The 72,089-nt window shown below is 44.2% G+C and overlaps 1 protein-coding gene across 1 annotated transcript; it reads right to left on the bottom strand.

The window, feature by feature from the left end:
* Positions 1 to 35,838: 35,838 nt before the first annotated feature.
* LOC109894786 (spermine oxidase-like) lies at positions 35,839 to 70,629 on the bottom strand. Its single transcript, XM_031828491.1, has 7 exons — positions 70,494 to 70,629; positions 61,975 to 62,209; positions 60,660 to 60,886; positions 44,955 to 45,128; positions 41,258 to 42,008; positions 39,005 to 39,165; positions 35,839 to 36,389 (listed from the first exon to the last, which is right to left on the bottom strand). Exons 2-7 carry the CDS (start codon positions 62,180 to 62,182, stop codon positions 36,240 to 36,242), a joined length of 1,671 nt encoding a protein of 556 aa, XP_031684351.1. The 5' UTR covers positions 62,183 to 62,209; positions 70,494 to 70,629; the 3' UTR covers positions 35,839 to 36,239.
* Between the last annotated feature and the right edge of the window lie 1,460 nt (positions 70,630 to 72,089).

Below are 72,089 nucleotides of genomic sequence, written 5' to 3'. Positions count from 1 at the left end.
CAACCAGGGGAGTGGACCGTTTTCTGTCTCTCAAGTGCAGCACGGTCAAATCAAATCAAATCAAATTGTATTTGTCACATACACATGGTTAGCAGATGTTAATGCGAGTGTAGCGAAATGCTTGTGCTTCTAGTTCCGACAATGCAGTAATAATCCAACAAGTAATCTAACTAACAATTCAAAAAAATATATACTGTCTTATACACAGTGTAAGGGGATAAAGAATATGTACATAAAGATATATGAATGAGTGATGGTACAGAGCAGCTTAGGCAAGATACAGTAGATGGTATCGAGTACATATTTGTGGACGTATTTGAATTAATTAACCATGCTGAGAGTTTTTAATTAAGCAGGGGGAAAAAGCTTGCCCGACTAGTGTTTTTTTTAGACCAGTCATTCATATGTGTAATGTGAGTGTTTCCCTCTGCAGCGGAGAGGAAAGGTGAGGAAGAGAGGAGCGGCAGTCGGCGGGCACATCTGTTGCTTTTGAAAAGGGAGGATGTGGTTCGATTCTTGGGCAATGGGCGATTTGCTATGTTCACTCAAGGGGTTCACTCAATTGGCCTGGCTGATTAATCGAGAACATGATCACGCATATTACTATAGGAAGAAGCAGCATGAGGTTTATGGTGGGGAAGAATGTTTTGATGATGTCAATGTGCAACTGATGTAACAGAGGCGGGTTGTGGAGTGAACCATGCTCAAGTAACCTTACCTTACCTTGCTTTGGCTAAAAGGCTTATGTGCTCTACTGGTGCGCAGGAGATCTGGGTTCAAATCTTGGTCACTTGTAATGATGTACGGTAACTTCATGGAATTTTGTGCCTCAAGATTGGGCCTTTCTCACAACAATGGCACCTAATTGTTTCTGTGAGTCCCAGAAAAAGCACTCACAGCCAAACACAAAATCCTCTCAACCCAAAATTACCTCTAATTGTTAAAGGGCCATCAGTTGTCTGCCACAAGAGATTGAAGGCTTACAGTGGAGTTCTGTAGTATCTGTTTACTTCCAAACAGTTTGAATATTTGATTTAAACTGCCTAGAGTGCAGGATGGGAAGGGACTTTGCACTTTTGGGACTATTCCAAAAGTGCTCAATCAAACTCTCATGAAAGAAGACAAGTACGATCTGAACCCAGGTCAAATTGTGTCTGACTGTTACTCGTGGCAGGGACAGGGCACCGTGACCCAGTCTAACGTATGGAATTGTTTTAAGATGGTCATACCAAGGATCATTTAGCTATTTGATTTTGAATTTTAAGAGAAAAAAAAATATCCCAAAATTATTGGATGACATTTTTTATTTGGCATTTCTGTTTCAGATAATCCCCCCTGAAAAAATCAAAAGGAAGTTTGTTCTGAAGTGTCTGTCCTATATCTGAGAGATAGAAGAGATATCAGGATTATTTATCCCCTTATTTTAGGCACTGAACTATCTCCGTACACGCTTCCATTCCTTTTTTTTTTTTTACTGGTATCGGGACCTTCAGACGAGTCTTGTGAGGCTTGAGGGCATCCTAGAGCAAAACGGACAAGGCCATCTTGTTTGTGAGAGTCTCGTGGTCAATACTTTGCAGGTCAAACCGTTTGGACACTACAGAGATCTTTGTGAGAAGACCGATTTTCGGGTTATCTCAAGGTCAGACAAACATGCTCTAGCTCTGCCAACTTTCACCACAGATGTGAAAGGGCGTTGTCGGCGGATGTGGAGGATTGAGACACAGCCCATGCAAAAAAAACAGGGTAAACTGTGGCCTTACTGGTTTTCTTACTGGTCTTAGGAAAAACCTATGAAAAATCTTTCTCACTACAGTATCATAGAATAACCACAACATCCTGAGAATAAATAGGTGTAATACACATTTTAAATGAAAATCAATTGCTTTTCTAAAGTGTAGCACATAACCCATATCAGCCTTGTGCATAATTATACTTTCATATCCTGTTTCACAGCTATTGCTATGGAGACCAATATTCATGAGTTTGCTTATTAGGGATTCATTCGTCCTCATCTGCGTTCTCTTAATGAAGTCGGGCTGCTTTAAAATAGACATTTGTGTGTATTAAAACCCAATGTTCCACTTGAAAGTATCTAAATCAATCATTGAATGATACTCAATTAAAAGGAAGTGCTGCATTCAGACCACACCGCAGTCGTTCCTTTGATACACTTCCATAATAGGTCTTCCATGTACTTATTATTAATCATTGTATTAGGTGTGTGTCCCAAATGGCACCCTACATAGTGCACTACTTTGGACCAGAGTCCAATGGGTAAGTAGGGAATAATGTGTCATTTCGGCAGGACACTAAATGTACTGTACCACCCGACACCTAATGCGTTTGAAACGTCAACTCCTAAAAACCTGTCTTGAATCAAGGATCACAGAAGACTGGTCCTTGTCTAGAAAACAACAATAGTCGGTGCAATAATGTTCCCTATTAACATACTGTAAATATTTTGAAGAACACACATCAAATAACACACATTAAAGGGGGGTAAATGTTTAATAAAGGTCCATGTTTAATAAAACATTTATGAAAAATATGTTTGATAAATGTTTAATAAAGGTTTGAGACCTGACCAGACCAGACCACAACATTAGACAAACAGAGAAAGAGAGGCCACCTTTAAATAGTCACACTGAGGGTGAACGCAGTGCTATAAGAAAGAGAGGCCACCTTTAAATAGTCACACTGAGGGTGAACGCAGTGCTATAAGAAAGAGAGGCCACCTTTAAATAGTCACACTGAGGGTGAACGCAGTGCTATAAGAAAGAGAGGCCACCTTTAAATAGTCACACTGAGGGTGAACGCAGTGCTATAAGAAAGAGAGGCCACCTTTAAATAGTCACACTGAGGGTGAACGCAGTGCTATAAGAAAGAGAGGCCACCTTTAAATAGTCACACTGAGGGTGAACGCAGTGCTATAAGAAAGAGAGGCCACCTTTAAATAGTCACACTGAGGGTGAACGCAGTGCTATAAGAAAGAGAGGCCACCTTTAAATAGTCACACTGCGGGTGAATGCAGTGCTAGAAGAAAAATACAAAGCCTGGCATTTTAGATCAATAAAATAACCTTAGACTATGATACACTGGGACCACCTTTTCAATGGACAATCTTCAAGCATGCAGAGCAACCTTTAAAGCCATCTGTTATCAGTCAATTTTGTAAGGGTTTTAACCTTTATCGGTCTCTCATTTGTCCCTCCTCCCTCACTGTACATAAGACAGCGTTTTCCAAAATGAGACCCCAAAGGGTGCACGTTTTGGTTTTTGCTCGAACACCACACAGCTGATTGAAATAACCAAAGCTTGATGAGTTCATTATCAGCTAGTGCAAAAACCAAAAGGTGCACCCCTTGGGGTCCCCAGGACCGAGTTTGAGAAACGCTGACTTAAGAGTTTAGTTGCATCAGTAGGACTATGTCTGAGTTCCAAATGGCACTATATTCCCTATCAAGTGCACTACTTTTGATTCCTTATACGGTGTTTCCAATTTATAGGCTGAGGTAATAGGGTGCCATTTGGAAAGCAACCCATTTCAGGGAAGGCAATCACAGGAAGGAGGACCAGGAAGTAAAAGTGTATAAGTCATTTCCCCTTTAGAAATGGTCTATGGACGTCACATAGCAGCTGGCATCATCTTAACTTGCCATAGTAATCAATGTAGCATCCGGCTGCTATCCAAAATGCAAGCCAAATCTAGTGTAAAACTAAACGTTTCACAGTGCATGCCAATTCTAATCGTTGTTTTCCCGGTAACTATTGGCAAGCTCAAAAGCTCCTGGCTGATCTGTTTAAATTTCCCATAGATCGTCTTTAAAATGACTCATTGTATTGTCAGTCACTCGTTTGCTGGGAAGACATGAGTCTTGAAAGGTGATGCATGGTCAGATGAAACCACGTTGACAGAAACCAAAATAACATGGGACAGGAACAAAGTCCTTCATTTTGTTTTGCCACATTGAAACCAGCAGCGAAGGCCAAGAGAGAAGAATGTTGCATCAAAAGAAGTTAATTTCAACAACTGTAATTTGAAACAACATTAAGATCCAATCTTCAAAGCCATTTCAAGGCGGTAATTAAGAGACTGCATTCTCCAGAGCTTTTAGTAGTGGCCCTAATGGCCAAGCTGGTCCTAGGTGGGTACTTGAGAGGAGAGTAGGGGAGTGTGTGTGTGTGTGTGTGTGTGTGTGTGTGTGTGTGTGTGTGTGTGTGTGTGTGTGTGTGTGTGTGTGTGTGTGTGTGTGTGTGTGTGCGTGCGTGCGTGTGTGTGTGTGTGAGTGAGTGTGTGTGTGCGTGCGTGCGTGCGTGTGCGTGCGTGTGTGTGTGTGCGTGCGTGTGTGCTTTCGGTCAATGGCCTGAATGGCCGGCTATTGTCAAGTCTAATTTAGTCCTTCTAACGATTGATCTCTCCTAAACGATCTGCCACTGAGTCAAAACAATGATAAAATAATGTTTTTTCCATTCAAATGTGCTGACATAGGCTGCACCCCTTTAGGAAGTGAACTAAGATGAATTAGCTTATCTCTCTGGTACAGAGTGAAATTACCATTGTCACTGCTCAATAAAAGAGTTCCATTAGTTGCTTAATCTATCCAAATTGGTTGTAAACAAATAAAGAAATGCTGTGAATCACATAACATAAATGTTCCACCTCTACTTGAGTCTGAAAAATTATTTGTGAAATAGTTATGAACACACAAAGCAGTGAGCGTGATTGTTTTTTTGGGGTGCTTATATAAGATTTTAAAAACATTTACTGTATATAACATTTACTGTATATAACATTTACTGTATATAACATTTACTGTATACACTGCCGATTTTGCAGGTTTTCCTACTTTTCCTATTTTTTTATAACTTCAACTGTGAGAGACGGAATCTAAAACAAAAATCCAGAAAATCACATTGTATGATTTTTAAGTAATTAATTAGCATTTTATTGCATGACATAAGTATTTGATCACCTACCAACCAGTAAGAATTCCGGCTCCCACAGACCTGTTCGTTTTTCTTTAAGAAGCCCTCCTGTTCTCCACTCAGTACCTGTATTAACTGCACCTGTTTGAACTCGTTACCTGTATAAAAGACACCTGTCCACACACTCAATCAAACAAGACGCCAACCTCTCCACAATGGCCAAGACCAGAGAGCTGTGTAAGGACATCAGGGATAAAATTGTAGACCTGCACAAGGCTGGGATGAGCTACAGGACAATAGGCAAGCAGCCTATGATAAAAATTATAGACCTCTACATGCTTTGTAAGTAGGAAAACCTGCAAAATCGGCAGTGTATCAAATACTTGTTCTCCCCACTGTATATATATAAAATGTAGAAATATATAAAACCTCTAGTGAATCAAGTTGGCTCTTTAAAGGTGAACCAATAAATAAGAAGTCATAAAAAAACATAAAGGCAGAGAAAATACTGTACATTACACAACATCCAAGAATTGAAATGGTGATAGCTTTTGATATTACATCAGTTTTTCCAAGAACATGCATTTGCTCAGTGATCCTTGACATTGTACTCAAACTACAAATTGCAACCACAAGAAAAAAAGAAGGTTACAGTAAATACAAATATATGAGATTTAGTTTTTACTTCTGAGAGACGGACCAAATCAAATGACAGAAAACATAACATTTTCATTGGTCTTCTCCCAAAAGCCAGAATGTCCTCAAAAGTCCCTTCCCCTGCAATAAAACAAAGAGGGCGAAAATGTATAGAGTGGACAAACTTAGAAATTGCCTTCAATAGAAAAAGCTGTCATAATGCAGCCAAGCTTATTTTTATCCCAAGCTCCAGCTGTGGCCAATCAACTAAAATGGCCGCTACTTTACAAGAATGTTGTACACTTGATATGCTTTTATGTATCCTCCTTAATAGAGACAAATGAGAGGAGATAGGGGTCATACAAAAAGCAGTAACCCATTTGTTTAAGTTGGATTTATCTTCTCCATCTACAGAATGATCTGCCTAGTCCTAGTGGAATTAGTCCACTTCTATATGCTTCATTAACCTGAACCTATCATGACACAAGGCGAGACTCAAATGCAGACACAGGAGGCAGATGGTTGGAGTTTAAGATGTTTAATACATCCAAAGGCAAGAGAATGGTCGTGGACAAGCAAAAGGTCATAACCCGGATCAGAGTCCAGGAGGTACAGAGTGGCAGGCAGGCTCGAGGTCAGGCAGGCAGGTACAGAGTCCCGAATCGGCAAGGGTCAAAACCAGGAGGACTAGAAAAAGGAGAAAAGGCAAAGCAGGAAATTGGGGGGGAAAAAACCTTGGTAGGCTTGAACATACAAGACGAACTGGCACAGAGAGACAGGAAACACAGGGATAAATACACTGGGGAAAACAAGCAACACCTGGAGGGGGTGGAGACAATAACGAGGACAGGTGAAACAGGTCAGGGTGTGACAGTAAAAAATGAGCTTTTCTTTCAAAACAAGTACATTTCTAAGTGACCCAAAACTTTTGAACGGAGGTACATATTACACCTCTAATATTTTTTTTCTGTCAATTCACTAGTGGCTGAATCTCACTGGAGAAATCATCCTATCGAGGGAAACAGAGCCACCTCTGTCTCAGTATGTGTAGCCCATGTATCTGATGCTGTCTGCAACAAAAGAGTATGACATGTTGCCGCCGTAGCATTTGATTGATTGATGCCCGCAATCATTTGGCCTCCCTTGATAAAAAAGTATAAAATAATTAGCCAATCAGCTGTGGGTTGTCCTGGAGCAGCAAATCACCCCTCAAGAGAGGTCAGTTTGGATTTGGCTTCACCCCAATCAAATCACTGTCACAGCTGTCGAATGAACTGGACCAAGGTGCAGCGTGTTGAGCGTACATATTATTTTATTTGAGAAAAGATGCAGAACAAAACTATAAATGTTACAAAACAAACCATGAAGCTAAAGGCTAGGTGCCCTAAACTAAGTCATAGATAACAAAACATAGAATGCCCACCCCAAATCACACCCTGACCAAACCAAATAGAGACGTTAAAAGGCTTTCCTCCAGACATGATGCTGGCATTCAGGCCAAAGAGTTCAATCTTGGTTTCACCAGAGAATCTTGTTTCTCATGGCCTGTGAGTCTTTAGGTGCCTTTTGGCAAACTTCAAGAACGCAGGCATGTGCCTTTTCCTGGCCACTCTACCATATAGGCCAGATTGGAGGAGTGCCTTTTGGAAGGTTTTCCCATCTCCACAGAGGAACTCTGGAGCTCTGTCAGAGTGACCATCGGGTTCTTGGTCACCTCCCTGACCAAGCCCCTTCCCCGATTGCTCAGTTTGTCCAGGTGGCCAGCTCTAGGAAGAGTCTTGGTGGTTCCAAACTTTGTCCATTTAAGAATGGTGGAGGCCGCTGTGTTCTTGGGGACTTTCAATGCTGCAGACATTCTTTTGCTACCCTTCCCCAGATCTGTGCTTCGACACAATCCTGTCTCGGAGCTTTACGGACAATTCCTTCGACTTCATGACTTGGTTTTTGCTCTGACATGCACTGTCAACCGTGGGAACCTTATAGACAGGTTGTGCCTATTCAAATCATGTCCAATAAATTGAATTTACCACAGGTGGACTTCAATCAAGTTATAGAAACATCTCAAATATGGTCAATGGAAACAGGATGCACCTGCGTTCAATTTTGAGTCTCAAAGCAAAGGGTCTGAATTGCTTAAGGTATTTCTGTTTTATGTGGAACAAATTTGCAAAAAAATCTAAAAACATGTTTTCGCTTCGTCATTATGGTGTATTGTTTGTAGATTGATGAGATTTTTATTTCTGTAACCCATTTTAGAATAAGGCTGTAACGTAACAAAGTGGGAAAAGGGAATGGGTCTGAATACTTTCTGAACGCACTGTACATGCATGCACACACAGAAACATACACGCATACAGTATGCACGCAGACAAACACACACAAACAAACGCACACAGTCAAAGGCACAGATGAAGGCACGCTCATGGGCACAGGCCTTTCCTTTCCTATGGGAAAGGGTATTAGTTGGATGCTCAAAGGAAGTTTGGTTGGATGTCACCTGGATATGCTTGTGTATTTGACATGTCTCCCATTCCTCTGCACCTCCCCTCTCCTTATATGTTGCTCCCTCCCCACGCTACCTTCTTTTCCTTTTCTCCCCTCCCTCTTTATTTCTCTCTATCTCTGAGCAGGATTCATGCTTGTTGTGATGCATGCACAGTGCCTGTCCCTAGAGACTGTGTGTGTTGTGTGTGCTGCACTGCATGTCGCCCTCTCTCTCTCTCCCAGGAGTCTGCCCGTCATGTCCCCCTCTCTCTCTCTCTCCCAGGAGTCTGCCCGTCATGTCCCCCTCTCTCTCTCTCTCTCTCTCTCTCCCAGGAGTCTGCCCGTCATGTCCCCCTCTCTCTCTTTCCCAGGAGTCTGCCCGTCATGTCCCCCTCTCTCTCTCTCCCAGGAGTCTGCCCGTCATGTCCCTATCTCTCTCTCCCCCAGGAGACTGCCCGTCATGTCCCCCTCTCTCTCTTTCCCAGGAGTCTGCCCGTCATGTCCCCCTCTCTCTCTTTCCCAGGAGTCTGCCCGTCATGTCCCCCTCTCTCTCTTTCCCAGGAGTCTGCCCGTCATGTCCCCCTCTCTCTCTCTCCCAGGAGTCTGCCCGTCATGTCTCCCTCTCTCTCTTTCCCAGGAGTCTGCCCGTCATGTCCCCCTCTCTCTCTTTCCCAGGAGTCTGCCCGCCATATCCCCCTCTCTCTCTCTCCCAGGAGTCTGCCCGGCATGTCCCCCTCTCTCTCTTTCCCAGGAGTCTGCCCGTCATGTCCCCCTCTCTCTCTTTCCCAGGAGTCAGCCCGTCATGTCCCCCTCTCTCTCTTTCCCAGGAGTCTGCCCGTCATGTCCCCCTCTCTCTCTTTCCCAGGAGTCTGCCCGTCATGTCCCCCTCTCTCTATCTCTCTCCCAGGAGTCTGCCCGTCATGTCCCCCACTCTCTCTCTCCCAGGAGTCTGCCCGTCATGTCCCCCTCTCTCTCTTTCCCAGGAGTCTGCCCGTCATGTCCCTATCTCTCTCTCTCCCAGGAGTCTGCCCGTCATGTCCCCCTCTCTCTCTTTCCCAGGAGTCTGCCCGTCATGTCCCTATCTCTCTCTCTCCCAGGAGTCTGCCCGTCATGTCCCTATCTCTCTCTCTCCCAGGAGTCTGCCCGTCATTTCCCCCCCTCTCTCTCTCCCAGGAGTCTGCCCGTCATGTCCCTATCTCTCTCTCTCCCAGGAGTCTGCCCGTCATGTCCCTATCTCTCTCTCTCCCAGGAGTCTGCCCGTCACGTCGCCCTTTACGTTATTTTTTTTACCCCAAACCTGTATAACGGGGCCTCCGCCACTCTGCAACTCTGTTGTTCTTTTCTATTACAGCACCTGGGTTCAAGTAGTATTTGTTTGCTATTCAGATACTTTGAGCGTTTGCTCCCAGTCTGCCTGTGGTGCCAGTTGGGCATGGTTGGACATTTCGGGACAATTTGTATTGGTTCTACTCTGCCAGGCACGCACGGATAAAGTGTCTGAAAGGAAACAAATATTATTTGTACCCAGTCTGTGTGTAACGTGCCCAACGGCCCTCTCAGAGATCTTAAGTCCCAACAGGGCCTTTATTGCCCTCAACACTACAACATTTAAAGGGAGCACAGGGTACTTAACACACAAGTAGGGTTGACAAACTGAACTGGAACTGTGCAACAATAAAAAAAAACATCCCTATCTGTGTTATGGTGGGAGTGATGGGGTTGAACCAACAAGATCTTCAGACATCTTGGTGACCGTTAATGTGTTACAATACTGTATCACTGTGTTCTTGTTCTGACATCTTTGATATACACTGAGTGTACAAAACATTAGGAGCACCTGCTCATTCCATTTCATAGACTGACCAGGTGAATTCAAATCAAATCAAATCAAATTTTATTTGTCACATACACATGGTTAGCAGATGTTAATGCGAGTGTAGCGAAATGCTTGTGCTTCTAGTTCCGACAATGCAGTAATAACCAACAAGTAATCTAACTAACCATTTCAAAACTACTGCCTTATACACAGTGTAAGGGGATAAAGAATATGTACATAAAGATATATGAATGAGTGATGGTACAGAGCAGCATAGGCAAGATACAGTAGATGGTATCGAGTACAGTATATACATATGAGATGAGTATGTAAACAAAGTGGCATAGTTAAAGTGGCTAGTGATACATGTATTACATAGGGATGCAGTAGATGATATAGAGTACAGTATATACGTATGCATATGAGATGAATAATGTAGGGTATGTAACATTATATTAGGTAGCATTGTTTAAAGTGGCTAGTGATATATTTTACATCATTTCCCATCAATTCCCATTATTAAAGTGGCTGGAGTTGAGTCAGTGTCAGTGTCAGTGTGTTGGCAGCAGCCACTCAATGTTAGTGGTGGCTGTTTAGCAGTCTGATGGCCTTGAGATAGAAGCTGTTTTTCAGTCTCTCGGTCCCAGCTTTGATGCACCTGTACTGACCTCGCCTTCTGGATGATAGCAGGGTGAACAGGCAGTGGCTCGGGTGGTTGTTGTCCTTGATGATCTTTATGGCCTTCCTGTAACATCGGGTGGTGTAGGTGTCCTGGAGGGCAGGTAGTTTGCCCCCGGTGATGAGTTGTGCAGACCTCACTACCCTCTGGAGAGCCTTACGGTTGTGGGCGGAGCAGTTGCCGTACCAGGCGGTGATGCAGCCCGCCAGGATGCTCTCGATTGTGCATCTGTAGAAGTTTGTGAGTGCTTTTGGTGACAAGCCGAATTTCTTCAGCCTCCTGAGGTTGAAGAGGCGCTGCTGCGCCTTCTTCACGATGCTGTCTGTGTGAGTGGACCAATTCAGTTTGTCTGTGATGTGTATGCCGAGGAACTTAAAACTTGCTACCCTCTCCACTACTGTTCCATCGATGTGGATAGGGGGGTGTTCCCTCTGCTGTTTCCTGAAGTCCACAATCATCTCCTTAGTTTTGTTGACGTTGAGTGTGAGGTTATTTTCCTGACACCACACTCCGAGGGCCCTCACCTCCTCCCTGTAGGCCATCTTGTCGTTGTTGGTAATCAAGCCTACCACTGTTGTGTCGTCCGCAAACTTGATGATTGAGTTGGAGGCGTGCGTGGCCACGCAGTCGTGGGTGAACAGGGAGTACAGGAGAGGGCTCAGAACGCACCCTTGTGGGGCCCCAGTGTTGAGGATCAGCGGGGTGAAGATGTTGTTGCCTACCCTCACCACCTGGGGGCGGCCCGTCAGGAAGTCCAGTACCCAGTTGCACAGGGCGGGGTCGAGACCCAGGGTCTCGAGCTTGATGACGAGCTTGGAGGGTACTATGGTGTTGAATGCCGAGCTGTAGTCGATGAACAGCATTCTCACATAGGTATTCCGCTTGTCCAGATGGGTTAGGGCAGTGTGCAGTGTGGTTGAGATTGCATCGTCTGTGGACCTATTTGGGCAGTAAGCAAATTGGAGTGGGTCTAGGGTGTCAGGTAGGGTGGAGGTGATATGGTCCTTGACTAGTCTCTCAAAGCACTTCATGATGACGGAAGTGAGTGCTACGGGGCGGTAGTCGTTTAGCTCAGTTACCTTAGCTTTCTTGGGAACAGGAACAATGGTGGCCCTCTTGAAGCATGTGGGAACAGCAGACTGGTATAGGGATTGATTGAATATGTCCGTAAACACACCGGCCAGCTGGTCTGCGCATGCTCTAAGGGCGCAGCTGGGGATGCCGTCTGGGCCTGCAGCCTTGCGAGGGTTAACACGTTTAAATGTCTTACTCACCTCGGCTGCAGTGAAGGAGAGTCCGCATTTTTTCGTTGCAGGCCGTGTCAGTGGCACTGTATTGTCCTCAAAGCGGGCAAAAAAGTTATTTAGTCTGCCTGGGAGCAAGACATCCTGGTCCGTGACTGGGCTGGTTTTCTTCTTGTAGTCCGTGATTGACTGTAGACCCTGCCACATACCTTGTATTATCTTGTGTCTGAGCCGTTGAATTGAGATTCTACTTTGTCTCTGTACTGGCGCTTAGCTTGTTTGATAGCCTTGCGGAGGGAATAGCTGCACTGTTTGTATTTCGGTCATGTTACCAGTCACCTTGCCCTGATTAAAAGCAGTGGTCTGCCATCAATCCACGGTTTCTGGTTAGGGAATGTTTTAATCGTTGCTATAGGAATGACATCTTCAACGCACGTTCTAATGAACTCGCACACCGAATCAGCGTATTTGTCAATGTTGTTATCTGACGCAATACGAAACATCTCCCAGTCCACGTGATGGAAGCAGTCTTGGAGTGTGGCGTCAGCTTGGTCAGACCAGCGTTGAACAGACCTCAGCGTGGGAGCTTCTTTTTTTAGTTTCTGTCTGTAGGCAGGGATCAACAAAATGGAGTCGTGGTCAGCTTTTCCGAAAGGAGGGCGGGGCAGGGCCTTATATGCGTCGCGGAAGTTAGAGTAACAATGATCCAAGGTTTTTCCACCCCTGGTTGCGCAATCGATATGCTGATAAAAGTCTTGTTTTCAGATTAGCCTTGTTAAAATCCCCAGCTACAATGAATGCAGCCTCCGGATAAATGGATTCCAGTTTACAAAGAGTCAAATAAAGTTTGTTCAGAGCCATACATGTGTCTGCTTGGGGGGGGATATATACGGCTGTGATTATAATCGAAGAGAATTCTCTTGGAATTCAGGTGAAAGCTATGATCTCTTCTTGATGTCACTTGTTAAATTCACTTCAAAGCAAGTGTAGATGAAGGGGAGGAGACAGGTTAAAGATAGATTTTCAATTGAGACATGGATTGTGTATGTGTGCCATTCAGAGGGTGAATGGGCAAGACAAAGGATTTAAAGAGGCACTATGTTGAAATTGCTCTGCCATTTCCTGGTTGAAAAATTTCCCTCAGTTTGCCTTATTTCAATTTATATGACAAAACAAGCAAGTATAGTGTAGAGAATCAGTGTACCATCTAAATAGCTGTGAAATACGGTACATTTTCTATTATAAAAAATACTATATTTTCAGATGTTTGAGGCTGATATACAAAACCGAAAGTAAAAGACACAAAAAACGAAACTTAAGAAACGGGAAGCATAGACATAGCACACAGAATAGATCTACAGCTTCTTAGACTTTCTTTAAATGAGAATGACAGATCTATAACTAACATTTCTATGTGCATTTGGTCAGGTTGCCCAAAAAGTGTCATATTGCAGCTCAAAATTACCCAAATCATTCAAATCCAGACAGAAGATATTTACACAAGAAGCAATCTAATATCACACAGTCAAACTCTCAGTCATTTAGTAAGTTCACCATTCTGCGATTCTCACTGTGCCTTTGAACGTTGTATGGTGTGTTGTACAGTAGGTGCCAGGCACACCGGTTTGAGTGTGCCAAGAACTGCAACACTGCTGGGTTATTCACGCTCAACAGTTTACCCATGTGCATCAAGAATGGCCCCCTCACTCAAAGGACATCCAGCCAACTTGACACAACCGTGGAAAGGATTGGAGACGAATGGAGGCTGTTCTGAGGGCAAAGAGGGGTGTATATGTGATTGTGGACTCTGGTGTCTCACCCGCTGGGGCAGAGTCTCTTTACAGTCACTCTGAGGGAGGAGAAGTCTGGTCGATCACTGGGCCTCTCACTCCAGCACGCACCCCAGCAGAGCATCCACACCCTCTGGACACTCTGTCCGTGTGGGGCCTGAGTGGGCTACTTCCGCCCCCCGCCCCCCCCCCCCCCCCGGCCTTGACCCCTTCCACTATGTCTGGGGGGGAGAGAGAAAGAGAGAGTGTTGAATAAGACAGTGAGGAGAGAACACACCCCAGAGCAGCGAGGTATGGGGGTCTCTCTCTACATAACTTTTACCTTGAGGGTGTTTGTTGGGGATGTGGAAAGGGCCGCTGCGGTACACCACCTCCTGAACGACGATGCCAAAACTGTAGACATCCCCCTTCTGGGTGCCAGAGGAGGGCATGCTGTCCCTCAGCAGTTCCAGGGCCCTCCACAGCAAGGCTGGGAAGAGAGAGGGGCTTAATGTATGAAAAGCTCATATTGTTAGTTATACTGTTTCTCTTTCTCCCTCTTCTCCTTTCTTCTTTCTCGCCCCTCTCGCTGTACCCTCCCTTTTTATGGTAACGTTTAAAAAATTCCAAGGTTTTCCAGAAATCCTGATTGGAAGATTCTGGACAAGCTGCCTTTTCCCTCCTGATTCAGGGAAACTGGTCAAAATCTGGAAAATCTGAGGTAAGTGGGTAAGTTACCGGAATTTTGCAACCCTACACCCTACACATGTCCAGTGTTCATTGGACCAGCCCTCCTCGTCCTGGTCGGGGGGTCTTCTGAGGAGACTGAGGCCATGGTCGGTCACCTTTAGGATAGTTAAATGACGACAGGTGACCAGGGGGCTGCGGTGCAGGTAGTCCATCCCCTAGAGCAGATGCACGCGCACACACACACATTTCAGTTTGACAGAACCAAATCCCCCACAGACGGGAATTGCACTGATATGAACTTCCACCCCAGTTTTGTCTGCCTTGTATCCAGCTCATAGAGACAGCCGTAGACATGATGTAACTCATACGGCATGAACACTCTAGAGTTGTGAGAAAATGTACCTTGACGATCTCCAGCATCAGAGAGAACCTGAAGCTCCAGTCAAGCTTAACGGAGCCATTCTTCAAAATGTCTTGGAGTTTGGGAGGTGCAATTGGACTTGTTTTATCTCGTGATGTACCGAAAGAAGCAGTGAAGATAGGGTTATGTGCGTTTACAGCAGTGGTGTGTGTGCGTGTGTGCGTGCGTTACCTGCAGGCTCCCTTTGGGACAATGCTCAGTCAACAGAAAGAGCTGTGGAGGTTCCAGACAAGCACCAATGAAGCTGCAGATGTTTTGGGTGGCTCAAATCTCTACACTGTACATGTGCGCGCGCATGTGTGTGTGCGAGAGCGAATGGAGTCCATACAAAACACATATGACAAAACTCTAAACGTACAGAGTTCATAACATGCACATTAAGCACATTTAAGCACTGCAATCTCTACTAACACTCGATAAACAGACGCAAACACATCTCTACAACGAGGAGGGCCTCGCCTGTTCCAGTTCAGTGAGCAGCATTCACATTCAGCAGTCGCACAGAACAGATGTTCTCCTGAAAGAAACCGGAGGGAATGACAGAGGCAAAATTTAAATTAAATTAAATCTAAAATGACCCAAAGCCCCATGATGATGATGAGGACGAAGCCTGCCTTCTAATCAGCAGGATCATTCAATTAGATGTCATTTCACAGGACCAGGTGTCAGAGTTTGGACACCTGCGTCAAAAGTCTCAAAGTATACACTCCCGGTCAAGAGGTTTATACTATTTCCTACATTGAGGGAGGACAAAATCATAAAATACTTATATTTGAGATTATTCCAATAGCAACCATTTGCCTTGATGACAACTTTGCACACTCTTGACATAGTCCTAGAGTTTACAGCCAGGAAAAACTCTAGGCCCAAGTTATATTCTCCCTCTCACCTCTCTCTCCCCCTCCAGTCAAGAAAAACTAGAGAAGACCAACGATAAGTGTCCCGATGGCCAGGAAAACAGCAATGGTTCCCACAGGTTCCCCTATAGCAAACCTCCTGTCTGCCACAAAAATAGGCAAATACACTGTAGCATAAGCTTCGATAACAGGTCAACAATGCCAAAAAGTACGGTTTTCAAACAAACCTTTTATAAAACATTGATTTTATTGCTTTTCATGACTCATTTGGGAAAATAGATTTGCTCATCTCAATATAAACTCCCGAGTAACTAAAGGAGAAGTGAATCAATAATGAACTGTGTATCTAATGTAGCAGATTACAGGTTCTAATCTTCATCATCCTTTTAAGGGGATTCATTTATCAAATACATGCAGGAAAGTGTTATTTTCATAAACAGGTGGCCAAACAAAACGTTCTCGTTTGCATTCTTGCATCTCTTCCACAAGAATGCCGTCTTAACACTAATGAATATATATATATATATATATATATATATATATATATATATATAAAATAAAGCCCAAACATCATTAAGTTCCACTCATTCTTCTAGGGACCATATGTACGAGTCCGTGTGCCAAAGCAAGCTAGAAGAAACAGCAAAGTAAACATATTCGGACAATATATCAAATCCATGCAGAGAGAATCCCAGATAGAGAACCGTTGATAACAAAGCATAAAAACCTTGGCTACTTCTCAAATGGCACCCTATTCCCTTCACAGTGCACTACTTTTGACCAGGACTGTGTACGGAATAGGGTGCCATTTGTAACGCACCCCGTTACATAACCCTGGCTAGACCGTTATGAGGTAGACTGAGGTCTACCTAGGTAGCTGAGGGGACTTTAATAAAACGGCATTAAAAGAAGTAATACTTCAGTGGAAAATAAAATAACGATTTCCTTTCGTCCTGCAGGCATACGTGAATAATTCAATGAGTAACTGTTTTTGGGAGTCAATTCTTGTTCTCTCTGGTTCTCTCTCTCTCTCTCTCTCTCTCTCTGCTACTGTCATTCTCCCTCTCTCTGACGCACTCCTTTCTCTTTCTCCCTCCCTCCTTGGGTTAATCTTGAGGGAGTCAGTGCCGGTACAAAGGTTGATGGAGTTGGGTGACCTATGGTGTAGCCGGAGCAATCAGGTCCAAACACAGCATATCAGAGAGCAGAGAAGTGGGACCGACAGCAACAGAACAGACACAGCTTTAGAGGATATATGGGGCTCTGGCCCCCCCTGTTGGTGTGGCAACATACTGCAAGTGCTGTCAAGTGACAATACTTACATGACATATAAGGACATACAAGCCTGGAGAGGACAGACCACAATGCCTGCTGTTTTTCATCAAGTAAACAAATTAACTAAACAAATGAATGTATTTTGTTGAATGAATAAAGATCGGAAATAAATTATGACTAAATAAATTATAAATGTATATCATGAGACCAATGATTTATATATACACTAGAGCCAGATCTACTGTAATACTGAATGTCTCACAGTGCATGCTAATGATCATTGTTATTTTCCCGGTATGCATGCCCTCACTACTGTAAAGCTCAAAACCTCATGGCTAATCTGTTTGCATTTCCCTTAGATCTTCTTTAAAATGACTCATTTTATTGCCACCACACGTTTCCTGGGAAGACATGAGTCTTGAAGCACATTGACAGAAGCCAAAATAACATGGAAAGAAAGTCCTTCATTTTGTTTTGAAACCAGCAGCAAGGGGCCAACAGAGAAGAATGTTGCAACAAAATAAGTGTATAATAAATAGCTATATCTTCAGAGCCATTTCTAGGCGATAACAAAAAGACTGCACTCTCCAGAGCTTTTAGTAGTGGCCCTGATTGCCAAGCTGGTCCTAGGTGGGTACTTGAAATAAGAGTAAGGGAGAGAGAGTGTGTGTGTGTGTGTGTGTGTGTGTGTGTGTGTGTGTGTGTGTGTGTGTGTGTGTGTGTGTGTGTGTGTGTGTGTGTGTGTGTGTGTGTGTGTGTGTGTGTGTGTGTGTGTGTGTGTGCGTGTGTGTGTGCGTGCGTGTGTGTTGCCCTGCATGTCCACCTCTCTCTTTCTCTCTCTCCCAGGAGTCTGCCCGTCATGTCGCCCATTTGCGTACTGCAAGTGGGAGTCGGTCATCCCTAACCTGTACAATGGTCAGAAGTTTACATACACTCAATTAGTATTTGGTAGCATGGCCTTTAAATTGTTTAATTTGGGTCAAACGTTTCGGGTAACCCTCCACAAGCTTCCCACATTAAATTGGGTGAATTTTGGCTGGTGTAACTGAGTCAGGTAGGCCTCTTTGCTCGAACACGCTTTTTCAGTTCTGCCCACAAATTTTCTATAGGATTGAGGTCAGGGTTTTGTGATGGAAACTCCAATACCTTGACTTTGTTGTCCTTAAAACCTGTCTAGGACAGGGGTTCCGCTAGCGGAAGACCTCGCCAAAAGCCAATGATATTTCAGGGTGCCAAATAACAGAAATCTCAAATAATCAAATTTCTCAAACATACAAGTATTAGGCACCATTTTAAAGATAGAATTCTCGTTAATCCACCCACAGTGTCTGATTTCAAAAATGCTTTACAGCGAAAGCTCCACAAACGATTATGTTAGGTCACCACCAAGCCACAGAAAAACCTAGCAATTTTTTCCAGCCAAAGAGAGGAGTCACAAAATAGAGCACAAATAGAGATAAAATTAATCACTAACCTTTGATGATCTTCATCAGATGACACTCATAGGACTTCATGTTACACAATACATGTATGTTTTGTTCAATAAAGTGCATATTTATATAAATAATTCTCATTTTACATTGGCGCATTACGTTCAGTAGTTCTAAAACATGCGGTGATTGTGCAGAGAACCACATGAATTCACAGAAATACTCATTATAAATGTTGTTGAAAATTCAAGTATGGAACTTTAGATACACTTCTCCTTAATGCAACCGCTGTGTCAGATTTCAAAAACACTTTACAGTAAAAGCATAATCTGAGTACGGCGCTCAGAGCCCAAACCAGTCAAAAGAAATATCAGCCATGTTGCGCAGTCAACATTAGTCATAAATAGCATTATAAATATTCACTTACCTTTGATGATCTTCATCAGAATGCACTCCCAGGAATCGCAGTTCCACAATAAATGTTTGTTTTGTTCGATAATGTCCATTTATGTCCAAATAGATTATTTTGTTAGGGTGTTTGGTAAACAAATCCAAAAGCGCGAAAAGTTCAAAAAGTTATATTACAAGTCGAAGAAACTTGTCAAACTAAGTATAGAATCAATCTTTAGGATGTTTTTATCATAAATGTTCAATAATGTTCCAACCGGAGAATTAGATTGTCTGTAGAAAAGCAATGGAACGGAGCTACCTCTCATGTGAAATGTGCATGACCAGCGCGTGACTCTCTGCCAGATCACTGACTCAAAGAGCTCTCATCTGGTCCCACTTCACAGTAGAAGCCTGAAATAACGTTCTAAAGACATCTAGTGGAAGACTTAGGAAGTGCAACTTGACCCATATCCCATTGTGTATTTGATAGGGCTGAGTTCAAAAACTACAAACCTCAGATTTCCCACTTCCTGTTTGGATTTTTTCTCAGGTTTTTGCCTGCCATATGAGTTATGTTAAACTCACAGACATCATTCAAACAGTTTTAGAAACGTCAGTGTTTTCTATCCAATACTAATAATAATATGCATATATTAGCATCTGGGACTGAGTAGGAGGCAGTTTACTCTGGGCACGCTATTCATCCAAAAGTGAAAATGCTGCCCCCTATCCCAACGAAGTTTTAAGACATTTTGCCACAACTTTGGAAGTATGTTGGACTTATTTTACTGTGGATATAGATACTTTTGTACCTGTTTCCTCCAGCAACTTCACAAGGTCCTTTGCTGTTGTTCTGGGATTGATTTGCACTTTTCGCACCAAAGTACATTAATCTCTGGCAGACAGAACGCGTCTCCTTCCTGAGCAGTATGATGGCTCTGTGGTCCCATGGTGTTTATACTTGTGTACTATTGTGTGGTACCTTCAGGTGTTTGGAAATTGCTCCCAATGATAGACCAGACTTGTGGAGGTCTACAATTTGTTTTCTGAGGTCTTGGCTGATTTCTTTAGATTTTCCCACGATGTCAAGCAAAGAAGCACTGAGTTTGAAGGTAGGCCTTGAAATACATCCACAGGTACACCTCCAATTGACTCAAATTATGTCAATTAGCTTATGTCCAAGCTGTTTAAAGGCACAGTCAACTTAGTGTATGTAAACTTCTGACCCACTGGAATTGTGATACAGTGAATTATAAGTGAAATAATCTGTCTGTAAACAATTGTTGGAAAAATGACTTGTGTCATGCACAAAGCAGATGTCCTAACCGACTTGCCAAACTACAGTTTGTTAACAAGAAATTTGTGGAGTGGTTGAAAAACGAGTTTTAATGACTCCAACCTAAGTGTATGTAAACTTCCGACTTCAACTGTATATCAACTCTATATTTATATTTTTATATATATATTTATATATATTTATATATATTTTTATATATATATATATATATATATATATACACACACTGGTCAAAAAAATAAAGGGAACACTATAATAACACATCCTAGATCTGAATGAATGAAATATTCTTATTAAATACTTTCTTCTTTACATAGTTGAATGTGCTGACTCCCTGTCTCCATTGGCGTCCATGGTAACATCCAGAAAACAAACATGTGAGCTATCCACACCTGAAGTGTCATTATGTTTTAAATACAGTCATATACAAGTAAATGCCAAAATAAAGGAAACACATTTTAAGGCATTGGGCCAAAATAATGGGCATGATGGAATGTAAATTGCTTAATTAACTCAGGAACCACACCTGTGTTGAAGCAATTGCTTTCAATGTACGTTGCATTCCTCATTTACTGTATATCTCTCTGTGAGGCAAAGAAGCTGCCTTCTTGGCCAGGTGTCCATAGAAAAATAGCTATTTTGACCTCAATGGGACTGCTGTGCAAAACATAAAGAATCAAATGAAATAATTGTATTTTATAAATGAAACACAATTACTCTTGTAAATAACTGTAAATAATATCTGTATATAATCTCACTGAACTTTAACTGCAACCATTAATCATTAAAGGAACTAACTACCTATCTGATAACATACAGGTGAAATGAATAATACAAAATGGCTGACCTGTGAAGGTTCGGTTCCACATCTTGCAAGTTATGGTGAAGCCATCGTATGGGTCTCCACGTTCCGCCAGGGTTTCATTCAGAGCCTGAGCGTACAGCCATACAGTCATGGGCTATGGCTGCCAGGACCGACACCTGCCATTGGACAAACAGTTAAGAAACAGAGAGTTACATATACTGTATATCCACTCTTGTAAAAAAGGGTTCCAAAAGGATTCTTCGCAGAACCCATTTTGGTTGCAGGTAGAACCCTTTTGGGTTCCAGGTAGAATGCTCTGTAGAAAGGGTTCTACATGGGACCCAAAAGAGTTCTACCTGGAACCAAAAAAGGTTATTCAAAGGGTTCTCCTACAGGGACAGCCGAAGCACTCTTAGGTTCTAGATTGCACCTTTTTTTCCTAAGAGTGTACAGTATATATAGTTAAACATAGTAGCTAAGTACCAGACCCGGTTTCAAAATAGTATTTGGAAATCGGTCAAATCTTTTAGCTGCGCAATGGAACGAATGAAATAATCCCAAAAGTACAAAGGCCACCCCATCTGGCACTCCAGACAGGTTCAATCGACAGGTGTGTGTGTGTTTTATCGCACACCTTTTCGTTGGGTGAGTAGGCATGTGAATTTAAGTGTGCTCTCTCTAATTCTCTCTTTCTCTCTTTCTTTCTCTCTCTCGGAGGACCTGAGCCCTAGGACCATGCCTCAGGACTACCTGACATGATGACTCCTTGCTGTACCCAATCCACCTGGCCGTGCTGCTGCTCCAGTTTCAACTGTTCTGCCTTATTATTATTGGACCATGCTGGTCATTTATGAACATTTGAACATCTTGGCCATGTTCTGATATAATCTCCACCCGGCACAGCCAGAAGAGGACTGGCCACCCCACATAGCCTGGTTCCTCTCTAGGTTTCTTCCTAGGTTTTGGCCTTTCTAGGGAGTTTTTCCTAGCAACCGTGCTTCTACACCAGCATTGCCTGCTGTTTGGGGTTTTAGGCTGGGTTTCTGTACAGCACTTTGAGATATCAGCTGATGTACGAAGGGCTATATAAATACATTTGATTTGCATAGCCAAAGTCCTCTCTGCATCTGCGGATGACGTCATTGGAGAAGTTCCAGTACCTCTGGTCGTTGGGTTTGTACAGAGAGAGTAGAAACAGAGCCTGGTAAGGCCTGCTTAGACACGGAGTCATCCACATCTCCTACAACACAGCAACACCATTCGTTGATTCGTCCTAAGGTTATAAAATTCCAGTAGCATTCCCAAAATTCCCATGTAGTATTGTGTTGTATTGTAGGGTGCCAATTCGGACACACTACACGATTATTGCTTGGATTACTTTTGAATTAAAAAAGGTTTGAGAAAACAATAGATTGACACTTTTCTGTGTTCTCAATGACATTCAATTCAGAATTGAAAAAAGGTGCAAGTTTAAGTTTGTTCCACCTGAGTAAGTCTCAATGTAAGTCAGAGACCACTAATGATGACACACCAAATATGTTTAACGGACCCTTTTTGTCTTCTTCTAATGCTTCTTAAATTAGAGCAATTACAAAAGTAACAGAAAGTGATACAATTTCGTTACAGAATTTCAGGTAATCCAAAAGTTTAGTGATTGATTACAATTTTGGACAGGTAACAACTAACTGTAATGGATTACATTTAGAAAGTAACCTGCCAAACCCTGAGATTGTTAATGGTTAATAAATGAAGTTGTTCAGGTTTACTTCCTCCTTGGGGCTACAGTCCCAACTGGGATGTTACATTGAATTTAATAGATTTCTCCAAGTGCAGTTTCAAACAATTCCCTTTTTAAGAATGGTTGTTTTCTCATTTGTCTTATTTCACAGGGGATTTGGGAAGTAAAATAGCCAAAAGGTTTATGAAAAACACATATATATGAAAGAAAAATATATATATTTTTTTTTATTGACAAAAGTCTCCTTATCTTAACTGTGAGAAAACAGGATCATGGGAAATGGCTTGAAGCTCCAACCAGGCTGAAAGCCAAAGGAGGCCTATCGCTACTGCAAATAGATTCAACACCACTAGTCTGCATGAGAAATAAAGACAAATGGTATCTGCTCAGCCTGAAGAAGGACGTTTCAGAAAAGAGTAGCTTCCTCTTAGAAAAACAGTTATGTTTATATTGAGGACTGGACCCAAGTCAGTGTCGTAGCAATTATTCAGAAGTCAATGTTAAAACAACATGATAGCACGTAATTTATGGTGGCGATGTTCCAGAAAGAAACTGGATTCATAAACATCAAAATATTGAATTGTCACATTGGGTAGATAAGATTAAATTATAAGGGCCAGAGTCCCTGACCCGGATTAAACCTACTCCTGCACCAAAAAGCACTGAGCACAAAATCTGGGTCAGTTAAACCGCTATGGGGTTATACTTTAATCTTATCTCAAAAAATAATGATCACACAATAAGGCTCTCTGGGAAGTTTCCCCTTCTATCCCACATGCACAAACGCACACTTCAGTGTTTTCCTATCCAACAGTTTCATCAGCAGGTTTGGTTAGACTCGAACCTTCCATCCCCTTTCGGTCTCACCTTTGACCTCTGACTCAATAATGACAATCTCACCCCCTTAACCCTAACCCCTGACACTAGTTGGTCATTAGTCCGATATCGGTCAGCCATTTACTCACCGTCACTGATGATATTGCATGTGTGCCTACAACTGCGTGAGTGAGTGAGGGTGAAAGCGAGAGAGAAAGCTTGAGAGCGAGTAATGTGTCAGTAGGCCTACCATAGAGAGGTGTTGATGTGGTTCTAGGCGACCTTCCATTACTATCAGGTCATGGACTGTTGATTTGATGCAGTGATTTATTGTCAACAAGATCATGACAGGCATGAGTGCTGGTGGCTGCTGAGCTAAATGGTGGAGATGGATTTACTTCTTTTTTTTGCCCATGTAATAACATACAGTTGAAGTCAGAAGTTTACATACACCTTAGTCAAATACATTTAAACTCGGTATTTCACAATTCCTGACATTTAATCCCTATAAAAAATGCCCTGTCTTAGGTCAGTTAGGATCAACACTATATTTGAAGAATGTGAAACGTTAGAATAATAGTAGAGAGAATGATTTATTTCAGCTTTAATTTCTTTCATCACATTCCCAGTGGGTCAGAAGTTTACATACACTCAATTAGTATTTGGTAGCATTGCCTTTAAATTGTTTAACTTGAGTCAAACGTTTCGGGTAGCCTTCCACAAGCTTCCCACAATAAGTTGGGTGAATTTTGGCCCCTTCCTCCTCAGAGCTGGTGTAACTGAGTCAAGTTTGTGGGCCTCCTTGCTCGCACACGCTTTTTCAGTTCTGCCCACAAATTTTCTATGGGATTGAGGTCAGGGTTTTGTGATGGCCACTCCAATACCTTGACTTTGTTGTCCTTAAGACATTTTGCCACAACTTTGGAAGTATGCTTGGGGTCATTATCCATTTGGAAGACCCATTTGCGACCAAGCTTTAACTTCCTGACTGATGTCTTGAGATGTTGCTTCAATATATCCACATAATTTTTCTTCCTCATGTCATCTATGTTGTGAAGTGCACCAGTCGCTCCTGCAGCAAAGCACCCCCACATCATGATGCTGCCACCCCTGTGCTTCACGGTATGGATGGTGTTCTTCGGCTTGCAAGCGTCCCTCTTTGTCCTCCAAACATAACGATGGTAATTATGGCCAAACAGTTCCATTTTTGTTTCATAAGACCAGAGGACATTTCTCCAAAAAGTGTGATCTTTGTCCCCAGCGTCCCCCTTTGTCCTCCAAACATAACGATGGTAATTATGGCCAAACAGTTCCATTTTTGTTTCATAAGACCAGAGGACATTTTTCCAAAAAGTGTGATCTTTGTCCACAACTGTAGTCTGGCTTTTTTATGGCGGTTTTGGAGCAGTGGCTTCTTCCTTGCTGAGCGGCCTTTCAGGTTATGTCGATATAGGACTCGTTTTACTGTGGATATAGATACTTTTGTACCTGTTTCCTCCAGCATCTTCACAAGGTTATTTGCTGTTGTTCTGGGATTGATTTGCACTTTTCGCACCAAAGTACGTTCATTTCTAGCAGACAGAACGCGTCTCCTTCCTGAGTGGTGTGATGGCTCTGTGGTCCCATGGTGTTTATACTTGCGTACTATTGTTTGTACAGATGAACATGGTACATTCAGACATTTGGAAATTGCTCCCAAGGATGAACCAGACTTGTGGAGGTCTACAATTTGTTTTCTGATGTCTTGGCTGATTTCTTTTGATTTCCCCACGATGTCAAGCAAAGATGCACTGAGTTTGAAGGTAGGCCTTGAAATACATCCACAGGTACACCTCCAATTGACTCAAATTATGTCAATTAGCCTATCAGAAACTTCTAAAGCCATGACATAACTTTCTGGGATTTTCCAAGCTGTTTAAAGGCAGTCAACTTAGTGTATGTAAACTTCTGACCCACTGGAATTGTGATACAGTGAATTATAAGTTAAATAATCTGTCTGTAAACAATAGTTGGAAAAATGACTTGTGTCATGCACAAAGTCGATGTCCTAACTGACTTGCAAAAACTATATTTTGCTAACAAGAAATTTGTGGAATGGCTGAAAAACGAGTTTTAGTGACTCCAACCTAAGTGTATGTAAACTTCCGACTTCAACTGTAGCATGACATAACATGTCCTAACTTCCCGAGCTCTTCGCTAACTTTTTCCCCTAGGAGTACATGTGCTTCTAAATGATTTTTTTTTAGGAGCACACAAAGAAATTTAGGAGCACAGTGAAAAATGTAACACAGAGTTTATTAACAAACAATTTATTACATTCATATTTATACTGCATGTGTGAGTGTGTGTGCGTGTACCAAAGGACACACATATGTGGAACAGCACATACCACCAAAATCACACATTGACCCATGCCTACTAGACGCAAAGGATATCAGTTGTCCAGCTGCTTTTGTATGTCGGCCATCTGGCACGCTTAGAGGTCAGCCGTCTGGCACGCTTAGAGGTCATCCAGCGGTCCACGGCGGGAGTGGTATCAACAACTACTCGACAGAAGGCCCCTCCAGGCTGATCCTCATCAGGTCTTCGCTGGTGGAGACCCCATGGCAGCTTCTTGTCGAATTCTTAATCCGGTTCTGCGCAGAGAAGCCTCGCGCACACCGGGCGGCTGAAATGGGCAGCGCCAGCATAAGCTGCACCAACTCCAGTATGTTCCAGGGAAAAGACGATATCTTTCAATTTCATTTAAACTCTTACCATTAACTTAAACCAACCACAGGATACCATACATAACCACTCAGGACTCATAGTCTTCCTTTGTAATCGTGCCTGCAGGGGTTCTTTGTCAACATGGTCTCCCACAGGCCACTGTAGGACTTGTCCTTGAAATTGTGGCTGACCAGGATTTTCAGCCCCTGCCACTCATCCTGGATTGCAGCCATGTTGCACCCCGATCTGCAAAATTGAACAGAGCAAGTGAGTTTGCAAATATGCAAACATAACATTGTCTCATATGGCAACGCAGTGTCAAATAAAATCTTACCTCTCTAGAGGCTCCTTGAAATGCCTCATTAGGTATGCCACACCATCATCGCCAAAGGTGAGAAGGCTGGCCTGGTCTTCTGGCCATGTGTCAGGATTTAGCACTCTGAAAGAATCCACTGGGGTCTGGACACCCTCATCCTTCAGCAGACCACCAAATCTGGCTTTGAGATCATCCACGCCCATGTTGATGGCCGCCTCCACGTGTTGCTTCAGCTGGGGATTGGTGAGGTCCGTGAAGCCTTTCAGATTCCCCTTCAGTGTTATTCCCTTCACACACAGAGAGACACACCCAACACACAACAACATGTCTGGCCATTTGTCTGTCTCTCATTTTTCTGTAATGTAAAGACTTCTCCACTGCATTTCCCTCCTTATCCTCAAATCGTTCTATTGGGCAACGAATACATTGATTCTCACACTGAGAATTCTGTCTTAATCATCGATTTCAATCAATTTCTCTTACATCCTAACAAGCTCTCATCCTAACACACCTGGAATCTCCTCTCATCACTCTGCTGCTTAGCAAGCATGGTCTGGATCTTTTCCAGCATGCCTCCTGCCTTTGCCCTAAGTTTTAGTGCTTCCAGTCTGGTCACTGTCTTCCTCAACTCTGATGTGGCTTGGGGGAGGGTCAGGTCATTATTTTGCAGGGTGAGGATAGCTCCTCAAACATGTCTGAAAGACATTCTCCATTTCCCGCTTTTTCTGTTAAGTAGTAAGTAAATAAACTGTCACCTGTCAATTACTTGATTCTGAAAGTTAATTTGAGTCTTGAACCTATTTTTTAAAACTAGTGTGGTATTACATGTCCCTTGTAAAACTGACCTTCTTTCCCTGCCCTTGAACTTCAGCTGCTGTTGATGCTATACCGATACTATTTTCCAGTGTTGTTCACCATCCTCTCTCTGACTGGACTGCGTCATCACAGAAAACTCTACTACTGTGGTTGGCGCATGCCGCTTGTGGAATGTGGGACTTGTAGTTTTAAACAATTAGCAGCGGGGGGAATAGATTACGGTAGGTTGTAATCTTTAACCGCACACTGTGCTCGTAAATATTTTTTCCGGTTCACACATATCTATTTTTAGGGGCAAATACGAGTGAAATACTTGCTCTGAACTTGTTAGGTTCATATTCGGCATTCCCAGGTGGAACCTGGGTCCTGGATTGTAATAATGTTGACATGTAAAATGTGCATTTTTACATTAAATTCAAGGATTTTGCATTGGAGGGTTCCCTTTCCCGTTTCTACCACTGGCCATAGTCTAGGCTGGTGATTAACTGTTCTGTACATGGAGTATATCAAGTACCTAGAGACAACAGATGGAAAAACTGCTGGGACTACCATACACTTGAGTCCCATATCCAGTACATAGTATTATGCAGTAGATGGCAGCCATATCCTTCCTAAACTCTAGGCAAATAGAATCCAACTCTGGGCCTGTATTCATAAAGTGTCTCACAGTAGGAGTGCTGATCTGGGAACAGGTCGCTCTGTCTGTGTAATATTGTTTGTGATCTTAATGGCAAAACTGATCCTAAATCAGCAGCCCTATCCTCGTCACCAAGCTTAGTACTCTGGGTCTGAACATCTCCCTCTGCAACTGGAACCTGGACTTCCTGACAAGCCGCCCCCGGGTGGTGAAGGTAGGCAACATCCCCTTCACCACACTGATCTGTTTGGGAAAGGCGTGCCGCTAGCAGGACACCTCGACAACATCCGGTGAAATTGCAGAGCGCCAAATTCAAATTAAATTACTACAAATATTTAACAATCATGAAAATACAAGTGTAATATATCAAAATAAAGCTTAATTTGTTGTTAATCCAGCTGCCATGTCAGATTTCAAAAATACTTTACGGCGAAAGCAAACCATGCGATTATCTGAGGACAGCGCCCTTTCAACCAGGCAGGTGCGACACGAAAGTCAGAAATAGCGATCTAAACAATGCCTTACCTTTGATGATCTTCTTCTGTTGGCACTCCAAAAGGTCCCAGTTACATCACAAATGGTCCTTTTGTTCGATAATGTCCTTCTTTATATCAATAAAAACTCAGTTTAGCTGGCGCGCTTCAATAATCCATCCAGTTTCCTTCCACTAAAATGCATACACAATGAATCCCAAACGTTACCAATAAACTTTTCCAAACAAGTCAAACAATGTTTATAATCAAACCTTAGGTATCCTAATACGCAAACAAACAATAAAATTTAAGACGGAGAATAGTATGTTCATTACCGGAGATAAATAAGAAAGAACACGTTTCCTCCACGCGCTTGGAAACACTACAGCCAAAATGGGAGCCACCTAGAAAAACTAGATTTCTGGGTCATTTTTCCAAAAACCAGCCTGAAAATCTTTCTAAAGACTGACATCTAGTGGAGGCAATAGGAACTGCAATTTGGGAGGACTTGGGCTTATAATTATAGTACTAGCCATTGAAAACAGTGGGAAGGTGAATTATTTTGGGGGGAGGTTGTCCTCTGTGTTTCGCCTGCCATATCAGTTCTGTTATGCTCACAGACATAATTTTAACCGTTTTAGAAACTTAAGAGTGTTTTCTATCTAAATCTAACGTGAAAATACTGCCCCCCTGACCCTATTCCAAAGACATTTTAACTTCACTACGGTAGGGGGCACTATTTTTACTTGAAAAGTGTGCCCAAAGTAAACTGCCTGCTACTCAGGCCCGGAAGCTAGGATATGCATATAATTGGTAGAATTGGATAGAAAACACTCTAAAGTTTCATGCGATAAAAATCCATCCAGGAAGTGGGATTGTTTTATGTTTGTAGTTTTCTATTGAATGCCATTACAGTATCCATTGACTCAAAGGACTCCAATTGCACTTCCTATGGCTTCCACTATATGTCAACAGTCTTTAGAAATTGTTTCAAGCTTGTATTCTGAAAATTAGGGAGTAAGACCACTCTGAACGAGTGGACACTGCAGTGTCCCAGTGCTTTTTCATGCGCGCGACCGAGATTGCGCCTTTCTTGTTTACCGTTTATATTGACGACGTTATTGTCCGGTTGAAATATTATCGATTATTGAGGCTAAAAAACAACCTGAGGATTGATTATAAACATTTTTCTATGAACTTTACGGATACTATTTGGATTTTTAGTCTTCCTGTTGTGACTGCGTTTGAGCCTGTGGATTACTGAACAAAACGCACGAACAAAACTGAGGTTTTTGGATATAAACAAGGACTTTATCGAACAAAACAAACATTTATTGAGTAAATGGGAGTCTTGTGAGTGCACCCATATGAAGATCATCAAAGGTATGTGATTAATTTTATCTCTATTTCTGACACCATGGTTGGATTAACAAGAAGTTAATCTGAAAACCGATGTATAACACTTGTATGTTTTATGAATTTTTATAATGAGTATTTCTGTTTTGGAATTTGGCGCGCTGCAATTTCACTGGATGTTGGCTTTCACTGGGAAGGCGCACAATTGGTCCAGTGTCGTCCGGGTTAGGGGAGGGTTTGGCCGGCAGGGATGTTCTAGTCCCATCGTGCTCTAGCGACTCCTGTGGCGTGCCGGTCGGATGCACGCTGACACGGTCGCCAGGTGTATGGTGCTTCCTCTGACACATTGGTGTGGCTGGCTTCCGGGTTAAGCGGGCATTGTGTCAAGAAGCAGTGCAGCTTGGTTGGGTCGTGTTTCGGGGGTCGCATGGCTCTCGACCTTCGCCTCTCCCGAGTCTGCAGTGATGAGACAAGACTGTAACGACCAATTGGATACCACAAAATGGGGAGAAAAAGGGGTAAAAGAAAGAAAACTCTCCCTCAAAGTCAGCAAGGCCAAGGAGCTGATCGTGGACTACAGGAAAGGGGGTGAGCACCCCCCCCCCCCATCCACATCGCCTGGGCGGCAGTGGAGCAGGTAGACAGCTTCAAGTTCGTTGGTGTCTAAATCACTTAAAGGCTTAAAATTGTCCAAGCACACACGCACAGTCGTGAAAAAGACGAGACAGTGCTTCTTTCCCATCAGGAGGTTGAAAAAGTTTGACATGGGCTCTCAAATCCTGAAAAGGTTATACAGCTGTACCACTCAGAGCATATTGACTGGCTGCATCACTGTTGGTATGGCAATAGCACCGCCCTCGATCACATGGCGCTACACAGGGTGGTGCGGACAGCCCATTACATCACTGGGGCTGAGCTCCCTGCCATCCAGGACCTCTATATCAGGAGGTGTGAAAAGAAGGGCCAGAAAATCGTCAAAGTCCCCAACCACCCAAGCCATAGACTATTTTCTCTGTTGCCCCATGGCAAGATGTACCAGTGCATCAAGTCTGATACCAACAGCCTCTTGAACAGCTTCTATCCCCAAACAATACGACTCACAGGGCCATACACACACACTGTCACTCCAACACACACACACAAACACTCCATCATTTGCTCACTCACACATAATATGCACATACATTTATACTGACTCTACACACACACACTCACATGTAAGCTGCTGCTACTCTGTTTATCTAATATTCTGTTGCCTAGTCACCTTACCCCTATACATCAGGGATGCAAACTTCTGAGGGCCCAAAAAGGTGACACTTTTCTTCTTCTTTTTTTTGCACTGAAACGTGCAAAATAATCCCTGCCAGGGGGAAATGCAGGTTTTAACTAATGAACCAACAAATAATATTATCTACAGTGCCTTGCAAATGTATTCGTCCCCCTTGGCGTTATCCTATTTTGTTGCATTACAACCTGTAATTTAAACAGATTTATATTTGGATTTCATGTAATGGACATAGAAAATAGTCCAAAATGGTGAAGTGAAATGAAAAAAATAACGTTTTTTATTTGTATTTTTTTAATGTAAAACGGAAAAGTGTTGCGTGCATATGTATTCACCCCTTTGCTATGAAGCCCCTAAATAAGATCTGCTGCAACCAATTACCTTCAGAAGTCACAATTAGTCCACCTGTGTGCAATCTAAGTGTCACATAATCTGTCACATGAGCTCAGTATATATACACCTTTTCTGAAAGGCCCCAGAGTATGTAACACCATTAAGCAAGGCGCACCACCAAGCAAGTGGCACCATGAAGACCAAGGAGCTCTCCAAACAGGTCAGGGACCAATATGTGTAGAAGAACAGATCAGGGTTGAGTTTTTTTATTTTATTACTTTGAACATCCCACGGAGCACCATTAAATCCTTTATTAAAAAATTTAAAGAATATGGCACCACAACAAACCGGCCAAGAGAGGGCCGCCCACCAAAACCCACGGACCAGGCAAGGAGGGCATTAATCAGAGAGGCAACAAAGAGACCAAAGTTAACCCTGAAGGAGCTGCAAAGCTCCACAGCGGAGATTGGAGTATCTGTCCATAAGACCACTTTAAGCCGTACACTCCACAGAGCTGGGCTTTATGGAAGAGTGGGCAGAAAAAAAGCCATTGCTTAAAGAAATAAATAAACAAAGATGTTTTGTGTTTTTTTTCATCGGCAGGGACTGGGAAACTGGTCAGAATTGAAGGAATGATGAAACGCACTAAATACAGGCATATTCTTGAGGGAAACCTGTTTCAGTCTTCCAGAGATTTGAGACTGGGATGGAGGTTCACCTTCCAGCAGGACAATGACCCTAAGCATAATGCTAAAGCAACACTCGAGTGGTTTAAGGGAAAACATTTCAATGTCTTGGAATGGCCTAGTCAAAGCCCAGACCTCAAATCATTTGAGAATCTGTGGTACGACTTAAAGATTGCTGTACACCAGCAGAACCCATCCTACTTGGAGGAGCTGGAGCAGTTTTGCCTTGAAGAATGGGCGAAAATCCCAGTGGCTTGATGTGCCAAGTTTATAGAAACATACCCCAAGAGACTTGCAGCTGTAATTGCTGCAAAAGAGGGCTCTACAAAGTATTGAATTATGGGGGGTGAATAGTCTTTTTTTGTTTCACAATAAAAAATATTTTGCATCTTCAAAGTGGTTGGCATGTTGTGTAAATCAAATGATACAACCCCCCCCCCCCAAAAAAAAACTAAATAGGAAAAATGCCAAGGGGGGTGAATACTTTCGCGTGGAACTGTACATGATCAGTCTCTGTGTGTAAAATGAAAAGTGGTTAATGTGAACCTAACTCACAGCTAAAAAAATGTAAAGAAAGCAATCCAATGTTATTTGTTGCCTAGACTTCACTACAAATGAGAAAGAACAATACACTAATATTGCAGTTAGCCATGATAGCCTTTATAATAGAAAGCTTGTGATCACACACATCTAAATATTACACTTAGGGGGGGGGAAACATCTTAAAGTAGAAATATAATGAAAAAAACAAGCATTCTATTTTTGATCTATTATAGTGGCCACTATAGACATTGATCAAGTGCACAGAGGCTACATGTGTGCAAAAATAATGTTCACTGAGTAAAAAAAAGTAATAATCCCCTCTCAATCTCACACAAATGTTTCTGTCAAGTTCACACAACAAAGCAATATCTTTGGGCTAAACTGCACATCATTACATTGTACACTTTCTGTCTGTGGAAATCTACTCTACAACGTGACCGGCAGAGCATGATACCCTTTCTTGCCATAATTGATCTCTTTCAGGCAGAGAGTACACCTGGCATACCCCTTTTTATGCAATGTATTAACAAAGTGAGAAATAGGGAAAGTGTGTGGCGTTCCTTTCACCTCTATAGTTGCATCCAGCCAGGCCCAGCTCAAATCAAATCAAATCTAATTGTATTGTTCACACACACATGGTTAGCAGATGTTAATGCGAGTGTAGCGAAATGCTTGTGCTTCTAGTTCCGACCGTGCAGTAATATCTAACAATTTCACAACAACTACCTTATACACACAAGTGGAAAGGAATGAATAAGAATATGGCCGAACGGCATACGCAAGATGCAGTAGATGGTATAGAGTACAGTATATACATATGAGATGAGTAATGTAGGGTATGTAAACATTATATGAAGTGGCATTGTTTAAAGTGACTAGTGATACATTTATTACATCCTATTTTAAATTATTAAAGTGGCTATGTTGGCAGCCAGCAGCCACTCAATGTTAGTGATGGCTGTTTAACAGTCTGATGGCATTGAGATAGAAGTTGTTTTTCAGTCTCTCGGTCCCAGCTTTGATGCACCTGTACTGACCTGTCTATGTGGGTGGACTATTTCAGTTTGTCCGTGATGTGTACGAGGAACTTAAAACTTTTCACCTTCTCCACTACTGTCCCGTTGATGTGGATAGGGGGGTGTTCCCTCTGCTGTTTCCTGAAGTCCACGATCATCTCCTTTGTATTTTTGACGTTGAGTGTGAGGTTATTTTCCTGACACCACACTCTGAGGGCCCTCACCTCCTCCCTGTAGGCCGTCTCGTCGTTGTTGGTAATCAAGCCTACCACTGTAGTGTCGTCTGCACCCTTAATGATTAAGTTGGAGGCGTGCATGGCCACGCAGTCATGGGTGAACCGGAAGTACTGGAGAGGGCTGAGAACGCACCCTTGTGGGGCCCCAGTGTTGAGGATCAGCGGGGTGGAGATGTTGTTTCCTACTCTCACCACCTGGGGGCGGCCCGTCAGAAAGTCCAGGACCCAATTGCACAGGGCGGGGTCGAGACCCAGGGTTGATGACGAATTTGGAGGGTACTATGGTGTTAAATGCTGAGCTGTAGTCGAACAGCATTTTTACATAGGTATTCCTCTTGTCCAGGTGGGTTAGGGCAGTGTGCAATGTGATTGCGATTGCTTGTCTGTGGACCTATTGGGGCGTTAAGCAAATTGGAGTGGGTCTATGGTGTCAGGTAGGGTGGAAGTGATATGATCCTTGACTAGTCTCTCAAAGCACTTCATGATGACGGAAGTGAGTGCTATGGGGCAATAGTCGTTCAGCTCAGTTACCTTAGCTTTCTAGGGAACAGGAACAACGGTGGCCCTCTTGAAGCATGTGGGAACAAGCAGACTGGGATAGGCATGCTACAAGGACACGGCTAGTGATGCCATCTGCATCTGCCTTGCAGGGTTAACACGTTTAAATGTTTTACTCTCGTTGGCTGCGGTGAAGGAAAGCCAGCAGGTTTTGGTAGCGGGCTGTGTCAGTGATATTGTATTGCCTCAGCTACACCTGTTTAATAACAAGCAACGCCTCATTTTCACCTAATTCTCTCATTCTGAAAATGAACCACATAAATTACTGTAGAGGAAAAACAGTTTGTTCGTTAGCTAACCATAACTCGTAAACATTCCAGATTGCCAGGGTCCAGTAAGCAACTAACACGTTATAACTTGAGGAACGGCAAGGAGTCGAGGCGAATTGGTTAGGTTACCAACGTTAGCACATCTGTTGTAACATTAGACTTTATTAGCCAGCCAGTTTTCACACCATAAACTCAATTATTTGATCAATTACGTTGGCCAACGCTCATCATTTCTCTGGCTAGCTAACAGATCATTCGAAACAGCTAGCAAGATACTTAACGCGATGATGACCTGGTACACCACACTTTCTCCCTCACCTCAAACTTTCCTATAGCCAGTTGTTTTTTCGGTTAAGGCTAATGAAGTACGCTTCATCACCTTCTCACCCCCGTCTCTGTGGTCAGACTTCTCACCTACCCCGTCGTTATCGTTCAGCTGTAAATGAACTGACAAACTGCCTTTCCCCTCTCCCACTATATTTCCAGAGCTGATGCTGTAACTCCTGTAGCAAATCGGCTGTCTTTTCTCTCGTCGGTAGCTGCTCCATTCTGTTGTTATGGGGCGGCAGGGTAGCCTAGTGGTTAGAGCGTTGGACTAGTAACTGGAAGGTTGCAAGTTTAAATCCCCAAGCTGAAAACTTACAAATCTGTCGTTCTGCCCCTGAACAGGCAGCGCACCACCACTGTTCCTAGGCTGTCATTGAAAATAAGAATTTGTTCTTAACTGACTTGCCTAGTTAAATAAAGGTAAATAAATAATAAAAATGTGAACTGACTGGCTGAGCCTTGAATGCAGCCAGTATTGCTCCAAACTATTGGAACGGACTTTAAATATATATGTATTTCCTGTACATGGTATGCTTACTTGTGTCTTTCATATTTCTCCTGTGGTTTTTTCTTGTAAAACATAATTATTGATTATTGATTATTGCATTGTTGGGTTTTGAGTTTGAAAGGCATTTCGCCGTCCTTGTGCATGTGACATTGAAACTTTAAACTGTTCTGAGACGCTCGATACATATGGCCACAGATCAGTCCTGTTGGAAGGAAGTACCTGATGTAGCACGCACCACAACACGTTGTTTCATTTCACCCACAAGGAAAGAACAAACACACATGATAACACATCTGAGAGGTGTGAAGACTTGACTGAGGCTCCATTGCCACCTGCTACCTTGGCACAGTTACACAGTGTGCTTCAGTGTCCTCGTCTATGATTGGTTGAGATTAAGGAACATAGTGTCAACGCCTGCCAATGTCTGTCCTCGACTGGCACCTTCTGGTACACACTCAAATGGGATTACATTTACAATTAAACATGACCATTTCTCACATTAATAAACAAGTTTATTAATTCTTGCCATTCTTTTTTGTTTGTTTTTCAATAACATGACATTAAATACAGAAGGCACTTACAAAAAAAAAACAGTTGAATTATAGACGTGTTATTATATAAACATTAACTTAATCAATTACTTTTTTTTTAAACGTACAGATTGATGAAGGACCAGAGATGACGGCACCCTTTCCTATTTACAGTACATCTCATATAAGTGGTAAAATCTACCTCGCAATACAGTAAAAACAGTATTCATCATTATCATCGTTAGAATTGTTAATGCCCCTATTATGCTTTTACATGTATAACTTAATCTAAAAAACTTAAAATATAGAAAGCATAAAACAAGTTGTTTATTTTTTATCACTAGTCAGTGGTTCATTTGTCATTTTTACATGTTAGGCTTTATGGTTTCTTTGTGCAAGTCCTGGTACATCTCTGTAAGACGAGTGGCCTCTCTCTGTCCCGACAGCAATGCACCATGGGTAGTGGAATAGTATTTCCGGTGGGTGGCTTCCCCAGCGAATAACACCTGTAGAGGCTGAGAGGGTAAAGAGGAGAGGAAGGGTGAGGAGAGAGGTTGGAAAAAAGGAGAGGATAGAGAAGAGATATGATATACAGAAGAATAGAATAGAGAAGGAGATATGATATACAGAAGAATAGAATAGAGAAGGAGATAGGTGGATAGAGGAGAGGGCAGAGATAGAGATGAGGAGTGGCGAGAGAAAAAAAGACAAGATCTAAACAAACCAGTGAATGTCGGCATGACCCAACATATGGCATTACTGCCTCCGAGCCATGGCCTGCATCCCAAATGGCCCCCTATACTCTACATAGCACACTGCCTTTGGCTAGAGCTCTATGGTCCCTGGGCAAAATTACAGCACTATATAGGGAATAGTGAACCATTTAGACGCAGCCACGGGGAGCTATTTTAGGCTCTAGACAGAGTGTATCTATCTATATGTAATAAGGCTGCTTGTGACGATCTGTGGCTCTTTTGACGGTAGGGTGGATTTCTCAAAGGTCACACTGCTCATTTAGCAGTCTTTAAGTGGCCACACACACAGTAGACACGCGCACACTCTAAGATAAGGACACATGCATCAAGTTTCAGGGGCTACGCTGCTGGCCAAGACCCATGATTCATAATCGATCCAACACGGACTGTCATGTCCCTTGCTGCCTTATTTGGTGACATAGTGATGACACAGGCAATTTGACAACATGCTACGAGTTCCTCTGGTGGCTGTAAACAAGCGTCACGCTTCCAAAGACCAATGAAAGTTTTAAAACGTCTTGCTACGGTGTGCCCTAATTAACCCGACTCAGCTGATATACACTATATCCAGTCTGGGTTCAAATACATACATATTTAAAATACTTATTTTCTGTTAGAGTATTTTCAAATAATGTGGCCAAATCAACTTCTTCTATTTGAAGTATTTTAAAGTATTTTCAAACGACTTCCTATAAAATATACAAAACCATTTTCAAATAGCCCTAGGACCAAACAGACCTGGGTTAAAATGCATGGAGTATTTAAAATTGAAAGAAACGTCCTTTCACTGTCAACTGCGTTTATTTGCAGCAAACTTAACATGTGTAAATATTTGTATGAACATCACAAGATTCAACAACTGAGACGTCAACTGAACAAGTTCCACAGACATGTGACTAACAGAAAGGGAATAACGTGTCCCTGAACAAAGGGGGGGGGGGGTCAAAATCAAAAGTAACAGTCAATGCAGCTGGTGGCCACACCAGATACTAAGTACTGCAGTGCGTCTCCTCCTCATGGACTGCACCAGATTTGCCAGTTCTTGCTGTGAGATGTTACCTCACTCTTCCACCAAGGTACCTGCAAGTTCCCGGACATTTCTGGGGGGAATGGCCCTAGCCCTCACCCTCCGATCCAACAGGTCCCAGACGTGCTCAATGGGATTGAGATCCGGGCTCTTCGCTGGCCATGGCAGAACACTGACATTCCTGTCTTGCAGGAAGTCATGCACAGAATGAGCAGTATGGCTGGTGGCATTGTCATGCTGGAGGGTCATGTCAGGATGAGCCTGCAGGAAGGGTACCACATGAGGGAGGAGGATGTCTTCCCAGTAACGCACAGTGTTGAGATTGCCTGCAATGACAACAAGCTCAGTCCGATGGTGCTGTGACACACCGCCCTAGACCATGACGCGCCCTCCAAATCAATGTACATGCCTCGGTGTAACGCTCATTCCTTCGACGATAAATGCAAATCCGGCCATCACCCCTGGTGAGACAAAACCACAACTCATCAGTGAAGACCACTTTTTGCCAGTCCTGTCTGTTCCAGTGACGGTGGGTTTGTGCCCATAGGCGACGTTGTTGCCAGTGATGTCTGGTGAGGACCTGCTTTACAACAGGCCTACAAGCCCTCAGTCCAGCATCTCTCAGCCTATTGCGAAGAGTCAGCACCGATGGAGGGATTGTGCGTTCCTGGTGTAACTCTGGCAGTTGTTGTTGCCATCCTGTACCTGTCCCGCAGGTGTGATTGTCTGATGTACTGATCCCGTGCAGGTGTTGTCACACGTGGTCTGCCACTGCGAGGACGATCAGCTGTCCATCCTGCCTCCCTGTAGCGCTGTCTTAGGCGTCTCACAATACGAGCATTGCAATTTATTGCCCTGTCCAGATCGGCAGTCCTCATGTCTCCTTGCAGCATGACTAAGGCACGTTCACGCAGATGAGCAGGGACCCTGGGCATCTTTATTCTGGTGTTTTCAGAGTCAGTAGAAAGGCCTCTTTAGTGTCCTAAGTTTTCATAACAGTGACCTTAATTGCCTACCGTCTGTAAGCTGTTGGTGTCAGAACGACCGTTCCACAAGTGCATGTTCATTAATTGTTTATGGGTCATTGAACAAGCATAGGAAACCGTGTTTAAACCCTTTACAATTAAGTTATTTGGATTTTTACAAATCATCTTTGAAAGACAGGGTCCTGAAAAAGGGACATTTTTTTTTGCAGAGTTTAGTATTTTCAAATACAAGCCAATACTTTCCAAGTGTACTTCCAGATGCATTTCAAAATACTTACTTTGAAATGTCTTGAGAAATAATTGAAATACCCTAAATAGTATTTGAACCCAAGTCTGCATCCAGATCCAGATGCGGTTCTTACCGGAGCCTTGGTGCTCTTGGTGTAAGGCAAGGGCATGGCTAGCTTCTCCACGTCACCCCCACTGGAGCCCACCCGGGTGAAGGAGTAGGAGCCCCGGATGTAAGGGTTACTACCCCACGACGAGCGCAGGATCCGCCTCGGCTTCGGAATGTTGGGGTTCCCTGAAGGAGGGAGAGAAAGGAACGGTGAGGTGGATGGTGAGGACGGTCAGTCCAATATAAACCCTTTGGATGGACACGGAAACATCAAGATCCACACAGACCAACACTCTCTCTCTCTCTCACACACACACAGGCATGCGCACGCACACACACACCCTCTCTTACAACTCTTCCGCAGGCGGAAATAAGCCATTGAAAACTTCCTAAGGTAATGCCGATGCATGGTGAGTGATCCTCTACCAATCTCCCATAAGTGATCCTCCAACACATCCAATCCAACCTCCTGTATCGGTAATAAGCTACGGTCCCTCTCAGAGGCCATACACACTCACACACTCTAGTCTGTCTGTGATGAATGTGCTTCGTAGGGGGATTAAACCGCACTGACCTACATCAGGGGAGTGTGTCAGTGTGTGGGTAAATAAGTTCCCGTGAGTTTGTCCTTCCTATGGAAGTAAACAAAGAGTTTTGCTCAGAGCGGAAGGCGGGGTTTAGGGTTTACTGTGTCCGTTGGCTTGGCTGCATAGGGAGGAGTAACTGCAGTGAGGTGTGTATGTGTTTGTGTGTGTCCATGAAAGCATCATTAAGTGATGGTAACAGGGTCGGAGACATATGCTAAGCTTAGAACTGACTCTACTATGACCTGTTTGTCAGCTAACTGGCTTGACCAGAGGATAACTTAGTCCTTGAAGGAGGACAATTGTCACTTACTGTCTGCCGTAATACCGAGCTTTGTCCACCCATGAGATGGGATGCATCCCAAATGGCAACCTATTCCCTAGTGCATTACTTTTAAGCAAGGCCCATCAGACTCTGGTCAAAAGTAGTGGACTCTGTATTTTATGTTAATTCCACAGACATAGACACACACACACACACACCTTTATCTAAACTATTTAAACCAGGACAGCGTTCTTATATCTCTTAACCTATTTTCTCTGTCAATATGAAACAGACTGAAGCTATACAGAGCCACATGCAGAGGGCTCATCTCTATCAATGGTCATTATTTTCTTCCCGGTGTAGGGCATCCCAAGAACGACTGTGTGTGTGTGTCTTGTCTGCACTATCATTTACAGTGTTTTCCAGGGAGCAGAAACTTAATATGGCCTTAACGTAAGAGAGCAATGATTCCAGTCTTATGTAGAGACCCGTCGAATCGAACAATTGATTTTCTGTCAGGTTTTCTTTAAAAAAGGCTGGTTAGTCTCGACGAAAGTTACAGCCAATTTCAATTCTTTTTGTCATCATTACTCTTATAAGGGGGCTGCTCATGGGTGAAAGACAGAAATGAACAACTTGATAAAGTCGAGCAGCTATGGCATTGACTCACTCATCTCTTCTGTGAGAATACTGGGTCATTCATAAAGTATGTCTGGGATGCAGACACACAGGCAACTCCTCTACCAACTTGTGTAGGATCAGCATTTCTTCATCTGATCCGTATTCCACCTATAAAGAGCACAGTGACTAAAACTGACCCTGGACCAGTTGTTGCGGGATGCACATGTATTCAACACCTTCACTCTGCCAGACATCTATGTGACTGATTCAGCATCAGCCCCCCAAAAGCCCCTTCTGGGAAAGGACATAACTCAAGGCTCGGGAATGATGTCACATGATGATGTCATTTCCTGTATCTAATGTGTACCTAGAGGCCCACTAAGGCTGAATAAGTGGAATTGCTCTTCAGTGCGTCACCGTGACTCACTGGGAGTACAGTAGTGATGCACCCATTCAGCCCTCAAAGTGTGCTCGTAACAGTGTGCGTGATGTGTGTGAGAGTATTCCTGCCCTATACTGATGAGTTGAAGCACAGAGCTTGAGTCATACTCAGTGAGGGAATGCTGATGATGGCCAATCTCAGTGAGTTATTTAGGTCAGTGGTCCCTCACTCCATCAAGAACATATGATTTGTTTCATCAACAAGGCCTTTAAGTACCTGAAATGTAGTGTTAGTGCAAGACGTGTACAAAAGTTGCGGGTTCGATTCAGAAAACTCTGATTGTTACTGCATATCACACACACACACACAATGTCAACTGACCTATGTCAACATCACAATGATAAACACACAGACATGCACACTGACCTGTGAAGCGTCGCAGCAGCTTGGTGCAGGTCTCAGCCACCGTCTCGTCATCGCAGCGCTCCATGAGCAGTGCCTCCTGGCCACAGATCCAGCCACTCAGCATGTGGCCGTAGCGCTCGGGCGGGTACAGCACGTCAAATGAGCAGATCTTACGGTACCACAGCTCCTCGGGGTAGACCGGTTGCTCCAGCTGCGCCTCATCCTCCCACACAAACTGAATGCTGTTGCACTCGGGGCTCCAGAAGGGATCGGCGAACTCCAGGAAAATCTTGTCAGTGGTGCTGATGCCGAGCTTCTCGATGGCGAGGACTTTGTCCTCGGGCAGCGAGGGTGAGAAGAGCGCCTCATGGCGGTTCTTGAGGACGCCGAGAGAGGCGGTTACGATCACGTGGTCGGCGGGGAGCGACTCGAGGTCCTCGCACTCTACGCTGATGGGGTACGCATGACCCGGATTGGAGTTGGGCTCACCATGGCAACGTCGGTCGTCGTTATGGTCGCCGTCGTCGTGCCGATTGTTGTTGTCGCCATGGGCGATCTCCTCCTGTCGCTGGGCGGAGTAGTTCCAGTGGACACAGCAGACGGGTTTCCCCAGGCGCATCACGCGGGACGGAATGTCCTGCGCCAAGAGGTCCACGATCTTCATGAAGCCTCCCGGGATGACGTGGTGGGCCCCGGGGATCTCCGTCCACTCACCGAACTCACTCAGCGAGACTTCATCCATGCTGGGGGACGAGCTCTCACAACTCTCCACCTTGGGAACGACACACATACAAACAAACAGTCAGTTTGACTCAGATCAAGTTGAGCTCCTTTATCAGCTGCTCTCACAACTCTCCACCTCTGTCCATCAAATCAATCAGTCAAATGTATTTGAGCTCTTTTTAATATCCAAGCCTAGAAGCCCAGAGAGCAAGCAGCAGAACAGTTGAAAAACTCATTGGATGGAAGAAACCTAAAAAGAGGAACCAGACACTGGCTTTACCGTATAGAAACAGACAAATTAGTCGGTTCAATTCTGGTCAAATATATATCCTCCATCTTGGTGTATCTACTTAGTTTCAAATATATACACTGCTCAAAAAAATAAAGGGAACACTTAAACAACACAATGTAACTCCAAGTCAATCACACTTCTGTGAAATCAAACTCTCCACTTAGGAAGCAACACTGACAATAAATTTCACATGCTGTTGTGCAAATGGAATAGACAACAGGTGGAAATTATAGGCAATTAGCAAGACACCCCCAATAAAGGAGTGGTTCTGCAGGGTATAACCACAGACCACTTCTCCGTTGTAGTGTAGTGTCCAGAGCATGGAGGCTCTACCAGGAGACAGGCCAGTACATCAGGAGACGTGGAGGAGGCCGTAGGAGGGCAACAACCCAGCAGCTGGACCGCTACCTCCACCTTTGTGCAAGGAGGAGCAGGCGGAGCACTGCCAGAGCCCTGCAAAATGACCTCCAGCAGGCCACAAATGTGCATGTGTCTGCTCAAACGGTCAGAAACAGACTCCGTGAGGGTGGTATGAGGGCCCGACGTCCACAGGTGGGGGTTGTGCTTACAGCCCAACACCGTGCAGGACATTTGGCATTTGCCAGAGAACACCAAGATTGGCAAATTCGCCACTGGCGCCCTGTGCTCGTCACAGATGAAAGCAGGTTCACACTGAGCACATGTGACAGTCTGGAGACGCCGTGGAGAACATTCTGCTGCCTGCAACATCCTCCAGCATGACCGGTTTGGCGGTGGGTCAGTCATGGTGTGGGGTGGCATTTCTTTGGGGGGCTGCACAGCCCTCCATGTGCTCGCCAGAGGTAACCTGACTGCCATTAGGTACAGAGATGAGATCCTCAGACCCCTTGTGAGAGCATATGCTGGTGCGGTAGGCCCTGGGTTCCTCCTAATGCAAGACAATGCTAGACCTCATGTGGCTGGAGTGTGTCAGCAGTTCCTGCAAGAGGAAGGCATTGATGCTATGGACTGGCCCGCCCGTTCCCCAGACCTGAATCCAATTGAGCACATCATGTCTCGCTCCATCCACCAATGCCACGTTGCACCACAGACTGTCCAGGAGTTGGCGGATGCTTTAGTCCAGGTCTGGGAGGAGATCCCTCAGGAGACCATCCGCCACCTCAGGAGCATGCCCAGGCGTTGTAGGGAGGTCATACAGGCACGTGGAGGCCACACACACTACTGAGCCTCATTTTGACTTGTTTTAAGGACATTACATCAAAGTTGGATCAGCCTGTAGTGTGGTTTTCCACTTTAATTTTGAGTGTCACTCCAAATCCAGACCTCCATGGGTTGATACATTTGATTTCCATTGATAATGTGTGATTTTGTTGTCAGCACATTCAACTATGTAAAGAAAAAAGTATTTAATAAGAATATTTCATTCATTCAGATCTAGGATGTGTTCCCTTTATTTTTTTAAGCAGTGTATTTTTTTCTATTACTCTTTGATTGGCTAAAACTCCTTGAATTGAGGCCAAATTAACCCCCTCTGTCAAAGTGCTACTTAGTCCAAGTTGAATGACCTATTTATTGGCCATTACGTATTAAACTCTCATTGGGATATCGTTTTATGGCTCAAGTCTATGAACCCAATAGCTTGTTTACCGAACTAGAGCGACAGTAAGGATGTCATCTGCATCGGTGTCTCTGTAGCCTCAACAATAGAGCCTAATGTTTCCCTGAGGAAAATTTTTAATCATGGCCTTGGCTGCCACTAAAGGAAACATTTGACATCAGGGGATGCATCTTAAGTGGCACATTATTCCCTAGATAGTACATAGGGTTTTGGTCAATGGTAGTGCACTACATTGGTAATATGGTGCCATTTGGGATATAGCCCTAATAATTGAGTATCGGCGGACCAGGAAATTAATTGAATAAATATACAAACATAATAAGGCTTGCAATAGCTACATTTCCTGAGGTAAATTGTTGGATGCCCTGCCGTACCACAGTTGGCTCTAGGTGTAATAAAAAGCGTGTCCATTTTGTTGTCCGCTGTGTTTCTATTTCATTAGCAAACTGACCTTTAAGTGATCAACACTAATTTGAATCCAATGGGTCATTGGGTATAATTACAAGGAGCAAGGATCACCGACGGAGCAATAACATTAACAAGCTAATTAAGCTATTGCTAGCATAAACAAGATAATGTAGCTATAGCTAACAGCAATGCCAACATTAGCACTTGGGGATGTAAGTCAGAGTTTTACACTTGATTTCCTGACCTGCTTGTTCAGTTGAGTTCTAAAACATGCCGTAAACTCTTATATTGTGTGAGACTAAACATAGCAGGAGCATCACATGTGCTACTTCAGCCATTGATCAGAGTATAAAGAACTGTTTTGAATCAGAACTGTGAGAGAGGCCATAGAGGTGCACCAATTCTCGGCAGAGATGAGTGATTCAGAATACAGCACTGTAGATTTAATATGGGAAAAAAAGAAAGTCATGCCTTCCGTGACGATTTTTACAACTGTTTTTCTTGCAACACAGAGCAAACCTACATACCGAGAAGGAAACCATCATTTTCTCGAATTTATTGGATTTGCATGTTTGTCTCGGCTTACCACTGCATTCCAACCATAAACCAGAGCTCTAGCATCTTTTATTGTCTCTTAGAAGGACCCCCCCCCCAAACACACACACCCCCATCCCTACCCACCCTCCACAAACACACACCTTGAGGTACTGCTGGAGCATGGACAGCTTGAGTCTCTTGGTGCTCTCAGAGTCGTCGGGGTCCAGCATGATCTTCTTGCGCACCACGTCCCTCGTGAACACCCCAACGCTGTTCTGGCTTTCAGCACACACAGGCTTCCCACTCTGGAAAAACTCCTGAGTCAGCTCGTACACCTAGGGAGGAGAGGGGGGAGAAGAGGAGAGGGGTAGAGGGGATGGCAAGAGGGGAGAGAAATGTGAGTTTGATGGTCATGGTATAAGCAGTAATGAATGTGCTGAGGGACTGCATCCCAAATGGCACCCTATTCCCTTTATAGGGCACTACTTTTGACCATGGCAAATAGGGCTCTGGTCAAAAGGGTTTGTTGCCAGGGTTTGTCTGGGTGTCAGTCTGTTTTCATTCTGGTTCTACACTGGACAACCCAGAGTTTCATAGACAGGCAGTATTTTGTTACTACCTTATCCAACAGCCAAGCAATTCAAAATAGCATAGAGTGTTCCTGCTACTGTGGCTATAACGGAGTCTGAACATTCAGAATCTACTGGGGTGCTTCTAAAACTTTAAAAGGGGCAATCTGTAAGGTGATCTCTTTGTGATCACGTTGTTTGAATGCCAAATTTGCCCTTTAAAGGGTGGAGCCAGGAGAGAATTTATAACATCATTTAACATCTTGGCATGGCTACATGGGAGGGTGGACCATAGTACATTATTCAACAACAGATCGTTTTTTTATTTATCAACACTTTCTTCCGAGGTCCGTGACTTCTACAGTACAAGATATATAGCAACATACATGACAGAACTTCTTTATCCAAAGCACACACCTCTTTTAGAAGGAACTGCCCACTCATTGCACAATAGGGGGAGCATCATTGTGTAGGAGGTCACACAGTGAAGGGGGTAGCACTATATCCATTGGTATTTACATGGAATTGACTAGGAAATTATTATTTTATTATTTTATTTTATTATTTTTTATGAATACCTTCTGGTACTTAGTTCCAACAATTCAACACAATTGGCAATGACCTGGTACCAATTGGTGCCTGTTTTAAAAACAAACAAGTCATTTATAGATTATTACCGTGCACCATTTCACATGTAATTTCTCAGTAAATACCTGGGATGATACCAAATGGCAGCCTTTTCCATATTTAGTGCACTACTTTTGACCCATAGGGCTCTGGTCAAAAGTAGTGCAGTATAGGCAATATGGTGCCATTTGGGATGCAGCCCTAGCCATTTCTGTGCTGTAAAATAAAGTGCAGCCGTGAAGGTGTCTTATTTAAATAAGTTAAACAGTGAGCTAAAAAGAGGCAGGAGGGAACTGGAGCTGAGCTGAGCTGTCAGTCAGTCACGAGACTGGTGATCGCCCGGGGGCCATTCCTAGGGAGTGCCGGGTTACAACAGGTAGACACCACTGGCACTGGGAAATAAGATATATGGTAGGCTACCGCAAAGTAGCCAAAAGGCGTCCGCCTATTCAATAGCCTGTGGGTATTCTGCCCATGTATGAGGGTGATGGGGGTAGGCTACCACAGAATATCTTTGGTTGATACAGCACCAAAACCTATGTGGCATGAGTGACACCATGTCTTGAAGCCAAAGGCATCCACCTATTCCGTAGCCTGTGCGGGTGATGTGATTCTGCCAAGTTATGAGTGTGTTGTAACCACATATTATTATTGTGTGCAATAATAATCATAAACAAATTGTGTTTTTCAAGGACGCTTTTCAAGGACCCAAAGTCACGGTTGATACAGTACTGTCACGGATACCCCCCGGTATTGCTGCTCATTCCGTTCACCAGCTCAGGAGGTCTACGTCGCGGCCTTCTAGGCGTCACCGAACTGGATCATTACCACCAAACCCGGACTGTCTTGTCTCATTACGCACACCTGGTTCCCATTCCCCTGGATTAGTATGTGTATATATGTGCCCTGTTCCCCATTGTCCTTGTCAATCATTGTCCTAGGTCCGTTGGTCTTGTGAGCACCTATGCTCGTTTTTTTTAATGATTATTTAGAGGTTTTACACCTCGCTCTTTTGTTTTGGGTAGAGAATTCAAAAACCCTATTACTTATTCATGCACATGTCTCCCCTCCTTATGCAACGTGATAAGAATAAATACATGTGTCATGTTGGGGTGTGAACGTTTAAATGTTAAAAGTTTAAATAACATTGGGATACTTAACTTTAACTATGAAACAGAAAGCATGTGTTGGAACGTGGTAACAGCTTCTTTTTATAACAACAAAAACAACAATTTAGCAGACACTCGTGTCCAGAGCAATTAGGGTTAAGTGTCATGCTCGAGGGCACAGACAGATTTTTTCACTTCAGGGATTTGAACCCTGCCACCCTTTACACTTAGATAGTGGCTATCTAGAACCTAAAATGATTTTTCACCTGTCCCCATATGATAACCCTTTGTGGAACCCTTTTTGGTTCCAGGTAGAACCCTTTTGGGTTCCATGTAGAACCGTTTCCACAGAGGAAAAGGGTTGCCCGTAGAACCAAAAAGGGTGCTCTTATGGGGACAGCTGAAGAACTCTTTTGGAACCTTTTTTTCTAAGAGTGTAGCCTAAACATCCTTATAAGCGCCAAGTGTGCTTGATAAATAGTGAAAATCAGCACAAAAGCAATAAGTGGCATTATAATGAGTAAGCGCCGATATGACAATAGTCAAAAATAATCAATTATTGTCAGGTCTTGCTTACATGGTGTGTGTCTTAACGCAATCGTAATCTTAACGCAATCAGATGGAGCATGTCCATGTCACATAAACAACAAAGCTGGTGAGCGCGTTACTGGTGTTGTTTTTTGCTTGAGGGCCTGCTCTCTCAGTGATTACATTTTGTGCTGATAATAGTCCCGTAGCACTATCACCGGCTTGTTCTATCCAAACCGTGCTGTCCCTTCCTCTCTCCGGTCTCACCGCTTCATTTGGTGGTGGCTCGAACACCTGGTCAGTGCGCACCTTTCAAGCTTTTTTGTGCTTAGGCAACTCAGATGGTGGAAAGAAATTAATCATGACATCTCTGCTGATTATTCTTCTGATTCTGAGCCTCAGCCTGAACATACTGTACACCGCCGAGGCCTAAGCACAAAAAAACTAGAAAGGTTAGCACTGAGCAGGTGTCCGAGCAACCACCAAATGAAACAGTGTGGATATATAGAAACAAAGTGGCGGCAACAGCGCCTCGCTTCTAGTCCTTAGGAAACTTCGCAGTATATTGCTTTTTTATGTATTATTTCTTACATTGTTTGCCCAGAAAATCTTAAGTGTTATTGAACAATTACATATCAGAGCAGCATCAACTTACCAGCACTTCGACCAGGAATATGACTTCCCGAAGTGAATCCTTTGTCCGAACTACCCATGGCATTTGACCTAATTCCAGAGGCTGACCCAAAACAATGCCGCCAGAGAAGAGGTAGACGGAGCGGTCTTCTGGTCAAACTTCGAAGACGCGCAGACCATCTACCGCTTCAGAGTATATTACTCACTAATGTCCAGTCTCTAGATAACAAGGTAGATGAAATTAGGGCAAGGGTTGCTATCCAGAGAGACATCAGGTATTGTACCATACTCTCTCGTGATATGCTGTCGGAGTCGATACAGCCACCAGGATTCTTTGTACGTCGCGCCAACAGGAATAAACATATCTCAGGGAAGAAGGGCGGGGTTGTATGTTTCATGATTTACGACTCATGGTGTAATTTTTTTATTTAACTAGGCAAGTCAGTTAAGAACAAATTCTTATTGACAAAGACGGCCTACCCCGGCCAAACGCGGACGATGCTGGGCCACTTGTGCCCCGCCCTATGGGACTCCCAATCACAGCCGGATGTGACTCAGCCTGGAATCAAACCAGGGACTGTAGCGATGCCTCTTGCACTGAGATGCAGTGCCTTAGACCGCTGCACCACTCCGGAGCCCCCAAAGCATACAGAAATTCAAGTCCTTTTGTTCACCTGACCTAAAATTCATCAATCAAATGCCGACCATATTATCATATTACCATTATTACCATTATCATATTACCATATTATCATATATCTCCCATTATCATATATCTCCCAAGAGAATACTCCTCTGTTATTGTGACAGCCGTGTATATCCCCCCCTCAAGCCGATACTACGACGGCCCTCACGGAACTTCTCTGGACTTTATGCAAACTGGAAACCATATATCCCGAAACTGCATTTATTGTAGCTGGGGATTGTAACAAAGCAAATTTGAGAACAAGGCTACTAAATTATATCAGCTTATTGACTGCTGGCAAAACTATGGATCACTGCTACTCTAACTTCAGCAATGCATACAAGGCCCTCCCCATGCCCTCCTTTTGGCAAATCTGACCACAACTCCATTTTGCTCCTCCCTTCCTATTAGACAGAAACTCAAACAGGATGTACCCGTGTTAACTTCTTGGATATAGGGGGCGCTATTTTAATTTTTGGATGAAAAACGTTCCCGTTTTAAACAAGATATTTTGTCACGAAAAGATGCTCAACTATGCATATAATTGACAGCTTTGGAAATAAAACACTCTGACGTTTCCAAAACTGCAAAGATATTGTCTGTGAGTGCCACAGAACTGATGTTACAGGCGAAACCCAGATAAAAATCCAATCAGGAAGTGCCGCATTTTTTGAAACCTCCTCATGCCAATGACTCCTTATATGGCTGTGAAAGAGCTAGGAGTCAGCTTACGTTTTCCACGTTTTCCCCAAGGTGTCTGCAGCATTGTGACGTCTTTTTAGGCATTTGCATTGGAGAATGGCTGTAAGAGACCATATAGGGCGAGTGGACGGTGTCTCCGGGAGAAAACCTTGCGTAAAATACTGAGGTAGCCATTTTTCCAATTGTTTCTTATGAGAAACCAACTGCCTCCACGGATATATTATCGAATACATATGTTAAAAACACCTTGAGGATGTATCCTAAACAATGTTTGCCGTGTTTCTGTCGATATTATGGAGCAAATTTTGAAAAAAGTTTGGCGTTATAGTTGAAGTATTTTCGGTTGATTTCTCAGCCAAGCAGGATGAACAAACGTGATGTTTTTCGCCTACAAAAATATTCTTTTTGGAAAAAATGAATATTTGCTATCTAACTGGGAGTCTCCTGAGTGAAAGCATCTGAAGTTCTTCAAAGGTAAATGATTTAATTTGGTTGCTTTTCTTATTTTTGTGAAAATGTTGCTAGGCTGTGCTGGCAGCAGGCATAGCATTATGCCATGCTAAACTTACACAAATGCTTGTGGTGTCCTCGGATGGGTCCACAGTGTCTCCTGACCCCTCCTGTCTCAGCCTCCAGTATTTATGCTGCAGTAGTTTATGTGTCGGGGGCTAGGGTCAGTTTGTTATATCTGGAGTACTTCTCCTGTCCTATTCGGTGTCCTATGTGAATCTAAGTGTGCGTTCTCTAATTCTCTCTCTCGGAGGACCTGAGCCCTAGGACCATGCCCCAGGATTACCTGACATGATGACTCTTTGCTGTCCCCAGTCCACCTGGCCGTGCTGCTGCTCCAGTTTCAACTGTTCTGCCTTATTATTCGAACATGCTGATCATTTATGAACATTTGAACATCTTGGCCATGTTCTGTTTTAATCTCCACCCGGCACAGCCAGAAGAGGACTGGCCACCCCACATATGCTCTCTCTAATTCTCTCTCTCTCGGAGGACCTGAGCCCTAGGACCATGCCCCAGGACTACCTGACATGATGACTCCTTGCTGTCCCCAGTCCATCTGACTGTGCTGCTGCTCCAGTTTCAACTGTTCTGCCTTATTATTATACGACCATGCTGGTCATTTATGAACATTTGAACATCTTGGCCATGTTCTGTTATAATCTCCACCCGGCACAGCCAGAAGAGGACTGGCCACCCCACATAGCCTGGTTCCTCTCAAGGTTTCTTCCTAGGTTTTGGCCTTTCTAGGGAGTTTTTCCTAGCCACCGTGCTTCTACACCTGCATTGCTTGCTGTTTGGGGTTTTAGGCTGGGTTTCTGTACAGCACTTTGAGATATCAGCTGATGTACGAAGGGCTATATAAATAAATTTGATTTGATTTTGATTTGATTTTGTCTAGCGTTGGCTGTAACGCATATTTTGAAAATCTGAGATGACAGTGTTGATAACAAAAGGCTAAGCTTGTGTTTGAATATATTTATTTCATTAGCGATTTTCATGAATAGGGAACGTTGCGTTATGGTAATGCGCTTGAGGCTATGATGACGCTCCCGGATACGGGATTGCTCGTCGCTGGAGGTTAAGAACTATTCAACACTGGTCTGACCAATCGGAATCCACACTTCAAGATTGTTTTGATCACGCGGACTTGGACATGTTCTTGGACATGTTCCGGGTAGCCTTAAAGAATAATATTGACGTATACGCTGATTCAGTGAGTGAGTTTATAAGGAAGTGCATAGGAGATGTTGTACCGACTGTGACTATTAAAACCTACCTTAACCAGAAACCGTGGATAGTTTGCACAAAACTGAAAGCACCAACCACCGCATTTAACCATGGAAAAGTGACTGGGATTATGGCCAAATACAAATAGTGTTGTTATTCCCTCCGCAAGGCAATAAAACAAGTGAAATATCAGTATAGAGACAAGGTGGAGTCGCAATTCAACAGCTCAGACACAGGGCAGGGCCTACAGACAATCACGGACTACAAAAAGAAAACCAGCGACGTCACGGACACCACCGTCTTGCTTCCAGACAAACTAAACACCTTCTTTGCCCGCTTTAAGGATAATACAGTGCCACCGACACAGCCCGTGGGCTCTCCTTCTCCTTGGCCAACGTGAGTAAGACATTTAAACGTGTTAACCCTCGCAAGGCTGCCGGCCCAGACGGCATCCCTAGCCGCGTCCTCAGAGCATGCGCAGACCAGCTGGCTGCTGTGTTTACAGACATATTCAATCTCTCCCTATCCCAGTCTGCTGTCCCCACATGCTTCCAGATGGCCACCATTGTTCCTGTACCCAAGAAAGCAAAGGTAACTGAACTAAATGACTACCGTCCCGTAGCACTCACTTCCGTCATCATGAAGTGCTTTGACAGGCTAGTCAAGGATCATATCACCTCCACCTTACCTGTCACCCTAGACCCACTTCAATTTATTTACCGCCCCAAAAGGTCCACAGACAATGCAATTGCCATAACACTGCCCTATCCCATCTGGACATGAGGAATACCTATGTAAGAATGCTGTTCATTGACTATAGCTCATCATTCAACACCATAGTACCTTTCAAGCTCATCATTAAGCTTGAGGCCCTGGATCTCAACCCCACCCTGTGCAATTGGGTCCTGGACTTTGATGGGCCGTCAACCTCAGGAGGCTAAAGAAATGTTGTCACCTAAAACGCTCACAAACCTTTATAGATGCACAATTGAAAGCATACTGCCGCCTGGTACGGCAACTGCACCGCCCACAACCGCAAGGCTCTCCAGAGGGTGGTGCGGTCTGCACAATGCATCACCGGGGGCAAACTAACAGGACACCTACAGCACCCAATGTCACAGGAAGGACAAAATGATAATCAAGGACAACCACCACCCGAGCCAATGCCTGTTCACCCCGCTATCATCCAGAAGACGAGATCAGTACAGGTGCATCAAAACTGGGACCGAAAGAATGAAAAACAGCTTCTATCTCAAGGCCATCAGACTGTTAAACATCCATCACTAACACAGAGAGGCTGCTGCCTACAGACAGACTTGAAATCATTGGCTACTTTAATAAATAGATCACTAGTCACTTTAATAATGCCACTTTAATTTAATAATGTCTTGCATTACTCATCATTACATTACTCATCATGTATTTTATACCATATATCGCATCTTGCCTATGCCGCTCTGTCATTGCTCATCCATATATGTATTCCTTTACGTACAGTAAAGATTAGTAATTTTTTTGTGTGATTAGGTAATATTAGGTAGTTTGTGTGTGTTACGTAGTTGTGGAATTGTTAGATTACATGTTCGATATTGCTGCACTGTCGGAACTAGAAGCACAAGCATTTCGCTATACTCGCAATAACATCTGCTAACCATGTGTATGTGACCAATACAATTTGATTTGATTTAGACTTATATAGGAAAAGGCAAGGACAGAGGGAGGCATGACTTTAAAAATGTCAGAGTAATATATATATTTTTTTGTTTTATTCAAGAGCAGTTCAAATGACTGCTTTAGCTGTCCCAGAGTGAAGTTCACATTATTTTCCCATGGAATCAGGCTCCTGGCTCCTGTTCATTAGGCACCAAAACGGAAGAAAACAGACTGAAAACGGGGAGGGACTACCCGAAAAGTGCATTTTTAAATTCCTTTGCATAACTTGAAAACCTTTTCTGTTGCATGCCCTAATGACCCCGACCCAGGATGCAGCACACCTTTGTTGACAATATAAAACAGCCTCCGGTTGAAACACATTTTCAAAGACTAAATAAAACGTACAGCTATTTCTTGTCCGTGTCAAGTTTCTTCAAAATTGAACCCAGAAGCAGACCAGGACAAGGAGAGTAGGAAGAAGGTGAGTATTTATTTACAAGTGAATGTGAGTGGGTAGATACATCCAGGTGGCGTAGCGGGCAGCGGTGGTGAGTTGATGGGAGTAAATAGGTGGATCCAATGGGGAAGCGGAATCCGACGACGACCAGGCGGGAATGGGGTAAATGATCCGGGTGAGTAACTGAAGACAGAACAAACGGAGGTAAGTTGAAGGCAAGCAAGACGTACAAAACAACAAAACAAATTCTATCCAACTTGAGGCTGATACTATGGCACAACATACTGTTCATGGCTAACGATCCGGCAGGGAATGGTTGTCAGGTCCGGGCTTATGAAGAGGAGAGATGATGATCAGGACCAGGTGTGCAGATAGCTGATGGGATACAGGTGCGGGTAATCAGAACTCCCAACTGGCTACATTGCCCGGCAACCAGACAGGGTGCGTTCCAGGACGCCGGAAAAAACACTCCAGGACAGAACACTGGCAAAAACAGACTCAGGAAACGGGATTCGTGACAGTACCCCCCCCTCCGACGAACGCCACCGGGCGGACTACCCGGAGCGCCAGGGTGGAGGCGGTAAAAGTCACGAAGCAGGTCATCGTCAAGGATCTGACGCCGAGGAATCCAACTCCTCTCCTCAGGACCATATCCTTCCCAATCCACTAAATACTGGAACCCTCGACCCCTCCGTCTGGAGTCCATGATGCGGCGCACCGTGTAGACAGGACCACCTCCGATCATCCGAGGAGGAGGAGGACGAGGAGGAGGGGGCAACAGAGGACTGAGGAGAACCGGCTTGAGGCAGGAGACATGAAAGGTGGGATGTACTCTTAGTGTAGCAGGCAACTTGAGTCGGACCACAACAGGATTAATGATCTTCTCCACTACAAACGGACCAATGAACTTCGGTGACAGTTTCCTCTACTCAGTCCGTAGAGGAAGATCCCGTGTAGCCAACCAAACCTTATCTCCAACGGTATAAGCGGGGGCAGGAATGCCCGCTCCTGAGAAGGAAACAAGGGAGGTTGGTAACCGTACAGGCACTGGAAGGGAGACATCCCAGTGGCAGATGAAGGGAGAGTATTATGAGCATACTCGACCCAGGGTAATTGAGAGGACCAAGAGGTGGGATCAGAGGAAACAAGACAGCGCAGTGTGGACTCCATCTTCTGGTTGGCTCTCTCCGCCTGACCATTAGATTGGGGGTGAAATCCAGATGTGAGACTGACTGTAGCTCCAATGGCCAAACAGAAGGACTTCCAGACAGCAGAGGTAAACTGAGGACCACGGTCAGAAACAATGTCACAGGGCAACCCGTGGACCCTGAACACCTCCCTAACCAGGATCTCGGACGTCTCAGTGGCAGAAGGCAGCTTGGAGAGGGGAACAAAGTGGGCAAACTTGCTGAATCTATCCACAATGGTCAGAATAGGTAGGGGGTGAAGAAGCCCAGAGCTGGCCCGATTGGTACTCTTATTCTGCGCACAAACAGGACAAGCGGCAACAAACCTCCGGGTATCTTCTCCCATGGCAGGCCACCAAAATCGTCTGCGCAGTAACGCCATAGTCCGAGCAACACCAGGGTGACAAGCTATCTTGCTGGCGTGGGACCACTGAAGGACAGCAGAACGAACCGACTCAGGCACGAACAACCGATCGGGTGGACCGTTATCGGGCCCGGGCTGTGTCCGAAGAGCCGCCATCACCTCCTCCTCAATCCTCCATGTAACGGCTCCCACGACAACGTTCTGGGGAAGAATCGTCTCAGTCTTGGCCCCACTCTCCTCCGTCTTGGAGAACATCCGGGACAGGGCGTCCGCCTTCCCGTTCTTCGACCCAGGTCGGAACGTCAGGGAAAAATTGAAGCGTCCAAAAAACAAAGCCCACCGGGCCTGACGGGAGCTGAGACGTTTAGCCGATTGCACGTAAGCCAGATTCTTGTGGTCAGTCCAGACCACAAACGGTTGCTCCGCTCCCTCCAACCAGTGACGCCACTCCTCCAAGGCGAGCTTCACAGCGAGAAGCTCCCGGTTACCCACATCGTAGTTTCTTTCAGCTGGAGAAAGACGACAAGAGTAGAAGGCGCAGGGATGGAGTTTACCGTCAGTGGAGCTACGCTGGGACAGGATGGCGCCCACCCCCACAACGAACTGACGGGAAGTGTCAGGTTGAGAGAGAATCGGGGCGTTGGTGAATCGGCTCTTCAAATCTAGAAATGCTCGGTCTGCCTCAGGAGACCAACAGAACTTTCTGGTGCAAGACGTCAGTACAGTTAAAGGGGCGGCCACCCGGCTGTAATCACGGATAAACCTCCGATAAAAATTCGCAAACCCCAGGAATCTCTGGAGCTGCAATCTCGTACCGGGCTGGACCCAATCCCGAACCGCCCGAACCTTCTCTTGGTCCATCTTGATCTCTCCCCTGGAGATGATGTACCCGAGGAAGGACGTCGTGTGGGCGTGAAAATCGCACTTCTCAGCCTTCACGAACAGACGGTTCTCCAATAACCGCTGCAGGACCTGCTTGACATGCTGAACGTGGCTAGAAAGCTCCTTCGAGAAGATGAGGATATCATCCAGGTAAACGAACACAAAAATACCAATCATATCTCTCAGAACGTCATTCACCATACTTTGGAACACAGCAGGAGCGTTGGTCAGTCCAAACGGCATCACCTGGTACTCGAAATGTCCCATCGGAGTATTGAACCCAGTCAACCACTCGTCCCCCTCCTTGATCCGAACCAAATGATAAGCATTACGTAAATCAAGCTTCGTAAAAACCGTAGCACCCTGTAAAGAATCGAAAGCCGAGCTCATCAAGGGCAGGGGATACTTGTTCTTGACCGTAATATCATTCAAACCCCGATAATCAATACACGGTCGAAGAGAGCCATCCTTCTTGCTCACAAAAAAGAAATCCTGCTCCCAGAGGTGATGACGAGGGCCGAATGAGACTTGCAGCTAGAGACTCCTTGATGTAGGTCTCCAAGGCTTCACGTTCAGGTCGAGAGATACTGTATAACCGTCCCTTGGGAAAGGCGGCTCCAGGAAACAGATTAATCGCACAGTCATAAGGTCGGTGGGGAGGAAGGGACTGAGCCTTCTGTTTACTGAATACTTCACCCACCAGGGACAAATCAGGAGGAGCAGAGGCACTGACCTGACTGGAAACGGCAGGAGAACAGGCAGTCCTAAGACAGTTAGCATGACAATCAATGCTCCAACTAGTTATCTTAGCCGTCACCCAATCAAACGAGGGATTGTGTTCCTTCAGCCAGGGGTAACCAAGAACCAGAGGAACATGGGGCGAGGACAGAATGAAGAAGGAGATAAACTCTGAATGATTCCCTGACAACAACATCTTAACCGGTTCAGTCCTCATAGTGATCCGTGCCAGACTACTGCCGTTCAGAGTGGTTGCTTCAATGGCTTCCGGCAATTGCTCCTTGGAAAGCCCCAGCTGTTCCACCAAGTCGGCATCAATAAAGCTGCCATCGGCACCTGAATCGATAAAAGCGTTCATCTCTAAGCTCTGATCCTTATTCATAAGGGTCGCAGGAAAACGGGGTCTGACAGGATTCTTGAGAGGTTGAAACTGGCTCGCTAAAATTCCTCCCAAAACTAGCGAGCCGGGCAGTTTAACGAGCGCTGTGGACAAGCGGAGATGTAATGTCCTGAGCTACCACAGTAGAGACAGCTGTTGGTCTCACGTCTACGTTGGCGCTCCTCCTTAGTTAGCCTATGTCTCCCCACTTGCATTGGTTCAGGATCTGGTGGCAAGACCCCTCCACTAATCCCGTGTGGGGAATAACGATCAATACGTTCTGGTTCACTTCCTGAACCGAATGGTAACCGAGTTGCTGATTGATTGGATGGGCCCCACTGCTTCTGCCTCCTTCTCTCTCGGACTCTATTATCTACCCGAATAGATAAAGTGACCAAGCTGTCTAGGTCACTAGGCTCTGGATAAGATATCAGCTCGTCCTTGAGTTGCTCCGACAACCCGTGGTAAAAAGCCGCTTGTAGTGACTCCTCATTCCAACCACTCTCCACACACAATGTCCTGAACTCGATCATAAAGTCTGCCACACTGCGAGCTCCTTGGCGAAGAGTGAACAAACGTTTAGCTGCGTCCTTACCTCGGACTGGATGGTCAAAAAGCCTTCTCATCTCTCCCGTGAATTCCTGGTATGAAGCCATGCAGGTCTCCTGTCGTTCCCAAACGGCTGAAGCCCATTCCAGAGCTCTTCCACGCAGCAGTTCAATAACAAAGGCTATCCTAGCCTTGTCAGTGGCGTAAGAATGGGGCTGCAGATCAAACACTAACCCACACTGCATAAGAAACGAACGGCATCTTCCCAAATCCCCTTCATATTTATCAGGCGTCGGTACCTTGGGTTCACGGAAGGAAACCGCATCAGACACGGCAGGTGAGATGGGTGAAACAGGTGGTGAATGAATCGCCAGCAAACTGAGCTGATCCTGGATTTGTGTCAAGCTAGCAGATAACTTCTGGATTGCACCCGCTATCTCCTGTAGCGCCGTCTTGTGTTGTCCCAGTGTCTTCCCCTGCTGGGTAATGGCATGGCAAACGGAATCCAGGTCCGCTGGGTTCATCCTTGGCCGGATCGTTCTGTCACGTTTCTTCAAAATTGAACCCAGAAGCAGACCAGGACAAGGAGAGTAGGAAGAAGGTGAGTATTTATTTACAAGTGAATGTGAGTGGGTAGATACATCCAGGTGGCGTAGCGGGCAGCGGTGGTGAGTTGATGGGAGTAAATAGGTGGATCCAATGGGGAAGCGTAATCCGACGACGACCAGGCAGGAATGGGGTAAATGATCCGGGTGAGTAACTGAAGACAGAACAAACGGAGGTAAGTTGAAGGCAAGCAAGACGTACAAAACAACAAAACAAATTCTATCCAACTTGAGGCTGATACTATAGCACAACATACTGTTCATGGCTAACGATCCGGCAGGGAATGGTTGTCAGGTCCGGGCTTATGAAGAGGAGAGATGATGATCAGGACCAGGTGTGCAGATAGCTGATGGGATACAGGTGCGGGTAATCAGAACTCCCAACTGGCTACATTGCCCGGCAACCAGACAGGGTGCGTTCCAGGACGCCGGAAAAAACACTCCAGGACAGAACACTGGCAAAAACAGACTCAGGAAACGGGATTCGTGACAGTCCGTTGCCTCACAATCACGAAACACTAGACCTAAACCAACAGGATGTCTACGTACCTCACATCGTCATGCGAAACAAGTCAGCCTTGTTATGCTAATCCTACAGCTTAGTTAATTATGCTGATTTCCAGGTGGATTAGCGCAGTTGTAATGATACATGGTGGGGATAACCGTTTCCTGCTACTGTAAGGATGCACGTTGGGGGGGGGGGGGGGGGGGGGGGGGGGGGGGTTAGCCTAATGCATAGCGATGCTCTGCTGTGTCGATGCTGCTGCAGCACAGAGGTATGCAGACTGACACGCAAGCAATCAGGAGAAAAGCATGGATCACACTGTATGTTACAGCTCCCTAATTATTACCAACGATGGTTTTAGTATGAAGATATGTAGAAACGGCTTCCAGTAGGACTCCTCAATCGCGCTAGTAGGCGATGCCTTGGAGACGTTGGCTAGCTAAGCTCGTCTCACGCCGACCTGTGCATGCGCAGGCCGTCTAAATCAAAAGGCACTTCTTAGACACAAAGTCATTTTGAACACATTCACCATGTTGTAGTCATAACAAGTTCAGTTACTTATCGGCTCGAATCGAAGACGTGCTTTTAGATTTCAAGAAAATCAACAGCTGAAAAGGAAGAATTTTCCCACTTCCCCCATTACCTTCTCAAATTAACTTCTCGGAAGTCTCGCAATGTTGCGCCTCTGGGTTTGGAAACTCTGCGTTATTGCCGTGTATTATTCCTGTTCGTACAGTGTGTTGTTAAAGGAACAGGTGCTGCTGTGGAGAATGCTGTGTGAACGTGAATAGCGAAAGTGCTTCTGTGTTCAAGTGCCTTGAAATGGTCCCAGTTCCGTAAACGTTCCCGAACATCCGACGTCACCACAAGCTTGATACACCGCTTTCTGGCCCACCCAATGTGAATCCTTTAAGAACTGACTGGCATGTGTTCTTTATTGGCAACTTCGCTGCTTGCAACACTTATGGAACGGAACTATTGCGAGATTTACTCAGGAACACAGACAAAGGGAAGTGTGTCGAAAGCATCCCCCTTTGCTCTGCACCGTGTCTAATTGCACAGATCTGAATGGTAGTGGGGGGGAAGCCAATGGTGTGTGACTAACAACGCTCTGAGGTAGCTGAACAGGGAATGACACGCTTCACTGGATCACGGTGAGTTTCCCTGCACACCTGTATTATACACACTCACCTGTATTGTACACACACACACATGCACCTGTATTATATACACACACACACACCTGTATTATACACCCACGCACTTGTATTATACACACACACGTATTATACAAACGCACCTGTATTATACACACACACACACACACACACACACCTGTATTATACACCCACACACCTGTATTGAACACACACGCACCTGCATTATACACACACGCACCTGCATTATACACACACGCACCTGCATTATACACACACGCACCTGCATTATACACACACGCACCTGCATTATACACACACGCACCTGCATTATACACACACGCACCTGCATTATGCACACACGCACCTGTATTATGCACACACGCACCTGTATTATGCACACACGCACCTGTATTATGCACACACGCACCTGTATTATACACACACGCACCTGTATTATACACACACGCACCTGTATTATACACACACGCACCTGTATTATACACACACGCACCTGTATTATACACACACGCACCTGTATTATACACACACGCACCTGTATTATACACACACGCACCTGTATTATACACACATGCACCTGTATTATACACAAATGCACCTGTATTATACACAAATGCACCTGTATTATACACAAATGCACCTGTATTATACACACACACCTGAGCATATGTGCCACTGTGTACGTACAGTATCTACATTCAGTCATGGGTGGCTCCCTTCATGTGCACACATCAGTGGTAATCTGGACACACACACACACACCTCTCTACCCTCACCTCATTGTAGAGGTCACTGAACTCCTCGACCAGGTCCTTGGGGATCCTGGTACCGCTGTTGGTCTGGTAGTGGGCCACGCCGTTCTTGGTGTACAGGCTGATACGGCCCACGCTGTGCTCGCCATCCGTGGTGTGCTCCAGCAGCCCGTTGTCCTCCGCCAAGTGGTATACTGGGTTCCCGTTAGCGCCATGGATCCAGGTGGCGCCGAGCTCCAAAGTCGTTTGTCCTGGAATAGAGAGAGGAGAATAAGATGAAGAAGAATGTGGTCCTCTCTTTTGCAATGCTAGGATCGTGGGTTGGATTCCTGGGACCATACATCCAAAATGTAAGCTTTGGATAAACGCATCTGCTAAATGGCCTAAAAATATATAATAGACTTAGTCTCTGTCCCAATATGAAACAATGTTTTGGCATAGCAAGTAGTGGGGATTTTGGGACAGGCCTAGGTTCTGGTCAAAAGTAGTGCAATATATTGGGAATAATGTGCCATATCAGATGCACCTTTGGGGTTACACTTACAAACTTTGTTTACCTCCCCCCAAGAACTTGATTGTTTGTGTCAATTCATTTGGGAATAAGTTGAATGGAATGGAACATGAATTCAATTAAATAAACAGAGAAATGAGAACAGGAAGTTGTTTTAATGGAATGGAAGTGAAAAGGAAGTGCAATTAGAGGGAGTCAAGTCAGAGAATGTGACTGCAGCCTACAGGACATTTTGAGGATGCCACAACCACCTATTCGAGAGATACATGTGATTGAAACGACTTCGTAGAGAATGAGGAACAGGGATAAATATAGATATTTTTAAATATTGAATTAAAGCCATGTGTGGCAATGGGAGTAATCTTCTAACTTGTTCAGCTCAAAGGGGATTTCGCACAACTAACCACAGACAAATTCCCCAATCACATTTCACATTTTTGAATTGTGAAAGCTTAATTGGACTTTGCAAAGCACACATTCTGATCCAGTGTTATTTTGGGAAGGCTTTTAGCATTAGCACTGATAGCGTAGCCCCATAGAGAATAGATGGGGGGGGTGGGGGGGGGGGGGGGGGGGGGGACTGTTTGACAGCTAGACGCGAGTGCGGGGGAAACAACCTGATGATTACACACAGACATGTCGAATGTCTCAGTGAGTGAGGTTTGGAGCTTTCAGAATACAGAAAATGTCAACTATTTAAGAAACAAAAAAAAACACCCATTGAGTCATAACCCATGAAATTCCAAGGTTGGGTTGAGCATCATTTCCACCGCGTGTTGTTTCCTCACTCACTCTTTGTACTGTAAGGTTCACAGCATCATGTCTTACCGTGCTGAATGCTTTGAACTCTCCCTCCGACGCGGTCTGACGCCTCTAGGACTGTGACATCCGTGAAGCCGCTCTCCAGGAGGCTCTTGGTAGCTGCGAGGCCGGCCAAGCCCGCGCCGATCACTACTATTCGAGGCTGTCGACGAGTGCGGAGGTCTCTACTAAGGGGGTCATCAGTGCTGTCTGAAGATATTTCGCAACTTTGCATGCCGTCCACGCTCCTCTTCTAGGGGGTCTGAGGGGGAAGCAGAAACAGAGAAACCGTTAGTTAAAAACAAGGAGAGCCTTTGGGGGGGGGGGGGGTCTAGCGGTGTAAAGCGCTGACTGTGGAACCCATTCCGCTGCCAGCACGGGTTCGAATGGGACTCCTTGCCCTCTCATTCTTCCTCACTGTCCTGTCCAATAAACATGGACGGAATGTGACAGCACACAACAACAACAACAACAACAACAACAAAACAAAGCAAGTCAGTTTCCCCTCGGGCAAGATGAGGACAGAAAGTATCTTTTCACACAGGGTAAGATAGCATCCTTGGGTATCGGTGTGTACTCGATGGAGTGTTTTCAGTTCAAAGTAAAGGCCTCCGTACACAGTACTTGACCACAAACCCTCTTTCAGATCAAACACCCGTTATGACATCAATCCATTCCGGAAGCAGAATTCCATCACGCCTTCCCAAGTACACATACTTTGAGTGTGAAAGGGGAACGGGTTCATCACGTTATTACAACAGGTTTTGATATTTCGTGGCCTAGTGTGGTGTAAGCTGTCTAAGACACTGTGTCTGGAAAACATACCTACCCTAGACCTGGTTAAAAACACCTCACTGTTAGATGGCTAACAAGTAGCTGCGCTGTGTAGTTGGGGCTTATTATATTTAAGCAATAAGGCCCGAGGAGGTGTAGTAGATGGCCAATATACCATGGCTAAGGGCTGTTCTTATGCACGACGCAATGTGCCTGTATATTACCCATATACCACAAACCCCCGAGGTGCCTTATTGCTATTATAAACGGGTTACCAACGTAATTAGAGCAGTAAAAATACATGCTTCGCCATGCCCGTGGTATACGGTCTTGAACCACTCAGTGTATAATAACGTACAGACAACTGTGTCTGAGGCAACAAATGTAAAAAGGGAGCATATTTAAAGCGCATCTCGCTGATCCCATTATACTAATCTAATATTGTCTCGAAACAAAACGCAAAGCAACACCAAATGAACGAGGCCCATTCGGGTCCTTAATGGACTGTTTTGGGGCGACAGGGCATTGCAGGGTCGAAACGTTGAGGTGAAATGAAACATGTTTTTCCCCTCACAGACTTCCTTCCACCTCTCTCATTGAAGTGGTAGTGTGTGTGTGTGTGTGTATACGCAAGTGAGCTGAACTGTACCCCCAGCACCTTGCCAAATGGAAAATAGGCACATTTGACACAAAGCAGGCAGAGGAAGAAAGGAAACAGGGTAAGAAGAGAGAGAAAGAAAGAGGGGGGGGGGGGGAAATAGGAAAAGCAAGGAGAGTCAAAGAGAAAAAAGTATGTCTGTATGAGAAAGATGAAGAGGAGATGGAGGGACCAGGGAGGAAAATGTATTTATGATACAGACTAAACAGAGTAGTAAAGTGTTCCATCCCCCCCCCCCCTTCTTTCAATTGTTGCATCCCTGAGAGCACCCCCCCCCCCCCCAGAGGTGAGACCATATGCTACCTTCAGTTCCTACATGTGATGCACTGCACTCCACTCCCCCCCAAAAAACCCTCCTTGCTCGGTCACCATGGCAATGCTACTGCACATGGAAATGCTGCGGCACCATACTGAGAAATGTCTCGCAATACACACAAGAAAAAGGCCGTTTCTCTGGGAATCGGGGTCAAATGGTCAAACCGGTTCAGTGAATCCGTTACCTCTTCTATTTAGAACTGTAGCTCCGTCTGAAGCATGCTGCTCAGCTGAGTTTCCCGAAGGTTTGCCGTTTCCTGTTTCAAATGACACCATATTGGTACACAAAGTGCAAGAGGACAGAGCCAAAACGACAAACAAATTTGAGTACACTTACTATCACCCAGACCAAAATGTGGATTATAAACTGGGCGGTTTCAGCCTTGAATGCTGATTGGCTGAAAGCTGTGGTATATCAGACCATATTCAATGGGTATGACAACTTTTTTTTTTATTGCTTTAATTAGGTTGGTAACCAGTTTATCATAGCAATAAGGCACCTCGGGTGTTGCCAATATACCACGGCTAAGGGCTGTAACTAGGCACTCCGTGTTGCCATAGTATAATGACCATATACCACACCCATCCGGGCCTTATTGCTTAATCATATCACATGCAGTGTAGACTCTGGGAACTAACTGTCTCTTTACACAATGTGTCATGGGCGATGTGCCATGGGCAAGACGTCTCTTCGAAACCGGTTTCAAACTAGCTGTGTGTAATAAGGCTCGAATAGGGTACACAGTGGGTGTGTTTACACAGGCATTTTTTCACTAATTTGTCTTTTGACTAATCAGATCAGCTCTGAAAAAGATCTGATGTGATTGGTCAAAAGACCAATTAGTGGAAAAATATCAGAATTGGGCTGCCTGTGTAAACGCAGCCTAAATATCTCAGGAAAGTTAGACACCAACATTACAGGCGCCAACTGCAGTGTGGATCATATTCAAAATGCTGTACAGACTATGGGAACTAATATAGTTCAGTGTGTCGCAGAAAGGTTAGATACATTTCAAGCACAAGCAGCAGTGATTGCAACACTAGAAGTTCAAAACCTTCTTCCCAGCTGTGTTCACCTTTAACCTCACAGCTGTCTGCATCCCAAGACTGAGAGTGTTAACTTAGTAGTGGGAAATGATCATCGTAGCAGGCTGAGAAGGAAGAAAAACATGTCTGGACAAGTGCTAGCTGGCTAGACCATTCAAAGAGTCTGTGCATCCCAAATGGCACCATATTACCTACATATTCCCTACGTAGTGCACTAGGGTTCCATTTGGGATGTGTCCTCTTTCTGCATCTGTTTCGTAGCACTTTACAAAAGGTCAAAAGTAGTGTAATATATAGGGAATAGGGTGTCATTTGGGATGTTTTCACTGTCTGCATCGATTTCTTCACATTGTATATGTTTACATACCCTACATTACTCATCTCATATGTATATACTGTACTCGATACCATCTACCGCATCTTGCCTATGCCGTTCTGTACCATCACTCATTCATAGATCTTTATGTACATATTCTTCATCCCTTTACACTTGTGTGTATAAGGTAGCTGTTGTGAAATTGTTAGGTTAGATTACTCGTTGGTTATTACTGCATTGTCGGAACTAGAAGCACAAGCATTTCGCTCCACTCGCATTAACATCTGCTAACCATGTGTATGTGACAAATAAAATGAGATTTGATTCATTTGACTGTCATGCCTTACCTGGAATATTCACACGATCCTGAAAAGTGCTGATCATAACTCGATCAACAAAGTTGTGGTATTTGTCACAGATGACAAACATTTAATACAAAAAAAGCAGAATGCCGTGAAACTACTTATTATGTCAGAATGGATTCTCATTTGGCATAGCAATGGCGGTTTCTACGTATATAGGCCATGTTTAGGAACAGAGGATTAGTCTTGTAGCCTTGAGGCATGGAATGAATAGCCCCAACCGAGCAGCAGGGGGGAGGACCTTATCAGCAAGAATTGAGTGGCTACACACACACATACTGTAACATCCCTCTGTTTGAGCAGGCTAAACTAGCTAGCTGTATTAGCTAGCTAAGTAAATGAATCCCTCCTTCCTTCATTTTGGAATAAATGCATTTGTTCAAAACTGTGCTACTATTGTCGCTCTCTCTTTGAGTCAACAACTCACCAAATTGTATGCACTGTAGTACTAGCTGGCTGTAGCTTATGCTTTCAGTACTAGATTTGTTCTCTGATCCTTTGATTGGGTGGATAACATATCAGTTCATGCTGCAAGAGCTCTGATAGGTTGGAGGATGTCTTCCGGAAGTTGTCATAATTACCGTGTAAGTCTATTGGAGGGTGTGAGAACCATGAGCCTCCTAGGTATTTGTATTGAAGTCAATGTGCCCAGAGGAGGCCCGAAGCTAGCTGTCCTCCGGCTACAACATGGTGCTACCCTACAGAGTGCTGTTGAGGCTACTGTAGACCTTCATTGCAAAACACTGTTTCAATAAATTATTTGGTGACGTGTATATATTGAGTTCAGTTTTATCTAAAAAAGTATACCTTTTTAAATGTTTCACTGTTTTTATGAAATTATCTGAGGACGGTCCTCTCCTTCCTCCTCTGAGGAGCCTCCACTGGTAAACACACAAACAGAAATAATACTCCCGATAATGACGATCCTAATTATGACAACATTCATCCATTTCTTTGGGCTAATAGGCATCCCCGGGTCACCTCACAACTGAAACGATGGTGGAGTTAAGAGTCAGCTGACTAAGTGCCTGCGGGCTGAGGAAACAATGAGAAGTATTTTTACTGCTCATGATTGTCTTTTTCAATCCTTCCTTCTGTCACATATTAATCTATATGAAATGTTGACACACACACACGTGCTTTTCTCATTTGTAGTGCAGCTTGTTTCATGGACCAAATACAAAAGTATGTTGTTTTAATGTAATTGAAATGAGAGGTAACGGGGGATGAAATGGACCTCTTGCTAAGTTCAGGCAGACACATGTAAGATAAGACACGAGCACACCGCGGGCCTCCGTGAGGATACAGCGGGGTGTGATGTCTCAGTGACCTTATTGTAGGTCACTGAGACATTTCCTGTTGACCCGGGAGGAGGACCCACAGTGGAGCTCACCCAAGGCCGATAAGGTAAAGGCGTCCGCACGCTTCCCAGCCAAAACAGTCCAGAAGAGTTTGTGCATATACTATGATGACATTGTGACGGTTTTTTTTCATTCGTTTTTGACATCGGTGAAGGTTTTTTTTCACTTCCAGCCGAAGTTTGGAGCTGAAGTCTACGCCCCGTTCGTCGGTGATTGGTCAACAGTAGGGATTCTTCAATAAAGTCTTTGTTGTCATTCAACGAGAGACGAGTCATTTTCATGCACATCTTTTCATTGATAACTACGGCATCAAACGTCTTAGCTAGATTAAAAATTGGGCCACTAAGATCTCCTCTTGGTACTAGGGGGCAGTATTTTCATTTTTTTAGAAAAAAAAAAACATTTTACACGGGATATTTTGTCAGGAAAAGATGCTAGAATATGCATATAATTGACAGCTTTGGATAGAAAACACTGTAACGTTTCCAAAACTGTAAAGATATTGTCTGTGAGTATAACAGAACTGATGTTGCAGGCGAAAGCCTGAGAAAAATCCAATCCGGAAGTGCCCCAGGTTTTGAAAGCGCTGCGTTCCAATGACTCCCTATTCAGCTGTGAATGTACCAACAGTAGCGATGATTACGCTCCCGCATGCGGGTTTGGGAGTCACAAAAGGTTAATTCGGACTATTCTGAGGAAGTCTACACTGGCTAAGACGTCTCAAAATTAACAAACATTACTATTTCCGCTTTTTTTTCTCATTTTATTTTTAGGGCCAAAACCAAAATGTGGAGATATTTTTTTGTTATTAGTGCTAAGGCTGAGTTAGGGCTGCCTCTCATCAAGTGAGAGGGAATACGAGATGAAAAATATGAAGCAAACACGTTTCCCCATGTGTTCCTTCCCCCGTCCCCACAACACAAGGTGACATGCCTAAACAGGCAAAGTACCCCTACTCATCCTTAAGACTACAGTCACTCTACAGAGGCATGTAAGCCTAGCGGTTAGAGGTCTCTGGTTCAAAACCCCTGAGGCGGAAAGGTGGAAATATCTGCAGTTCTGCCCCAGTTAACCACCAACAACTGCCCCCCCCCCCCCCCCCCCCCCACACACACACATTTCAGTTGAATGCAGGTATCCCCCTTTCCCAGAGGCTAGAAGGGCCTGTGACTATGTATTAAATGAGACACAGAGGGTCCCAAATAGCGCACAACTTGGGGCCCCGGTCAGAAGTAGTGCACTGTATTGGGAATAGGGTGCCATTTGGGACAAACTGTTAGCGGGCCCTGGATTCCTTCAGTGATTCTGAAGAAAGATTACAAAAATCGGAAAGGAAGTAACAGAAAAGCCTGCTCGTGACATATGCCTCTCCAAAGCTTTATTCCTGCATCCACATTTACTTGGGAAGCAATTGGTGATGCGTATGCAAGCACTACCATAAATCACTGTGTAAAAATGGCATAACACGCAAACTCAGCCTTACTTTCGGAATCACAGGAGAGCAAAAATATATTGAACGTCCCAGAACATTGTATTTACAGTGTTGCTATACAGTGACGCTGCCAACTGTAGTCCTATTACAGTAATACTATGATACTACTATACTTTATTAAAAAACAGCTGTAAGATTGTTTAAGATCACAGAATGGGGTTGCGATTTCACAGGTCACATACACGCATGTACACACCCACACACACACCTCTCTCTCCCTCTCTCTCTCTCCTTGGACCTAGACATAGAGCCGCTGTGATTCTATTATCCCTGGCCGGTGAATGCACTCGCCACATGTCACCACTCCTCTCTCACCCGTCATGCCGCAGCATGCAGATTAATGGGGGGCTGGACCCGGGGTGGGGAACTCTACAGGTTGTGACCTAGAAACGAGCAACCTAGCCTACATTTGACTGACGTGGCTCGAGTTTGCTCTTTCCAGGGGCGGGCCAGGGCATAAAAGGGACTGTAAGGTTAAAAAATATATATCTGCCTGTCATTTGTTGAGTTGTAAGGTCACCACAACACCCTTTTCCTTCCCAAATACCAGCCTTCCTAAAAACAAAACACACACACACACACCATTCCTCCATCCATCTCCTCCTCATCTGCACTTCAGTCCACTCCACAGGTGCTTTCATGCCATACCCGACAACCCTGGAACATCTCTGGTCTGGATCAAACCCCTAGTGTGCCCTACGGTGCTTGCCAGTGTGACAACATGACATCTCACTTCCTCAAAACCTCAGATATCAAAAAGGACAAGAGCCCTCTAGCCTTAGGGGCCCAGGCCCCGTGCCAGACAGGCCCCAGACATTCCACACCTCTCACCCAGCTCCGGTGTTCCAGAGCTGGGATGTTAGGGCTAGGGGACGGCCTCTGGCTGGCAATGCTAGAACTGATGCTTGGGTGTCATCCATTCTGGAGCCGTATAAACAGGAGTGTGGTGCTCCTAGGACTAGAGTGGCAATGCCAAAGGTAAGCAGCAGTTACAGGTTGGAATGCGCTCCTTCACGGCAGTATTCATTAGTGTACACCGTACCAAAACGCTTTGTAACCGAAAACTCAAATGAGTGTTTCGTATTGGACAAATTCAGAGTATTCCCTCTCCATTTCAGTCTGTTTTCTTACATTTGGTGCCGAGTGAAGACCCAGGTTGCAATAAACTCATTCACAAGCAAAAAGGGCAGGGACAGGAAGGGAGATTATCAAGTCAGGTGGTGCACAATGGACAGTAGTGCCTTTTGAAAAGGCTGAAAAGTGAACGGTGAATGTGTGGATATGTGGATACCACCTGACAGCATGGAGTTCAGACAGATCATATTATTTACCTCACGTAATGATAATACTTCACTTGATTTCTAGAACAAGGCTATCACACCTTCAGGCAATGTGCATATGCTGGTAATTATTCATGCATAAACTAGTGGAATTTCACAAGAACCGATGTAGTTATTTTTTTTCCATATATTTTCTTATTCATTGGGTTACAGATAAGGGGCTGGGATTTAATCAAGTTACAATAGCATTGTAAAACAAGTCAATTGAATGAAATGATATTGCATCCCATTAACATTCTAGTCAATTCATAAATAAATGAAGAGGGATAAATAATACAGGCAAGATAGAGACGGAAAGAGAGAGAAAATGTCACTGAAATAATCTCAAGTTTATTTTGCTGACCACAGAGAAAGTAGCCTTGAGTTCCAGACAGGCTATGCACGGCTATGTGTATCTCATCCTCTGCCACGTAATAGTCAATGTGGCAACACAGACCACAGTTGGAAACAAAGAAGAACGACTAGTTCTTTTCCTGTGAGATATCCTGATTCCCTGTAACCATTCAACCGGGGAGACATATCGAGTCAAAACGGAATAGAAAATACAATAGAATACACATTTTTACACAGAATGAAACTTAGGCTATGGCCATAATGCTTTGAAGATTTAACCGCATAATTTCACAAAGCGATGTGAATAATGAAATTGCGATCATTCGCGTTAGATTTTATTGGTCTAATACAGCGGCACATAATTCAACATTTGGCATTAATAGACTTTGCCTACAACAAGTACACACCATAGCCTACTGACAGCTGCAGCTCAGCTGTTTACTTCGTTGCTGTCCACAATGTTGATGAATATTATAACCTGCGACAAATGGCGTTTCACATGTTTTACCTTCTACGAAACAAGCTTGATTTCAGGAGGCGCTCATTACCTGACTCCGTTAGTCTTCAGTTTTAAACGTGAGAATTCTCCTCTTTTCCTTTGTGTTTTCCTCGTACCCGGCTCCGCTTGGTATTTATATGTGCTAGAAACCAGAAGCAGCCAGTTCCCTGTTGCCGCTGCCTCCCTGCTTAAAGGAGCAGTGCAAAAACGTGATTTCATTTATTATTATTATTTATGTATTTACATTTTATGGTATTTCCGCGCAATGAGATCGCAATAACATTCTGAAATTTGGGAAATTATGATAAGGCACTGTTAGTTTAAGAGCTTTTGGAGAGGAAAAAAAAACGCCTAAAATTTCAACCTGTTCAGGTGGGATGGAGTTTTGGTTCTTGTTATTTTAGGATCCTTAGGACTTCCCTTCCACGACTGAAGCTGATATTTACAATGGTTACGGTAAGGGTTAAGGTTAGGGTTGGGTAAGGGTTATGGTTAAGGTTATGGTTATGGTTAAGGTATTGGTTAAGGTATGGGTTAAGGTTAAGGTTAGGGTACCTACGGATGTCCCAAGAATCTCGGGTAGCACTGATCATGGAGTTTTTGGCCTAGACGATGACATCACAACCTGAATATTCTGACCAATCACATCTTTTATTTGTGTAATATGTATCCTCTTACTTTGAAGTGGTATGTGGCTATGCTCTAGACTAGTCCAGACAATCCTATCCGCCAATCAGGGCTGTGTATGTAAATATATTTGCAACTGCATCAACACACCCACACGATCAGACTAAGCATTTCAATGGCAATTGAAATATATTTGGAGTTATTTTCATTAAAATAAACACACACCGTGATTTATTAGACATACAAGTGATGATTAAAAAAATAAAATAAAAAAGACTGCATTGGGTCTTAATTAATATGAGCAACCCTGACCTGCCCAACAAACAGTGCCTGAGGTGAGTGCCCACAATGGCTAACTGAGAAAGGATCATTCGAGACACCACAAATTGTAATTGTATATTGGCCAACAGCTGAGCTATTCACGTGCCAGACTCTAGGGAAAAGTGTTCAAGAGAAAAGGAGAAAAAAGACAGGAAAAAAAGGTCATTTTATAGAAGGCCTACAGTAAATTAACTTTGCAGGTGCTGGTTTACGATGTGAAAATGCTCAACTAAACTACAACCAGGGCTAGAGTTCTAAAATTCTAAACTTCCCTAAAATTCACAGTTAAAAAAAAAAAACCTGTTTGGAAGGACCCTGGAATAAGGAAGGAATTAGATTAAATAAAAAACAAATCAAATTTTACTCATCGCATACAGATGTTTGCAGATGTTTGCAGAAGACACCTCCTCTTTTCATGACATAGACTGACCAGGTGAATCCAGGTGAAAGCTATGATCCTTTATCGATGTCACTTGTTAAATCCACTTCAAATCAGTGTAGATGAAGGGGAGGAGACAGGTTAAAGAATGATTTTTAAGCCTTGGGGGGTGCAACTCAATATTAGGAAGGTGTTCCTAATGTTTGGTATACTCAGTATATATATATATACCGGCCAGTTTATTAGGCACACCCACCGGGTCAGACCCCCCTTTGTCTCCAGAAAAGCCTGAATTATTTGGGGCATGGATTCTACAAG

This window comes from Oncorhynchus kisutch, linkage group LG7 (genome assembly GCF_002021735.2).
Source record: "Oncorhynchus kisutch isolate 150728-3 linkage group LG7, Okis_V2, whole genome shotgun sequence".
In the NCBI taxonomy this organism is placed as follows: Eukaryota; Metazoa; Chordata; class Actinopteri; order Salmoniformes; family Salmonidae; genus Oncorhynchus; species Oncorhynchus kisutch.
This window is presented reverse-complemented; position numbering and strand designations above follow the sequence as displayed.

What these genes read in the sequence shown, in the direction of transcription:
- LOC109894786 (XM_031828491.1), bottom strand. Translation starts at nt 62,182, where the DNA reads ATGCAAAGTTGCGAAATATCTTCAGACAGCACTGATGACCCCCTTAGT. An exon ending in AGTTCAAAGCATTCAGCACG is followed by an intron (nt 60,887 to 61,974) that starts GTAAGACATGAT and finishes TCTCTATTCCAG; the next exon opens with GACAAACGACTTTGGAGCTC. An exon ending in TCAGTGACCTCTACAATGAG is followed by an intron (nt 45,129 to 60,659) that starts GTGAGGGTAGAG and finishes TCTCCTCCCTAG; the next exon opens with GTGTACGAGCTGACTCAGGA.